Below are 72,089 nucleotides of genomic sequence, written 5' to 3' on the forward strand. Positions count from 1 at the left end.
GGTGGGAAATGCAGCAGCTACTGAAAAATTTCAAAAATTAAAATAGGTACCGATAAAGTAAAATTAATTGAGACCTCAGTAGGTTAAGTGTTTTTGAATATCCATATTGAATCAGGAGCCCCATATAATGCTCCATACGGTTCATGATGAGCCCAATAAAATGCTCCATAATAAAATATGCCCCATATAATGCTTATAATGCTCCATACGGTTCATGATGGGCCCAATAAAATGTTCCATAATAAAATATGCCCCATATAATGGTCCATAAAGTTTATGATGGGCCCCATAAGATGCTTCCTACAAAAATATGCCCCATATAATGCTGCACAAAGGTTGATTATGGCCCTATAAGATGCTCCATAGAAACATTTGCCCAATGCAATCCTGCATAAGGCTATGGGCACACGTCCGGAAAGTATGCAGAAATTTCCTGAGAAAATCCTGAGGTTTTCCGCAGGAATTCTGCACGCGTTTTTGTTGCGTATTTTGCGCGTTTTTTTGTGTGGATTTTTCGCGTTTTTTTTTTTTCTGGAGGTTCCCAATGCAATAATATAGTGGGAAATCCACTTAAAATCCGCAAAATTAATGAACATGCTGCATTTTTTTCTGCATGCGTTTTTTTTTGCGGGAAAAAACGCAACATGTGCACAAATATTGCGGAAACCATTAACCCCTTTACCCCCAAGGGTGGTTTGCACGTTAATGACCGGGCCAATTTTTACAATTCTGACCACTGTCCCTTTATGAGGTTATAACTCTGGAACGCTTCAACGGATCCCGGTGATTCTGACATTGTTTTCTCGTGACATATTGTACTTCATGATAGTGGTAACATTTCTTTGATATTACCTGCATTTATTTGTGAAAAAAAAACCCTGAAATTTGGTGAACATTTTGAAAAGTTCGCAATTTTCCAACTTTGAATTTTTATGCCCTTAAATCACAGAGATATGTCACGCAAAATACTTAATAAGTAACATTTCCCACATGTCTACTTTACATCAGCACAATTTTGGAACCAAATTTTTTTCTTGTTAGGGAGTTATAAGGGTTAAAAGTTGACCAGCAATTTCTCATTTTTATAACACCATTTTTTTTAGGGACCACATCTCATTTGAAGTCATTTTGAGGGGTCTATATGATAGAAAATAACCAAGTGTGACACCATTCTAAAAAACTGCACCCCTCAAGGTGCTCAAAACCACATTCAAGACGTTTATTAACCCTTCAGGTGTTTCACAGGAATTTTTGGAATGTTTAAATAAAAATGAACATTTAACTTTTTTTCACACAAAATTTACTTCAGCTCCAATTTGTTTTATTTTACCAAGGGTAACAGGAGAAAATGGACCCCAAAAGTTGCTGTACAATTTGTCCTGAGTACGCTGATACCCTATATGTGGGGGTAAACCACTGTTTGGGCGCATGGTAGAGCTCTGAAGGGAAGGAGCGCCATTTGACTTTTTAATGCAAAATTGACTGGAATTGAGATGGGACGCCATGTTGTGTTTGGAGAGCCCCTGATGTGCCTAAACATTGAAACCCCCACAAGTGACACCATTTTGGAAAGTAGACTCCCTAAGGAAATTATCTAGATGTGTGGTGAGCACTTTGACCCATTAAATGATTCACAGAAGTTTATAATGCAGAGCTGTAAAAATAAAAAAATAAATCATATTTTTTCACAAAAATGATCTTTTTGCCCCCATTGTTTTATTTTCCCAAAGGTAAGAGAAGAAATTGGACCCCAAAAGGTGTTGTACAATTTGTCCTGAGTACTCTGATACCCCATATGTGGGGGTAAACCACTGTTTGGGTGCATCAGAGAGCTCGGAAGGGAAGGAGCGCCATTTGACTTTTCAATGCAAAATTGACAGGAATTGAGATGGGACGCCATGTTGCGTTTGGAGAGCCACTGATGTGCCTAAACATTGAAACCCCCCACAAGTGACACCATTTTGGAAAGTAGACCCCCTAAGGAACTTATCTAGAGGTGTGGTGAGCACTTTGACCCACCAAGTGCTTCACAGAAGTTTATAATGCAGAACCGTAAAAATAAAAAAATCATATTTTTTTCACAAAAATAACCTTTTTGACCCCACTTTTTTTTCCCCAAGGGTAAGAAATTGGACCACAAAAGTTGTTGTACAATTTGTCCTGAGTACGCTGATACCCCATATGTGGGGGTAAACCACTGCTTGGGTGCATGGCAGAGCTCGGAAGGGAAGGAGCGCAGTTTGACTTTTCAATGCAAAATTGAGTGGAATTGAGATGGGATGCCATGTTGTGTTTGGAGAGCCCCTGATGTGCCTAAACATTTAAACCCCCCACAATTGACACCATTTTGGAAAGTAGACCCCCTAAGGAACTCATCTAGATGTGTTGTGAGAGCTTTGAACCCCCAAGTATTTCACTACAGTTTATAACGCAGAGCCGTGGAAATAAAAATTCTTTTGTTTTCCCACAAAAAATATTTTTTAGCCCCCAGTTTTGTATTTTCCCAAGGGTAACAGGAGAAATTGGACCCAAAAGTTGTTGTCCAATTTGTCCTGAGTACGCTGATACCCCATATGTGGGGGGGACCACTGTTTGGGCGCATGGGAGAGCTCGGAAGGGAAGGAGCGCCATTTGGAATGCAGACTTAGATGGAATGGTCTGCAGGCGTCACATTGCGTTTGCAGAGCCCCTAATGTACCTAAACAGTAGAACCCCCCACAAGTGACCCCATATTGGAAACTAGACCCCCAAGGAACTTATCTAGATGTGTTGTGAGAACTTTTAACCCCCAAGTGTTTCACTACAGTTTATAACGCAGAGCCGTGAAAATAAGAAATAATTTTTTTTCCACAAAAATTATTTTTTAGCCCCCAGTTTTGTATTTTCCCAAGGGTAACAGGAGAAATTGGACCCCAACAGTTGTTGTCCAATGTGTCCTGAGTACGCTGATACCCCATATGTTGGGGTAAACCCCTGTTTGGGCGCACGGGAGAGCTCGGAAGGGAAGGAGCACTGTTTTACTTTTTCAATGTAGAATTGGCTGGAATTGAGATAGGACGCCATGTCGCGTTTGGAGAGCCCCTGATGTGCCTAAACAGTGGAAACCCCCCAATTATAACTGAAACCCTAATCCAAACACATCCCTAACCCTAATCCCAACGGTAACCCTAACCACACCCCTAACCCTGACACACCCCTAACCCTAATCCCAAATCTATTCGCAACTGGAAATGTAATCCAAACCCTAACTTTAGCCCCAACCCTAACTTTAGCCCCAACCCTAACTGTAGCCTTAACCCTAGCCCCAACCCTAATCCTTGCCCTAACCATAGCCCTAACCCTAGCCCTAACCCTAGCCCTAGCCCTAACCCTAACCCTAGCCCTAACCCTAGCCCTAATGGGAAAATGGAAATAAATACATTTTTTTTAATTTTTTTATTTTTCTCTAACTAAGGAGGTGATGAAGGGGGGTTTGATTTACTTTTATAGCTTTTTTTTAGCAGATTTTTATGATTGGCCGCCATCATACACTGAAAGCTGCTTTTTATTGCAAAAAATATTTTTTATATTACCACATTTTAAGAGCTATAATTTTTCCATATTTTGGTCCACAGAGTCATGTGAGGTCTTGTTTTTTGTTGTGGGACGAATTGACGTTTTTATTGGTTACATTTTCGGGCACGTGACATTTTTTGATCGCTTTTTATTCTGATTTTTGTGAGGCAGAACGACCAAAAACCAGCTATTCATGAATTGTTTTGGGGGAGGCGTTTATACCGTTCCGCGTTTGGTAAAATGGATAAAGCAGTTTTATTCTTCGGGTCAGTACGATTACAGCGATACCTCATTTATATCATTTTGTATGTTTTGCCGCTTTTATACGATAAAAACTCTTTTATGGAAAAAATAATTATTTTTGCATCGCTTTATTCTGAGGACTATAACTTTTTTATTTTTTTGCTGATGATGCTGTATGGCAGCTTGTTTTTTGCGGGACAAGATTACGGTATCATGGTTATTTATATCCGTCTTTTTGATCGCGTGTTATTCAACTTTTTGTTTGGCGGTATGATAATAAAGCGTTGTTTTTCGCCTCCTTTTTTATGGTGTTCACTGAAGGGGTTAACTAGTGGGACAGTTTTATAGGTCGGGTCATTACGGACGCAACAATACTAAATATGTGTACTTTTATTGTTTTTTTTTATTTACATAAAGAAATGTATTTATAGGAACAATATATATATATATATATATATATATATATATATATATATATTTATTTTTTTTAGGATTTTTATTTTTTTTTTAACACATGTGAATATTTTTTTTTTTACGCTGTAACATTGCCCCAGGGGGGGCATCATGTTATAGTGTAAGATCGCTGTGCACTATGTCAGATCAGCGATCTGACGTGCACTCCTGCAGGCTTACCAGCGCTTGCCCTGAGCAGGCGCTGGTAAGCCACCTCCCTGCAGATTTTGGATCCGGCCTGCTGCAGGGAGGAGGAGGTAAGAGACCCTCGGAGCAACGCGATCACATCGCGTTGCTCTGGGGGTCTCAGGGAAGCACGCAGGGAGCCCCCTCCCTGCACGATGCTTCCCTATACCGCCAGAACACTGCAATCATGTTTGATCGCAGTGTGCCGGGGGTTAATGTGCCGGTGGCGGTTCGTGATCGCTCCTGGCTCATAGTGCCGGATGTCAGCTGCGATAGTCAGCTGACACCCGGCCGCGATCGGCTGTGCTCCCCCCGTGAGCGCGGCCGATCGCTATGATGTACTATCCCGTCGGTGGTCATACGGGCCCACCCCATCTCGACGGGATAGTACGTCACATGTCAGAAAGGGGTTAAAAATGATGGGATGCTTAATGTATGCTTTTTTTAAGCGTTTTTGCAGCGGAAAGCTGCCGAAAAAACGTGCAAAAAATCTGCGAATAATCCGGCACGTGTGCACATAGCCTAAAGGTTGATTGTAGCCCCATAAGATGCTCCATAGAAACATTTGCCCCATATAGTGCTGCATAAAGGTTGATTACGGCCCCGTAGGATGCTCAATAGAGACATTTGCCCCATATAATGCTGTATAATGGTTATGGCCTCATATGATGCTCAGTAGAAACATTTGCCCCATATAATGCTGCATGAAGATTGATTATGGCCCCATAAGATGATCAAGAGAAATATTTTGCCCATATGCTGCTGCTGCGATAAAAAAAATAAAAAAAAATGACATACTCACTCCTTGTCCTGAGCAGCCGGGAACACTGGCACTTGCGATATTCACCTGTCCCCATTCCACCACTGTGCGCCGCTCTGTCTTCCGTCTCCCTTCAGTGACTGTTCAGGCAGAGGGCTGCACGCACGCTAAACACATCATTGCGCCCTCTGACCTGAACAGTCACAGCCAGAGGAAGACAGAGCGGCGCACGGCGGTGGAACGTGGACAGGTGAATATCGCATGGCTCACCTCCCCCGTTATACTCACCCTTCCAGCGCGGTCCCTGCTTCTCCGATGCAATGGTCTCTGACACCGGCAGCTTGTTCCTGTGTTCAGCGGTCACTGGTACCGCTCATTAAAGTAATGAATATGCGATCCACCCTTATGTCCATATTCATTACTTTAATGAGCATTAGTACGTGACCGCTGAACAAAGGAAGAGCTGCGGGCGCCGGAGAAGCAGGGACATGCAGAGACGCGCCGGGAGCAGGTAAGTATGATGTGACAGCTGCCGCTCCTCCTCCCCCGCCGACCCCCTGGGACAATGACTCAGGTATAAGCCGAGATGGGCACTTTCAGCCTAAAAAAATGGGCTGAAAATCTCAGCTTATACTCGAGTATATACGGTAGTTACATATAGTCTCAGTCACTGGAGTAGAATGTTACCTCTGACAGAGACACCATCAGTTTGAGTCAGTGTTCCGCACAGAAGGATCTCTCTGATCACACATGACTAAGAGGGATCATTTTTTAATTAAAAACCCTGAAAAGTTGGTCAGATTCTCGGTGTTATTAAATAACCTGTTGGTTACTACTGAGCTAGCACCCTTTTTATAGTGAGGCCAGTTTGACATTACTAATGCTGTGTTTGTGTTAAAATGCTTTAAAAGGGTTGGATACAGTCCAATGAGACCTCAGAAGAGACCCCCAAAGGTCCCTTTGCCCTAAAGGAAAAGACTATTTCTATTAAAGACCAGGGATATTTGAGGATTTTACATTGGGGCCCACAAGCTTCGAGTTGCACCACTGGACCTCAGCGTGTTACACGCATCTTTAAAATGCCATTAGAGGCTTTGCAGTATTGCAATTTAATTTATTCTCTGCAAATAATATTTTTGGGAAAGATTTGTCAAACCCGGCTATTGTATTATTTGAATTACAAAAGATTCGATCATCTCTAATCCTAGGTCAATTTATCAAATCATCTGACGTGCTGAAAAATTTGCGGGCTCAGTATCGGAGTCTGCATCAAAATGGAGGGAGGCGACACTGGACGTACCTATATGTCTAAGGTCGGAAAGGGGTTAACAAATGTGTGCTGGACCTGATTTTGTGGCTCTTGCCCATTTATAAGTGTTGCACGTTCTCCTCCTTTACTTGTGAAAAATGTCTCAGTGTCACAATCCTGGAGGATATTAGACTTATCGTTATCAGCCCTCCCACAATAGGAGCTGCCATGATGGTTGGAGGCCTGCTGACAGCTCTTGTCACCGCCATCTTTGTACTCCCGTGAAGCCCAGCTACTGGTGACCGTGATTCTCACTGCATACTGCAATAGTATATAGCACAAGCAATCAAACTTTTGCAGGATCAAATCCTATGGGGATTAAAGTAAGGAGATTTATTTAAAAAAAAAAAACACATATTATAAGATTAAAACAAAAATGTTTTCCTTCACCCACTTTTCCAAATACAAAAATAAATCAAAGTGGAAAAAAAAAAAAAAAAAAAAAAAAAAAAAACATATTTGGTATTTCCAGGTTTCAAGTGAATAAAGGAAACAGTTTTTTCAGTATCTCGTTGAGCTGGATTCCTCATCATTTTCTTATTTCCATGTCCACATAGGAATGATCTACCAAAATGTAAAATTAAACCCGTATGTTAAAGGGAATATAGCACAAGATTTGTTTCTGTACGATCTGAGAGCAGCATAATGAAGGGGCAGAGACCCTGATTCCAATGATGTATCACTAGCTGGGCTGCTTGCTGTCATTTTGATAGTATCAGTTTTCTCTGCTGCACATCTAGCGGCGCTCTGAATGCTGTCCCGTATAACCCCGCCCACACCACTGATTGACAGCTTTCTGTGTACACTGTGCATAGGCAGAAAACTGCTAATCAAGAAGTAGGGGCGTGGTTGGACCAGGAGACACCAAACACCTAGTCATCTAGCGATAATTTCCTGCTGATAAAACACTGATTGTATTGAAAGAGCAAACCGAAGAATAGTAAGTGACGCATGACTGATTCCCATTAATTGCTGGAAAGCAAAAGAACAAAAACCGCAAAAAAAAAAAAAAAAAAAAAAAAAAGGCATTTTCAGTTGCTGCACCTCCCCAAAAACGCAATAAAAATAACTACCCAGAAGTCGTATCTGGCGCCAAAATGGTACCAATAAACAAGCCCTCACACTGCAATAAAAAAAATAATACTTTATAGGTCTCAGAAGATGGTGACAAAGACAAAAAAATTCCTTTTTTTAGCCACCAAATTATGAAAAAAAGCTAAGAAGAAAAATGGAAGGGAAAGGGTTAGAAAAAGCTGTTGTATTGGAATGTTGGGGCGTTTGGACTGTTTTTGCTTTCTCTTGTTATTTCGCTCTATGACAGTAACGTGACAGAACCGCGCTCCCCACCGTCAGGAATGAACAGCGCCGCCTGGCCGCCGCCGCAAGGAACTGCTCGTTATGTCAGCTGACTGGCCGTATCCAACCAGAAGCCGCCTCCGCCTGACCAATAGCAGAAGTGGCTAGTTATGACGTCACTGTACGCGCTACCTGCTGGGAAATGGCGGCGGAGGCTGCCGCGGGCACGCGAGGCGGCATTGCAGTGTCTGGCCGCAGCGTTACCGCGCAGGGAGCGCTCTCACCTCCGTTCTGTCTATAGCAGCAGGTAACTGCTCTGTATACACTGTGGTGCATGCTGGGAGATGTAGTTGCACACTGCAGCCGGGGGGAGCGCAGATAAAGATGGTGGGTATGTGCAGAGTGATCTTTCCTGACTTTTACAGTGTGGCGTGACGTCAGCACACAGTAGAGAGTCCTGCCTGGATTTATGCCAGAGCACTATACTGCTGAGCGCGCTTTTCTGTGCTTCACAGGGTTAGAAGAACTACAATTCCCAGAATGCCCTTCTAGGTGCAGGCTTCCCTGGCATGCTGAGAGTTGTAGTGTTGTTCCTGTGGGGCTGGCAGCTACTACTCGGGCACATCCATATTATATAGGAGGGGTGGGCGCTTTTCATACTTTGCAACTCTGGGGCCCATTTTTTTTTTTTTTTTCCCCGTTTTTTTCCGCCCAGAGCCATAACTCTTCTTTTTCTGGCCACACAGACAGGTAAGAATTGTTTTTTTTTTGTTTTTTTTGCAGGAGGAGTTGTACTATTGAATGACACCATCCATTTTACCTTATAGTGTCCTCGAAAAAGAGGGGGGGGGGGGGAAGGTAAAGGAAATAACATAAACAATTCTGACCTTGTTTTTTGGGAATTGTTTTTATGGTGTACATTTTGTGGTAAAAAATGACGGTGCAGTGTGATTCTCATCAGTATGATAACGGAGAGACCAAACATGATTTTTTTTAATTATTATTTTAGTGGTGAAAAACAAAAAAGCTGAAGTTTTCAAAAAAAAACAAACAAAAAAAAAATGGAGTTGTCACCATATTCCGATACCTGTAACATTTTTTTTTACTTTTCATCTGATGGAGCTGTATGATGGCTTATTTTTTTGTGTGGTGAGACGTTTTTAATTAGTACCATTTTGGCATAGATTTAACTTTTTGATCGCCTGTTACGGCATTTTGGCATTCTTGAATTTTTTCCCTGTTTACTGATTGGGTTAATTATTTTTATATTTTGATAGATCTGACTTCTCTTAACTTGGCGATGCCAAACATGTTTTATTTATTCATTTTTATTGTCACTGGGGGAAGAGTGAGGTGATTTTTTTTTTTTTTTTTTCCAATTGTTATTACTTTTTGCTTCAATTCTTAGATACTTGCAATCATTTACTCACTTGTACTACTTTTTAACAGCAGTGATCAGAACCAGCTCCAGTCGCTGCTGTACCCGGAGCACCTACAATGTATGGAGCGGGTTCAGCTCCTGAGCCCGCTCCATACATCCCCCCCCCCCCCCATTCAATTCGTTTTATGACGCCACTGTGCGATTTGTTACAAAGGGAAGCGTTGATGTAACGAGCCATACATGTTGTATAGGTGAATATTTTTTTTTTTTCTATTCACAGGGGTAGATAGCAGGACCCAGTATGTATCTGGTGGAACCGGTATGAGATAATGAATATTGCCCAGGATTGAAGGATAAACTCAGAGGAGCAAATGCAGAGCTCAGTGTGGACCCGGATCCGGTCCCTATTCCCTCCTAGCCTCGAGGAGTTTCCACATCAGCTGGGCCCGGAGGTGGACGGGGCCATTGTCATGTGTGTGAAGGAGGCGGCAGCCTGTGTCTATACATGTGATCTGGCCCGATGTGGGCACCTGGGGGAGATGATTATGGACTATAGCTGGGAGAAGCTGAATGGCCGTAACTGGAGGGACGTGTCCCGGGACTGGAGGATTGCCTATTCTTATGGCTGCCTGTTTAAGGTGGTCGGGGATTGTGGGGAGCTGGTATTCGATAAGGACAAGGTTCTGCGGGTGTGTGACATGTCCTTGCTCCTGGGAGCTGAGATCATGGACAATGTGATAAGTAAAATAATCCAAATATTGGGGGATCCGCTCACCAAGGACTCTGTGCGGCCCCCAAAGTCTACAACAGGTAATTGATCTGCGGAGTCAGTAGGAAGCACCTAGCGGCATGCCGTACCTGCTCAGATGGGAAAGCCTTTGTAAAGAAATGTTCCTAATAATCGATTGTCCCGTCTCTGAAGCCCTTTTCTCTTTGAAGAACACAAGTCCCTGAGCCGGCGCTCTTACAATATGGATCCCTGGGAGGGCAAACCTTTTACATAGTAGTCCATAGGGAGGACCACAGCTACGTCGGAGCCTTTACAACTTGAGTTATCTTCCTGCTCTAAGCCAGAGAAACCAAGGAAAGACCTGTCCACAGGCCGCCCCGAAGCACAAACAGTCTCTCAATGATGAGGAACATATTTGTGCTTCGGGGCGGCCTGTGGACAGGTCTTTCCTTGGTTTCTCTGGCTTAGAGCAGGAAGATAAATCTCTGCCTACAGTCCCATCCCAGAGCACGAGCATCTCATTAACTGAAAGCTACTAACACTGATTACACAAGAACCACAGGATGGTTTTTTTCACCCAAGGTATCCTCTTAATCAGTGCAATGGCTCATACTCACTTGCGCAAAACTCGGATGAGTCTCGCACTGCACCTGGCACAGAGGAGCGGAGCGTGCGGCTTCATGTATTCCTAAGTGGCCGCACGCTCCGATCCGAGTGCCGGCATCAGCGCCGTGTATTAACATGCGAGACTCATCCGAGTTTTGCGCAAGTGAGTATGAGCCCTAACAGCGGCAACCTGATAGTGCCTGTAGTGTACTTTGTTAAATCCTGCTGGCAGGTTCGCTTTAAGCCTATGTTCACTCATTGCTTTTTTACATCAGTTTTTTTTTTCCAGCATTTTTCAATGGAAATTAAAATCTGCTTTTTAGAGTACTAGTGAAAGCTATGAGATTTCAGAAATCTCATGGGCATACTTGCTTTTTTTTTGTCCTTACTGCATTGCAAATTGCTGTGGCTTTGTTTTTTTTTTAAAATCTGTAGCATCTCAATTCGTTCACCATAGAAAACAACGCGATAGTGCAAAAAAGACACAACCGTGAGTTTTATTGACCAAAAACAAACTTTATTTAACATGTACTGTAGACAAATGACAGCTGTAATATGCAGCAAAAATGCATCAAAAACACACCAAAACCTGCCTTCTGTAAGCAGCTTCTTCACTGCCAAGAGATCATGTTTTGCCTGCAGAAAAAGTGCAGCAAAAGCGTGCGATCAGTCTAACACCAGTAGAGTTGTAATATCCTGTCCCGCGAGTCCATACCCCTTTTTTAATACATGAGAATATACTTCTGACTGACATTGCAAGTTATATAGCCTGTGATCGACAAATACACACAGATCCTTCTCTGCCAGTGACTCCTAGTTTCACTCCCCCCTACACCCAGATCCTTCTCTACCAGTGAATCCCTCAGTTTCACTCCAAACCCCCCCCCCCCCCAGATCATGTGATACTCATATTATTAGTGCCAAGGTGCATAACTTTACATGACTCCGCATTAAACCTCATCTGAATTGGATGCCCCCAAAATCTAGTTTGTCCAAGCAGCTGAACATCTTGTATAGACGGCACTATGCCACCTAGTGTGTTTTGTCCATTGCTGATATTTCCTTCCTCTCTTTCAGTCCTGACCCACAGAAGACAAAAGCGTCTGAGAGAAACTCCAGAGAATCCGGTGGATGTGGAACCAAACGGCCAAATCCCAGAGGTAGTTTCTCTTAGAGATCAGACATCTTTGTGAGATTTTGTACTTTGTTAATTAAAACCGTCTTTGTTGCTCCTACCAGCCAATCACAGATCAGCTTTGATTTTTCTAAACCTTTTTAAAAAATAAAAAAATGAAAGCTGAGCTTTGGTTGCTATGGGCAATAAATGAGGCCCATTGTGTGTTCTATAGAAAATGGTGGCTTAATAACTTTTTGGTTATTTCTCTGTGCAGAAAATAGCCCGTCCGCTCACCCCGGTCCTGTGTGCCGATACTACAATTCCTACAGTCCGCTGCCCCTCGCTAGAACACTTCAGGCACAATTACCTGATACCCCAGAAAGCTGTAATATTGGATGGAGTCATCGATCACTGGCCATGCATGAAGAAATGGAGGTAAGATGGTACATCAGGGTGAATGGTGCAGGCAGGTGCTCTGTACATGGCAGGTGTCGACTAGCTTGCTCCAAATGCTGCTGTTAACCATTTAGATGCTCAATTAGTTTCTGAAAGTCACGTTTAAATGGTTTCTATCTGCGTGAGTGGAGTGATAGTTCAGACTCTCATACCCTCCATTCACTCTACCCGCACCCCTGAAAGCCTTTGTCAATGCCATATTCAGCCTCCTAGGAAGCCCTGTCTGCAGCGGGGTTTCATAGGAGACCAGTAGTCTCCCTGTGTACTGCAATGTGTATAGTACAAACCATCAAATTATTTCAGATTTAAAGGGACTAAAAAATAAAGTGGTTATAGATAAAAAATGTTTTTAAAAATTCATATGTATTGGGTATCACCGAGAGTGATCTATGAAAATATAATTAACCTATACAGTAAACTACTTAAAAAAAAAAAATAATAATTAATAATAATAATAAAAAAAATATATAGATAGATAGAGATAGATATATTAGATGGTGGCCCGATTCTAACGTATCGGGTATTCTAGAATATGCATGTCCACGTAGTATATTGCCCAGCCACGTAGTATATTGCCCAGCCACGTAGTATACAGCACAGAGCCACATAGTATATTGCCCAGTTACATAGTATACAGCACAGAGCCACGTAGTATTTTGCCCTATGACGTAGTATATTGCCCAGCGATGTAGTATACAGCACATAGCCACATAGTATATTGACCAGTGACGTAGTATATTGACCAGTGACGAAGTATACAGCACAGAGCCACGTAGTATATTGCCCAGTGACGTAGTATACAGCACAGCCACGTAGTATATTGCCCAGCGACGTAGTATACAGCACAGAGCCATGCAGTATATTGCCCAGCGACGTAGTATATTGCCCAGCAACGTAGTATACAGCACAGAGCCACGTAGTATATTGCCCAGTGACATAGTACACAGCACAGAGCCACGTAGTATATTGCCCAGCCACGTAGTATACAGCACAGAGCCACGTAGTATATTGCCCAGTGACGTAGCATATTGCCTAGTTACGTAGTATACATCACAGAGCCACGTAGTATATTGCCCAGCCACGTATGTGACAGGTTAAAAAATAAACATATACTCACCTTCCGATGGTACCCTTGTAGTTCTGTTGCCTGCTTCTCCCGCAGGACCTGTGATGTCGTCGCGCTCACATGACCGTGTCGCGCTCACATGACCGTGTCGCGCTCACATGACCGTGTCGCGCTCACATGACCGTGTCGCGCTCACATGACCGTGTCGCGCTCACATGACCGTGTCGCGCTCACATGACCGTGTCGCGCTCACATGACCGTGTCGCGCTCACATGACCGTGTCGCGCTCACATGACCGTGTCGCGCTCACATGACCGTGTCGCGCTCACATGACCGTGTCGCGCTCACATGACCGTGACGTCACGGCAAGGTCCTTTTCGCAGACCATCCTTTCACCGGAACCTGCCTGGAGCGTCGTGAGGAGCGGGAAAGGTGAATATATAATGATTTTTTTTTTTATTATTATTTTTACCATTAGATGTTTTTACAATTGACGCTGCATAGGCAGCATCAATAGTAAAAACTTGGTCACACAGGGTTAATAGCGGCGGTAACGGTGTGAGTTACCCGCAGCATAACGCGGTTCGAGACCAATCAGCGACTTGGATTCCATGACAGACAGAGGCCGCAACCAATGAATATCCGTGACAGACAGACAGACGGAAGTGACCCTTAGACAATTATATATATACTAGATTGTGGACCGATTCTAACGCATCGGGTATTCTAGAATATGCATGTCCCCGTAGTATATGGACAATGATGATTCCAGAATTCGCGGCAGACTGTGCCCGTCGCTGATTGGTCGAGGCAACCTTTATGACATCATCGTTGCCATGGCAACCATTATGACATCTACGTCGATACTGTGCCCGTCGCTGATTGGTCGAGGCCTGGCGGCCTCGACCAATCAGACGCGGGATTTCCATTATGACATCATCGTCGCCATGCTGTGCCCGTCGCTGATTGGTCGAGGCCTAGCGGCCTCGACCAATCAGAGACGCGGGATTTCCAGGACAGAAAGACAGAAAGACAGACAGACGGAAAAACCCTTAGACAATTATATATATACTAGACTGTGGCCCGATTCTAACGCATCGGGTATTCTAGAATATGCATGTCCCCGCGGCAGACTGTGCCCGTCGCTGATTGGTCGAGGCAACCTTTATGACATAATCGTCGCCATGGCAACCATTATGACATCTACGTCGATACTGTGCCCGTCGCTGATTGGTCGAGGCCTGGCGGCCTCGACCAATCAGACGCGGGATTTCCAGGACAGACAGACAGACAGACAGACAGACAGACGGAAAAACCCTTAGACAATTAGATATATATATATATATATATATATATATATATATATATATATATATATATATATATATATATATATATACATACATACATACATACATACATACATACATACATACATACATACATACACATATATATATATATATATATATATATATATATATATATATATATATATATATACATATACATATATACATATACACACACACGCACTACCGTTCAAAAGTTTAGGGTCACTTAGAAATGTCCTTATTTTTGAAGTAAAGCACAGTTTTTTCCAATGAAGCCAACATTAAATGATTCAGAAATACACTATACATTGTTAATTTGGTAAATTACTATTCTAGCTGCAAATGTCTGGTTTGTAATGCAATATGTTCATAGGTGTATAGAGGCCCATTTCCAACAACCATCACTCCAGTGTTCTTATGGTACTTTGTGTTTGCTAACTGTGTAAGAAAGCTAATGGATGGTTAGAATACCCTTGAAAACCCTTGTGCAAGTATGTTAGCAAAGCTGAAAACTGGCTGATTAGAGAATCTATAAACCTGACCTTCCTTTGAGCTAGCTGAGAATCTGGAGCATTACATTTGTTGGTTTCATTAAACTCCCAAAATGGCCATTAAAAAAAAAAAAAAAAAAACTTTCATGTAAAACTCGACAGTCTATTCTTCTTAGAACTGAAGGCTATTTCATGCGAGAAATTGCCAAGAAACTGTAGATTTCCTACAACGGTGTGTACTACTCCCTTCAGAGGAGAGCAGAAACAGGCTCTAGAAAGAGAAGTGGGACGCCCCGCTGCACAACTGACCAACAAGACAAGAACATTAGAGTCTGTAGTTTGAGAAATCGACACCTCACAGGTCGTCAACTGGCAGCTTCATTAAATAGTACACACAAAACGCCAGTGTCATCGTCTACAGTGAAGAGGCGACTCCGGGATGCTGGCTTTCAGGGCAGAGTGGCAAAGAAAAAGCCATATCTGAGACTGGCTAATAAAAGGAAAAGATTAATATGGGCAAAAGAACACAGACATTGGACAGAGGAAGATTGGAAAAAAAGTGTTATGGAGATGCAGAACAACTGAAAAGATGCTGGAAGAGTCCCTGACGCCATCTGTCAAGCATGGTGGAGGTAATGTGATGGTCTGGGGTTGCTTTGGTGCTGGTAAAGTGGGAGATTTGTACAAGGTAAAAGGGATTTTGAATAAGGAAGGCTATCACTCCATTTTACAACGCCATGCCTTACCCTGTGGACAGCGCTTGATTGGAGCCAATTTCATCCTACAACAGGACAACGACCCAAATCACACCTCCAAATTATGCAAGAACTATTTAGGGAAGAAGCAGGCAACTGGTATTCTATCTGTAATGGAGCGGCCAGCACAGTCAACAGATCTCAGCCCCATTGAACTGTTATGGGAGCAGCTTGACCGTATGGTGCAAAAAGTGCCCATCAAGCCAAACCAACTTGTGGGAGGGGCTTCTGGAAGAATGGGGTGAAATTTCTCCAGATTACCTCAGCAAATTAACTGCTAGAATGCCAAAGGTCTGCAATGCTGGAATTGCTGCAAAGGGAGCATTCTATGACGAAAGCAAAGTTTGAAGAAGAAAATTATTTCAAATAAAAATCTATTTTTCGAACCTTAACTTTTTATATATATATATATATTTTTTCATATATTTTTTAAACATTTTCTATTGTACTTTTGCCATGCTTCAATAGCCTCCATGGGAGGCTAGAAGCTGGCACAACTCGATCGGCTCTGCTACATAGAGGCGATGCTCAGATCGCTCCTATGTAGCTGAATTACTGCATTGCTATGAGCGCCGACCACAGGGTGGCGCTCACAGCAATCCGGCACCAACAACCATAGAGGTCTCAAGTGGACCTCTGGTTACTATGCCGACACATTGCTGACCCCCGATCACGTGACGAGGGTCAGCGGTGCACGTATTTCTGGCCCGATGGGCAGAAGCGCTAGTTAAATGCTCCTGTCGGCGTTTGACAGCTGCATTTAACTGGATAATATCAGCTGGTGGATCACGATTCCACTCGCCGCTATTGCACGCACATGTCAGCTGTACAAAACCGCTGACATGTCGCCGCTTTGAAGTAGGCTCAGCGCCAGAGCCCACATCAAAAGGGAGACATGACATGCGCAGTATTAGTATGGCACATGTCGTGAAGGGGTTAAAAAAACAAACAAAAAAAAAGTAGTAAAAAGCTATCAAAATGTCCTAAATGATAATAGTTAATATGGTAAATAATTACTGCTCTCCACGCAAATACAATATACAAAAAAACACTCATGGGTCGCAGTAAATAGTACAACAAAATGGGCCTGTGAGTCCTGCTTTCCTTGCCCACACTTGTTGACGGTGTTCAGGTAGAGGTGTCAATCATTCTGTGTGCGGGGAAAGCAGGGCTCGCAGGCTTTTTTTTTTTTTTTTTTCCTGGCAGCATTTGCATAAAAATACTGAATAAAATAATGGTAAACCTAATGATAGGCTGCATCAGTAGAAATCTGGCTCTTTTATTGTGTTTTTTTTTTTTACCCACACAGCATAGAGTACATCCAGAAGGTGGCTGGTTGTCGGACTGTACCTGTGGAGCTGGGATCCAGATACACTGACGCAGAATGGTCGCAGAGCTTGATGACTGTCAATGAATTCATCGATAACTATATTCTGGGTCAGGTAGGTAACAGAGCTTATAAGTGTGATCCATCATATACTGACCGGCTACTGGCCCTGATCCATCACCAGAAGGACATGTAGGGCTGCTGGTAAAGCTCTGGTTAAAGCCTTGACTTTTCTTGGCCTTTGCTATTGCTGGTCTATCCTGAGGATAGGACACCGTTATCCATTTACCGCTCCTGAAAAGGAGTTTAGTCTTATTTAGGCTATGTTCACACGCTGCAGATTTTGCTGCGGATCCGCAGCGTTTTTTCAGCTGCGGATCTGCAGCAGTTTCCCATGAGTTTACAGTACAATGTAAACCTATGGGAAACAAAATCCGCAGTGCACATGCTGCGGAAAAAGCCGTGCGGAAACGCCGCAGTTTATTTTCCGCAGCATGTCAATTCTTTGTGCGGATTCCACTGCAGGTTTCTACCTGGGCCAATAGAAATCTGCTGGTGGAAACCGCAAAAAGAACCGCAATAAAATCCGCAGTGAAATCTGCAGCGGTTTTTCACTGTGGATTTAGCAAATCCGCTGCGGAAAATTCCGCAGCAGAATCTGCAGTGTGGGCACATAGCCTTAACCTTTTGTTAATGCAGTTTTATTAAGTTTCAAATCTACAATCTTCATTATTTCATTAATTCTCACTAGAAAAGGAGAACGCAGGGTGCACCATAGTGCAGAACCGTAGATGCAGGACGTGTCCTACATATATGGACAAGCAGTGTCCTAGAGGTACAGATGTGGCTATAGAAAAGTCAGCTGCAGCTGTTCCCATCTCCGGCTATGTTCACATGTTGCATTTTTCCTGCAGGCAAAACCTGCTTTCTTGGCAGTATAGAATCATCTTACAAAAAGCAGGTTTTGCTGTTTTTTTTTTTTTTACATCTCCTGTCTATGCTGACTAAGTTTACTGCATCCCCCCAAAATTTGATGCAACTTCCTTAGATTTTTGCACTAGAAACACAGCAAAACCTGGTGTGGTGTGTTTTTTTTTTTTTCTGCGCTTTTGCACTAAGGCTACGTTCACATTAGCGTTGTGCGACACAGCGTCGGGCGCCGCTGCGGCGATGCATGCGTCATGCGCCCCTATATTTAACATGAGGGCGCATGGACATGCGTTGCACTTGCGTTTTGTGACGCATGCGTCACTGCGGCGCACGCGTCAGGGCGCAGAGGACGCAGCAAGTTGCATTTTTTGTGCGTCCAAAATCAAGCAAAAAAAGGACGCATGCGTCACAAAACGCTGCGGTGTGCATGCGTTTACATTTGCGTTGTGCGTTGCGTCGCCGACGCTGCGGCGCACAATGCAAATGTAAACGCATGCACAACGCAGCGTTTTGTGACGCATGCATCCTTTTTTTGCTTGATTTTGGATGCACAAAAAATGCAACTTGCTGTGTCCTCTGCGCCCTGACGCGTGCGCCGCAGCGACACATGCGTCACAAAACGTAAATGCAACACATGTCCATGCGCCCCCATGTTAAATATAGGGGTGTATGACGCATGCGGCGACGCAGCGGCGCACAACGCTAATGTGAACGTAGCCTTACTCATTTCTTTCTATGATAAAACGCTGAAAGAAGTGACATGCAGCAGTTTTCCAATTCAGTTAGGGAAAAAAAAAAGTGTGTGCATGAGATTTCTGAAATCTCATAGCTTTTGCTGGTACTGTAAAATGCTGCTTAAAATTTGCATTAAAAAATAAAATATAAAACATATGCAATGTGTGAACATGGCCTAAGCCGGTCAGCTGGAGGATGCTGCAGTTAGGTCCAAAGATAATTAAAAAGTAAGAGGTGGCAATAACAAAGGGCTGCTGAAAAATCCAGGTGTCAGGTTCATTGGTAACAATACAGCGAGTCTCTGACTTGGGGGGCATCCAACTTCTGTATTACCCCCTAGTTGTGTTGAGCGATACCGTCCGATACTTGAAAGTATCGGTATCGGAAAGTATCGGCCGATACCGGCAAAGTATCGGATCCAATCCGATACCGATACCCGATACCAATACAAGTCAATGGGACTCAAGTATCGGACGGTATTCCTGATGGTTCCCAGGGTCTGAAGGAGAGGAAACTCTCCTTCAGGCCCTGGGATCCATATTAATGTGTAAAAGAAAGAATTAAAATAAAAAATATTGCTATACTCACCTCTCCGACGCAGCCTGGACCTCACCGAGGGAACCGGCAGCGTTGTTTGCTTAAAATTTGCGCTTTTCTTTCCTTACGTGAAGTCCCGGCTTGTGATTGGTCGCGTGCCGCCCATGTGGCGGCGACGCAACCAATCACAGCAAGCCGTGACGTCATTTCAGGTCATTCAGTATTTTAAAATTACGCTCCGGCTTTGTGATTGGTTGCGTCGCAGTCACATGGGCGACGCAACCAATCACAAGCCGTGACGTCACGGGAGGCTGGACACGTGCGCATTTTAAAATGCGCGCGTGTCCAGCCTCCCGGCTTGTGATTGGTTGACCGCGACGCAACCAATCACAAGCCGGGACGTCACGGGAGGCTGGACACGCGCACATTTTAAAATGCGCACGTGTCCAGCCTCCCGTGACGTCACGGCTTGTGATTGGTTGCGTCGCCCATGTGACTGCGACGCAACCAATGACAAAGCCGGGACGTAATTTTAAAATCCTTAAGGACCTGAAATTACGTCACGGCTTGCTGTGATTGGTTGCGTCGCCCATGTGACTGCGACGCAACCAATCACAAAGCCGGAGCGTAATTTTAAAATACTGAATGACCTGAAATTACGTCACGGCTTGCTGTGATTGGTTGCGTCGCCGCCACATGGGCGGCACGCGACCAATCACAAGCCGGGACTTCACGTAAGGAAGTAAACGCGCAAATTTTAAACAAAAAACGCTGCCGCTTCCCTCGGTAAGGTGCAGGCTGCGTCGGAGAGGTGAGTATAGCAATATTTTTTATTTTAATTCTCTCTTTTACACATTTTTACATTAATGTTGTTTCGATACCGATACCACAAAAGTATCGGATCTCGGTATCGGAATTCCGATACCCGCAAGTATCGGCCGATACCTGATACTTGCGGTATCGGAATGCTCAACACTACCCCCTAGTTATGCAATATCAAAGACTAGACTGCAGAAAACCAGAGAGAAAAAAAAAATGTGACTTGGTAGGACCCGCACTCAACACAACAGAAGGAAGATGGCTAGAAGGAAAAACAAAAAAGTGTAAATAATCAATATTATACAGTACCGATCTGCTATAGAGTTGAATGAATAAATATATATATATATATATATATATATATATATATATAACAACTTTAAAAGTTCTACAATGTTTTGTAAGGATGCCATGGATTATTCCTATTTTTCTGCAGCACTTTGTTACTCCCACTATTTTTAATTTTCAGACCTCCTTAAATTCAGTTTGCAGCTTTGTACAGGTTTCAGGTTTTTCTCGTGTGGGAGTTTCCCTCCCAGTAATACAGGCTGGATGTGAGATCCGTGAGGATCCAGGATAGGGTGTTTTGGTTTTTTTTTTCCCCTTTTTAAATTATTTTTGTACTGTTTTGCCGCATTTTGATTTGTTTTTTCTTGTTTATTGTATAGTGAACAAAACTATATCTCTTCCTGCAAAACAACCTGTCCCTTATTGACAGAAAAAAATAAAAAAAAAACTCTTGGAAGAAGGGGAGTAAAAAATACCAAATACGTAAATATTGCCTGGTTATGAAGAGGTTAGACTACGTTCCCACTAACCTATATTGCTTAATGGGTGCAGACATAACGCAACATCAAAAACTCACCAAAAAGCTCATCATGGGAATGTAGCCTTAAAGGGGTTGTCCATTACTTAGAACATCCCCTTCTTGATCTAAATGTTTGGCCCTGAGAAAATAAAAACACTTATACTCGCCTCCTGTGCCAGTGCCGTTCCAGCGGTTTCTGCACTCACGGTTCCGGAGCGTACGTCCCGCTGTTGTGACACGTGGTGTCCGGTGGCCAATCGGCTCTGGCGTCGCTGTCCCCGCCTTCTGTCGAATTGAGTATGAAGCGGAAGAATGCGCTGCAGCTGATCTGACTTCATGTTCAATCTGCGCGAAGGTGGAGAAAGTGATGCCAGCGCTGATTGTTCGCCGGACACCACGTGTCACAACAGCCGGACGAAAGCTCCAGGACCGCGAGTGCTGACATCACTGGATCGGCGCCAGCACCGGAGGTGAGTATAAGCTTTTATATTTTATCGGGGCCAAACATTTAGATAAAGAAGGGGTTTTCGTAGTGATGGACAATCCCCATTAAGCTTTTATTTCTATTAAAAACCCTCCAAGACAAACCCCGGACCAAATGCAATAATAAATGTGTGACTGGTCTGTGCTGTAATTGCTCTGACTCATTGCTGTCTGCTCCCAGGACCCGGCCCGCAGGGGATACCTCGCTCAGCATCAACTGTTTGAACAGGTAAATTGGAATTTATTGTATTTAATATCCTAATATGGAAGATGTCCAAGTCCCGGCAGACAGGACCACATGACGGCTGGGCAGGGAACAATCGCTGATTCTTAGTTAAATGGGTTGTTAAGGATTAGAAAAGCATATCTCCTTCTGTCCAAACCAGCGCCACCCATCTGCAGCCCAAATCTATAAATGATGCAGAGCTGCAATACCACACACATCCCGTAGGACACAGGTGGCGCTGTTTTTTTTTACAGAAGATGACCATGTTTTTCTAATACTGGACAACTTGTATCCTCTTGCATAATGATATCAACATAGTTGGTAAGTAGATGGCAGATTTTGGGTTAAAAGCAACTGAAGTCTCTTAATTTGGTGACTTGTATGATCTTGACGGGGTTCTCTGACTGGAAGAAAACTATTAATGTATAACAAAATGAACTGATAAAGGACGATCGGCACAGATTTGATAAACTATATCAGACCCCTTTCTCTTGGTGTTGACTCTTCGCCGCCACATTCATTCTGTACAGACAGAGCGCCCCCCTGTGTCTGTGACCTGTATGAAGGCGGCTGGTTGTGGACCTCAGTTATTAGCTGTGACTGCTCCTTCCATTTTCTGCATCAGCCATGATAGGGAGGAGGGTGGGTTTGGCTCAGCTATTGAATGGAGCCGGTTAGCCAGCCCCCTCCACACATGTCACTGACAGAGGGCTTGAGGGAGATCTGCCTATGGCGAAACAAATGCTGAAGTGGAGAGCCGGCACCAGGAACAATTTCGTTTGTCAGACAACACCCTTACTGAAAGTCTCCAATCCGCCCAGTGGCTCGCCAAAAAGTTGGGCCCAACTAAAGTAGGGCTAGTTAAATGCTGCTGTCAAACTCTGACAGCGTCATTTAACGCGCTTTTCCGGACATCGGGCTGGAACTATGTGCAGCGCTAACCCCCGACACGTGACCGGAGGTCAGCGGTGCGTCGGCATAACGAGACCAGAGGTCACCTTGAGACCTCTATGGTTGTTGATGCCGGATTGCTATGAGCACCACCCTGTGGTCGTCGCTCATAGCAATGCAGTAATTCTGCTACATAGAGGTGATCTGAGCATCGCCTCTAAGTAGCAGAGCCAATCGAGTTGTGCCAGCTTCTAGCCTCCCATGGAGACTATTGAAGCATGCCAAAACTTAAAGAAAAATAGTTTTAAAAATATTAAGAACATTTTAAAAAAATTAAATCACCCCCCTTTTCACCCCATTCAAAATAAAACAATAAGAAAAATCAAACATATTGGGTAGCGCCGCTTTCAGAATCACCCGATCTATCAATAAGTAAAAGGATTAACTTGATTGCAAAACGACATAGCGAGAAAAAAAAATTCGAAATGCCAGAATTACGTTTTTGTTTTTTTTGTTGCCGCGACATTGCATTAAAATACAATATCGGGCGATCAAAAGAACATATCTACACCAAAATGGTATAATTAAAAACGTCAGCTCGGTGCACAAAAAATAAGCCCTCACCCGACCCCAGATCACAAAAAAATGGAGACACTAGGGGTATCGGAAAATGGCGCTATTTATTTATTTATTTTTTTTCTTTCTTTAGCAAACTTTGGAATTTTTTTTCACCACTTAAAAAAAAATAACCTAGACATGTTTGATGTCTATAAACTCGTAATGACCTGGAGAATCATAATAGCAGGTCAGATTTAGCATTTAGTGAACCTAGCAAAAAAGCTAAACAAAAAACAAGCGTGGGATTGCACTTTTTTTTTTGCAATTTCACCGCACTTGGATTTTTTTTCCCGTTTTCTAGTACACAACATGGTAAAACCAATGATGTCTTTCAATATTACAACTCGTCCCGCAAATAACAAGTTCTCACATGGCCATATTGATGGAAAAATAAAAAAAGTTATGGCTCCAGGAAGGAGGGGAGGGAAAAACGAGAACGGCGAGGGGTAATGTGACCGCCACTATCTGTCTGCACAAAGATGGCGGCGGTCTGATTTACGGCGCCTGCACGAATTACGCTCAGGCGCAGTGAATCATTCGGCTGATCCCGGTGGCAGATGCACAACGTATCGACAGGCAGAGGAAGCCGGTCACATTAAAGGGGTTTTCCCACTAACCAAATGTTCATTTTAAAAATAGTCTGTCTGACCGTGTACGGAGCATACCACATCTTCTGGGCAGGGGAGGAAGCAAAAGACAATACTGACATTACAGCAGGGGATCACAGAGGATTCATTTTGTGAGGTAAAATATTTCACTGACTGTTTTTAAACAATATCTTACCTCACAAAATGTATCCTCTGCGATCTCCTGATGTAATGTCAGTATTGTCTTTGAGGGGAGAACACAGCAGAGGAAGGAGAGAGACGGGGGGGATAGCACATGTGGTAGACAGGTCAAAGAAGAGAGCACAGACGGGAGAAGTCAGCACCTGGGGAAAGAGAGTGGATAGGTGGGTGAGCACATGGGGGGGGGGGGGGGGGGGAGAGATTCTCAACGCTGCAAAGCCTGCCCCATCGTGACATTACCGCCCTCCCAACGTGATAGCATCCGGCCTCCATCTAGTATTTCTATAAAGGGTTTCTTTTTTTTTTAAATTCTTTATTTAAATTTTCAAGTAACATAATCAAAATATCAAAACATTTATGCTCACAAGTACATCTCTATTATATATAGGTACAAGAGAGACATGGAACACTGAAAGCAACAGGAGTTCAGTGCAAATATAGCTTGAAGTAGACAAATGAGCATAAAAAACATAAATCAGACTGGTTCAGGCCTAGAAAAGATAGCCTAAAATTGGATTATTAAACATATAGAGTAAGTAAAGGCCATAGGGTGTGACGGTAGGAAGTTTTCGCAAGCATTTTATTCACTTCTGGAAGTGAGGAAGGACATGAGGCTCATATAGAAGGTAAGTCAGTCAAAAAGGCAGGATAGCCAAGGTGGTGGGCACGGCCACGGCGAGGCATCATAGAACCCCGGGGAGTAGAGAGGGAGGGGGGGGGGGGGAGAAGTCATTTATTGCAATGAGTGTCTATACAAGTGAAAATGGGTTCATGGGGGGGGGGGGGGGGTCATGGGAAGGGGCGGCCAAAACCGCCTGAATGTTGTGAAAATTCAATCCAGGGAAGCCAAGAGTTATGAAACTTCTCGTGTGAACGAGATTCCCAGCTAGAAAGTTCTTCCAGACAAAATAAGTCTTGGACCTTTTGAGGTCCATTCTTTCAGTGTTGGGGAAACTGATTGCCTCCAGTGTGTAGAAATCAAATGTTTGGCAGCTGCAACTGGTATGGGGAGCAGCTCGTGTTTCCCTGGATTAAAAGTTGTGGAAGGGAGGGAAAGCAATACATCCTGGGGAGTCAGGTCTCGTGACATTAGACCCATGTTGTGTAGAGATTTATTGATGTCAGTCCAGAATTGTGCTAGTTCCGGGCAGGACCAAAAGATATGCAGAAGAGTCCCCGTAGATTGGGAGCATCTCCAGCATAATGGGGAGTCCCTTAGTCCAAAGTGGAAAAGTCGCTCTGGGGTTCTGTACCACCTAGAAAGAATTTTAAATGTGTTCTCTTGTAATAAGATACATCTAGAAAACCCGTGGGAGTTGGCAAGTACCTGTTTAGTTTCTCGGGGGGATAGTGTAATTTTTAATTCTGTCTCCCAGGAAGAGAGATAAAGTGGCTTAAATTGATTTGGGGATTTTAAAAGATTAGCGTATAACTTAGAAACCAACCTGGTGATTGGCGATTTCAGCCTAATCAGAAATTCTAGCCATAACCAGTCCGGGGGTTGTTTCTCGATTAATTTGAGTTTCGACATGATATGTCTAATGTGGTTTTTCTGAAGAAGGTTGGAGGGTTGTTTAGTTGCGTTAGACGGCCAATTGTCAGTGTATTGAATCTGTTTGGACAGAAAGTGAGAGATTGTGACATTAGGCAGGGAATCCCAAAGTCCGAAGGCATCTACGTAGTTAGGGTCTGTTAGCCAGGGAGTGACTTTGAGCGGAATATTATCGAGAAAATGGCACAATGGAGGACGGTTTGGGATAAGGGTACGTCTAATAGATAAGGTGTTAAAAAGTATGTCGTCAAATTTTTGTTGCGGGGGAATGGTAGATGTCCAGATATACCGATCAGCCCCTTTACCCAAAAGGGCCAGCTCGAGTTGTGTGTTTAGGTTATCCGGGTTAGGTTTAACTAAGTTTATCCATCTAGCAAGGTGGATTGCTTTGTGGTAGGTGCGAAAATCAGGCAAACCGAGACCACCCTCGCCTTTGGGTAAAGAGAGGATTTTTAGAGGGAGTCTAGCTTTTTTATATTTCCACACAAACTGAGAGACCAATTGGTTAATTGAAAGAAAGAAAGAGTTAGGAAGAGTTATAGGGACCATATTCATGATGTAGAAAATTTTAGGAAAGATGTAAAAATATTTAGAATTGAGAGTCCTCAGTGGTTGATACCTTTTAATGGCTAAAGGTACCTTCACACTAAACTATATCGTTAGCGATCCGTGACGTTGCAGCGTCCTGGCTAGCGATATCGTTTAGTTTGACACGCAGCAGCGATCAGGATCCTGCTGTGATATCGCTGGTCGTTGAACAAAGTTCAGAACTTTATTTGGTCGTCAGACCGGCGTGTATCGTCGTGTTTGACACCAAAAGCAACGATACCAGCGATGTTTTACACTGGTAACCAGGGTAAACATCGGGTTACTAAGCGCAGGGCCGCACTTAGTAACCCGATGTTTACCCTGGTTACCAGTGTAAAATGTAAAAAAACAAACAGTACATACTCACCTGCGCGTCCCCCGGCGTCCGCTTCCCACACTGACTGAGCGCCATAAAGTGAAAGTACAGCACAGCGGTGACGTCACCGCTCTGCTGTTAGGGCCGGCGCTCAGTCAGTGCAGGAAGCGGACGCCGGGGGACGCGAATGTAAGTATGTACTGTTTGTTTTTTTTACATTTTACGCTGGTAACCAGGGTAAACATCGGGTTACTAAGCGCGGCACTGCGCTTAGCAACCCGATGTTTACCCTGGTTACCCGGGGGCCTCGGCATCGTTGGTCGCTGGAGAGCGGTCTGTGTGACAGCTCTCCAGCGATCAAACAGCGACGCTGCAGCGATCGGCATCGTTGTCGCTATCGCTGCAGCGTCGCTTAGTGTGACGGTACCTTAACTGAAAGGATGGTAACAAATTGCCAGGAAGATGTAGGATTTTATAACATTTATCCTACCTATCCAAGATAGATATGGAAGGTCATACTTTTTTAAGTCTAGTTGTAGGTTGGCTAAGAGGGGGATGTAGTTATACTTATAAAGGGAGGAAGGGTCAGCCGGTAAGTAGATTACAAGGTATTTTAATTTGTCTACAGGCCAGTTAAAGGGGGTGTCTTTTTTAATATTGAGACATCTGTGGTGTTTGCCGAGATATTTAAAGCTTCTGACTTGTTCATATTTATTTTAAAGTTATAAATCTCACCAAATTCTGCAAATAGTGACATAAGTCTGGGGAAAGATGAATCTGGGTTAGTGGTTAGAAGTAGGAGATCATCAGCGAAAGCAGCCACCTTAACCTCTGTCTCGCCCACCTTAAGGCCTTTAATATCATTGTCTTGCCTTATTCTTTCCATCAGGGTTTCCATAACCACTATAAAAAGGGAAGGGGAGAGAGGACAGCCCTGTCTGGTGCCATTACGTATTTTAAAGGGTTCCGAGAAGATCCCGTTGACCCCGACTCTAGCAGATGGATCCACATAAAGGGACATAATGGCGTCTATGAAAGGGGGCGGGAAGGCAAATTTTTGTAATGCGCAGACCATATATTGCCAGCTGATCCTGTCAAACGCTTTTTCAGCGTCAGTTGACAGGATGGCCAGCGGCGTCCTGGTCATTCTGGCGTAAGAAATAGCATGTAGAACTTTTACAGAATTGTCTTCGCCCTCGCGGCCTCTTACAAACCCCACTTGGAAGGGTCTTTTTTTTTAATGGGAATATGGTTTATCATATCTTTGCGGAACACTAATACTGCTACGTTCAGTATTTGGTCAGTAGTTTACATCAGTATTAGTAAGGCAAAACGAGGAGTGGGAGAAAAATACAGAAGTGGTGACGTGTTTCTATTATACTTTCCCTCTGATTGTTCCACTCCTGGTTTTGGCTTACAAATACTGAGGTCAAATAGGGAACTTGGCCTAAAGGCCCCGTCTCACATAGCGAGATCGCTGCTGAGTCACAAGTTTTGTGACGCAACAGCGACCTCAGTAGCGATCTTGCTATGTTTGACACGTACCAGCGACCCGGCCCCTGCTGTGAGATCGCTGGTCGTGTCGGAATGGCCTGGACCTTTTTTTGGTCGTTGAGGTCCCGCTGACATCGCTGAATCGGTGTGTGTGACACGGATTCAGCGATGTCTTCACTGGTAACCAGGGTAAACATTGGGTTACTAAGCGCAGGGCCGCGCTTAGTAACCCGATGTTTACCATGGTTACCAGCGTAAAAGTAAAAAAAAAAAAAAAAAACGTACATACTCACATTCCCTGGTTACCCGGGGACCTCGGCATCGTTGGTCGCTGGAGAGCGGTCTGTGTGACAGCTCCCCAGCGACCACACAGCGACAAAACAGCGACGCTGCAGCGATCAGCATCGTTGTCTGTATCGCTGCAGCGTCGCTGTGTGTGACGGGGCCTTAAGAGTTCTTGCTGTCTTCATTAACCCCTTAATCCCATTGGACGTACTATCCCGTCAAGGTGACCTGGGACTTAATTCCCAGTGACGGGATAGTACGTCCAGCGCGATCAGCTGCGCTCACGGGGGGGGAGCGCGGCCGGGTGTCAGATGACATCCGGCACTATGTTCCAGGAGCGGTCACGGACCGCCCCCGGCACATTAACCCCCGGCACACTGCGATCAAATATGATCGCAGTGTTCCGGCGGCATAGGGAAGCATTGCACAGGCAGGGGGCTCCCTGCGTGCTTCCCTGAGACCCTCGGAGCAACGCAATGTGATGGTGTTGCTCCGAGGGTCTCCTACCTCCTTCTCCCTGCAGGCCCCGGATCCAAAATGTCCGCGGGGCTGCATCTGGGTCCTGCAGGGAGGTGGCTTACCAAGCGCCTGCTCAGAGCAAGCGCTGGTAAGCCTGCAGGAGTGCACGTCAGATCGCTCATCTGACACAGTGCTGTGCAAACTGTCAGATCAGCGGTCTGACCCTAGAGTATCATGCCCACCCCTGGGGCAATGTTATAATGTAAACAAAAAAAAAATTTAGATGTGTAAAAAAAAAAAATTATATATATTATAATTAAAATTATATATATATAATATATATATCCATTTTATATATATATCCATTTTACCAAACGCCGAACGGTATAAACGCCCCCCCAAAAAAAAATAAATTCATGAATAGCTGGTTTTTGGTCATACTGCCTCACAAAAATCAGAATAAAAAGCGATTAAAAAAGTCACATCCCCGAAAATGTTACCAATAAAAACGTGAACTTGTCCCGCAAAAAAACAAGAGCTCACATGACTCTGTGAACCAAAATATGGAAAAAATATAGCTCTCAAAAAAATGTGGTAACGCAAAAAAAAAAATTGCAATAAACATCTTAGTGTGTGACGGCTGCCAGTCATAAAAATCCGCTAAAAAACCCGCTATAAAAGTAACTCAACCCCCCCTTCATCACCCCCTTAGTTACGAAAAATTTTAAAAATGTATTTATTTCCATTTTCCCATTAGGGTTAGGGCTAGGGTTAGGGTTTGGATTACATTTACGGTTGGGATTAGGGTTAGGGGTGTGTTTAGATTAGGGTTTCAGATAGAATTGGGGGGTTTCCACTGTTTAGGCACATCAGGGGCTCTCCAAACGGGACATGGCGTCCGATCTAAATTCCAGCCAATTCTGCATTGAAAAAGTAAAACAGTGCTCCTTCCCTTCCACACTCTCCCGTGCGCCCAAACAGGGGTTTAGCCCAACATATGGGGTATAAGCGTACTCGGGACAAATTGGACAACAACTTTTGGGGTCCAATTTTTCTTGTTACCCTTGGGAAAATAAAAATTTGGGGGGCTAAAAAAACATTTTTGTAGGAAAAAAATGATTTTTTTATTTTCACGGCTCTGCGTTATAAACTGTAGTGAAACACTTGGGGGTTCAAAGTTCTCACAACACATCTAGATAAGTTCTTTGGGAGGTCTAGCTTACAATATGGGGTCACTTGTGGGGGGTTTCTACTGTTTAGGTACATTAGGGGCTCTGCAAATGCAATGTGACGCCTGCAGACCAGTCCATCTAAGTCTGCATTCCAAATGGCGCTCCTTCCCTTCCGAGCTCTGCCATGCGCCCAAACAGTGGTCCCCCCACATATGGGGTATCAGCGTACTCAGGATAAATTGGACAACAACTTTTGGGGACCAATTTCTCCTGTTACCCTTGGGAAAATACAAAACTAGGGGCTAAAAAATATATATATATATTTTTTTCTTTTTTCACGGCTCTGCGTTATAAACTGTAGTGAAACACTTGGGGGTTCAAAGCTCTCACAACACATCTAGATAAGATCGTTAGGGGGTCTACTTTCCAAAATAGTGTTACTTGTGGGGAGTTTCAATGTTTAGGCACATCAGGGGCTCTCCAAACGCAACATGGCGTCCCATCTTAATTCCAGCCAATTTTGCATTGAAAAGTCAAACGACGCTCCTTCCCTTCCGAGCTCTGCCATGCACCTAAACAGTGGTTTACCCCCACATATGGGGTATCAGCATACTCAGGACAAATTGCACAACAACTTTTGGAGTACAATTTCTTCTGGTACCCTTGGGAAAATAAAAAATTGGGGGGGGGGGGGGGGGGAAAGTTCATTTTTGTGAAAAAATATTTCATTTTTCGGCTCTACATTATAAACTTCTGTGAAGCACTTGGTGGGTCAAAGTGCTCACCACACATCTAGATAAGTTCCGTATGGGGTCTACTTTCCAAAATAGTGTCACTTGTGGGGGGTTTCAATGTTTAGGCACATCAGGGGCTCCCCAATGCAACATGGCGTCCCATCTCAATTCCAGCCAATTTTGCATTGAAAAGTCAAATGGCGCTCCTTCCCTTCCGAGCTCTGCCATGAGCCCAAACAATGGTTTACCCCCACATATGGGGTATCAAGGTACTCAGGACAAATTGTACAACTTTTGGGGTCCATTTTCTCCTGTTACCCTTGGTAAAATAAAACAAATTGGAGCTGAAGTAAATTTGTGAAAAAAAAAATTAAATGTTCGTTTTTTTAAAAAAAAAAACATTCCAAAAATTCCTGTGAAGCACCAGAAGGGTTAATAAACTTCTTGAATGTGGTTTTGAGCACCTTGCGGGGTGCAGTTTTTAGAATGGTGTCACACTTGGGTATTTTCTATCATATAGACCCCTCAAAATGACTTCAAATGTGATGTGGTCCCTAAAAAAAAATGGTGTTTTAAAAATGAGAAATTGCTGGTCAACTTTTATCCCTTATAACTCCCTAACGAAAAAAAATTGTTTCCAAAATTGTGCTGATGTAAAGTAGACATGTGGGAAATGTTACTTATGAAGTATTTTGTGTGACATATCTCTGTGATTTAAGGGCATAAAAATTCAAAGTTGGACAATTGCAAAATTTCCGTTTTTTTTTCACAAATAAACGCAGGTAATATCAAATTTTACCACTATCATGAAGTACAATATGTCTCAATAAAACAATGTCTGAATTACCGGGATCCGTTGAAGCGTTCCAGAGTTATAACCTCATAAAGGGACAGTGGTCAGAATTATAAAAATTGGCCCGGTCATTAACGTGCAAACCACCCTCGGGGCTTAAGGGGTTAATATCACACGAACGGCTGAAAATTTCAATAAATGGTAAATTGGAAATGTGCTTGTTTTTATGCCCGATCTGTGAAGATGGGAATAAACTTTTCAAGAAAACTTCTTAAAAGATGAAATCTGGCAGAGACACATGAGCGAAGACCAGTCTATGATATTGGATCCAGAAGGACCAGATCTCTATGGAGAGATGAATCCCCTTTGGCACTGCTCGGAGATTGCAGACAGAAAGTTGCAACATATCTTTATTGCTTTTTCTTGTGTCTTGTGAACAGATACGTGAACTTAAAGAGGATATTAGTATTCCGGATTATTGCTGTCTCGGGGAAGGAGATGAAGATGAGATCACCATCAATGCTTGGTTTGGGCCGGCAGGGACAGTGTCTCCTCTTCACCAGGACCCTCAGCAAAACTTCCTGGCACAGGTGGGTTCCAAACATTTTTCCATTTTTATACACACACAAAAAAAGTTACCTTCTAAAGTGACGTCACTCTTCTGCTCCTGACGCTCTTGTGACCATATTTGTGCCACTGATGGGCTGCAGTTTGCACTGTTCTACCTAACCGAGATTAAGCTGCAGCCCATCAGCGGCCACTGATGGGCTGCAGCACTCACGTCACATAAACAATGTCATGAACTAGCTGTGGGCTGCAAAGCTCAGAGCTGAGGAGCTGTACCAGTCCTGTAGGAAATATGGTTATTTATTTATTTATTTATTTTGCTGTGCACATTAGAGACTGTGATAGTGGACAATCCCTTTAAATGTGTTTTATGGGGTTTAATTCTTGATTATTTTATATAACTGTTTATGACTTCTGATATAGCGGCTCTTGGGGCACAGTCAGACGGCCGTACCCATCCCATTAAATCTCCAAAGCATAGAAACAAATGCTGTAGGGGTAGGAACGCAGACGGCCAGTCCGAGGATTGCGAGTAATGCGGCCGTATGACTGCACCCTTTAGGCGCCAAGCGGAAATCAAAGCAGATCTGCGGTCATTTAACCCCACTAAATGCCACAATCGGAAGAGGTTGCAGCAATTTAAGATATTTGGCCGAGAGCTGACAGAGACCCCTCACTCTCCGTTACAAGCATTATACGGTAGAATAATGCTTTCCTGTGGTAATCTCTGTCCTCACATAAGTATCTGTTCCAAAGAAGACAGAAAAAAAATGTGATTTCAGTTGTATACCCTGTATTTCTTTTATTATTTATTTATATAGCACCATTGATTCCATGGTGCCGTACATGAGAAGGGGTTACATACAAATTACTGATATCACTTACAGTAAGCAAACAATTACAGACTGATACAGAGGGGTGACGACCCTGCCCTTGCGGGCTTACATTCTACAGGATGGTGGGGATGGAGACAATAGGTTGGGGGTTGTAGGAGCTCTGGTGTTGGTGAGGCGGCAGCTCCGGTAGTGGTGAGGAGGCAGCGGGGTCAGTGCAGGCTGTAGGCTTTCCTGAAGAGGTGGGTTTTCAGGTTCCGTCTGAAGGATCCAAATGTGGTTGATAGTTGGATGTGTTGGGGCAAAGAATTCCAGGATGGGGGATATTCTGGATAAGTCTTAGAGGCAGTTAGATGAGGAGCGGATAAGTGTGGAGGAGAGAAGGAGGTCTTGGGGAGGACTGGAGATTACGTGAGGGAAGATATCGGAAGATTAGTTCAGAGATATATGGAGGAGACAGGTTATGGATGGCTTTGTAGGTCAGTATTAGTAATTTGAACTGGATACGCTGAGGGAATGGGAGCCAGTGAAGAGACTTGCAGAGGGAGGAAGCAGAGGAGTAGCGAGGAAAGGACGGCTTCTGAATATATTTTTGAGCTGGAGGCGACAGGAGGTGGAAAGTGCTTGGATGTGCGGTTTGAAGGACAGGGCAGAGTCAAGGGTTACTCCGAGGCAGCGGACTTCCGATACGGGGGAAAGCGTAATGTCGTTAATTGCGATAGATAGGTCAGGTATGGAAGATCTATGGGATGGAGGAAAGATGATGAGTTCAGATTTGTCCACATTGAGTTTGAGGAAGCGAGAGGAGAAGGAGGATATGGCTGATAAACACTCTGGGATTCTGGACAGCAGAGAGGTGAAGTATGGGCCAGAAAGGTAGATCTGATTGTCATCAGCATAGAGGTGGTACTGGAATCCATGGGACTTTGAGTTGTCTCAATTCAAGTGTGTAGATTGAGAAGAGTAGGGGTCCTAGAACAGAACCTTGGGGGACTCCAACAGAGAGAGGGGGTGGTATGAGGAGGTAGTGTGGGAGTGGGAGACGCTGAATGTGCGATTGGAAAGGTATGAGGAGATCCAGGATAGGGCGAGGTCTTTGATGCCAAAGGAGGAGAGGATCTGTAGTAGGAGTCAGTGATCAACTCTGTCGAAAGCAGAGGACAGGTCTAGGAGGAGTACAGAGTATTGTCCGTTAGCACTGGCTGTGTAAGTAGGTCATTAGTGATTTTGGTCAGGGCTGTCTGAGTGATGGGGGGCGGAAAGCAGATTGTAGATTGTCAAAGAGCAAGTTAGGTGGGAGGGAAGTTCAGCGTGGATGTGCTGCTCCAGGAGTTTGGGAGCAGCAATATTGGGCGATGGCTGGACATAGCTGTTGGGTCGAGGGTTGGCTTTTTAAGGATAGGCGTGATTGTGGCATGTTTGAAAGCAGAAGGGAAGGTGCCAGAAGTTAGTGATAGGTTGAAGAGGTAGGTTAGGGATGGGATAAGAGTGGTGGTGAGGTTGGGGAGGGGATAGGATGGGGTCAAGCGCACAGGTGGTGAGGTGCGATTTGGAGAGGAGACAATTAAGCCCCCCTTCAGTGATCTTGGAAAGGGAGGTTATGGGGTTTGGGCATTGGTCTGGTATACAAAGGGGTTGTGGTGGTTGAACAATAAATACTTGCCTTGTTTGGTGCATCTTATTTTTAAAGTGTGTGGCAAAGTCCTCAGCAGAGATGAGGGAGGTTGGAGGGGGCAGTGGGGGCGGAGGAGGGAGTTAAATGTTTTGAATAACTGTTTGGGGTTTTAGGATAGGGAGGATACGGGGGTTGTGAAGTAGGCCTGTTTAGCAGAGGTGAGAGCAGATTTAAAAGCGAGTGTTGCCTGTTTGAATGCAGTGAATCCATCTTGCGAATGTGTTTTCTTCCAATGCCGCTCTGCAACCCTGGACAGTTGCAGGAGCTTTTTAGTGGTGTTAATGTGCCAGGGTTGTCTATTGATATGTCACACTCTGCCATGAACGAGAGGGGTGACCGTGTCAATAGCTGATGCGAGAGTGGCATTGTAGAAAGCAGTGGCAGTGTCTGTGTTGTGGAGTGAGGATATGGATGCTAGTGGTGTGTGTGTGTGTGTGGAAGTGGTGTGAGAGCGTGTGGTAGTCTAGGTGTGCGAGGTTCCTGCGTGGGTGCGCATGTTGCTGGACATGGGTGACCGGTGAGGAGGACAGGGATGAGAAAGTGAGCAGATGGTGGTCAGATAGAGGGAGAGAGGAGGTGGTGAAGTGTCAGTCTGTGTGGGTGGCTGCGGAGGACCACTGAGTAAGTCCAAAAGATGAAGTAAGGGACAGAAGTTTGGAGGCTGTTGACTGAGGGGTATCAGTGGGGATGTTGAAGTCACCCATGATGATGGTGGGAATGTCAGCAGAGAGAAAGTGAAGAAGCCATGTGGAGAATTGGTCAATAAAGGCAGTGGCCGGGCCTGGAGGTCGGTATATGACGGCCACTTGGAGGTTGGAGGGAGAGTAGATGCAGACAGAGTGGACTTCAAAAGAGGGGAGGATAAGAGAGGGTAGAGGTGGGATTGGGTTAAAGGTGCAGATAGAAGAAAGGAGAAGACCCAGTCCTCCACCATGTCTGTTGCCGGGGCGAGGGGTGTGGGTGAAGTGGAGGCCGCCGCAGCACAGCAGGGGAGGCGGTGTCAAAGGGTGTCAGCTAAGTTTCTGTGAGGCCGAGGAAGGAAAGCTTGAGAGAGAGAAAAAGGTCATGAATCGCATGAAGCTTATCGCAGATTGAGCGGGCATTCCAGAGTGCTCCAGAGAGAGAGGGAGCAGGGGGGTGGGCCTCAGACGCACAGGTTTTATGTTTAAAAGATTGCAGTAGTTTGTATTAGATAGGGAGCGATAGGAGGGGGTAGTCATGGGAGGTATGAGCTGTGGGGGTCCAGGGTTGGGAGATATGTCACCAGCAGTGAGGAGAAGCAGAGAAAGGGAGAGCAGGTGGGAGAAGGAGAGTGGCCGGCTTGTTTTATTAGGACAGATTTGAGGTTGAGGAGCAGGCTAGTAGAGGAGGACAGGTGGGGAGGTAAAAGTGCAGTGGAGATTATTTGGTTAGACGGTGCTGGGGTTTTTGGATAGCGAAAGAGAGCGAGAGGATTAGTGGAGCAAATACTGTAAGGGCATATGTAAACATGATGGAGTAAGATGGGTTAATAGCAAAGCTAGGTCCAAGTAATAAGAAGTGCCTACTCAGCAGACATACCCAAAAGAGACAGATACATAGAGTGGAGTCCTGACTCCTGCTGTTGAAATAACTGCGGCGTCTGTATGCTTAGCTGCGTGATGCTTTGTTGCAGGCATACACGTGCCTGACCCCACATGCGAGCACCTCTTAAGATGCTACTAAATTTATAGGACTGAGTAAAGGATCAGGTGAGAGGGATTGTGGGACCTGATTGGGGATAAATTAGCAAATGGCCAACACCCCGGGGGAGGTTACATGATCAAATGCACTGAGCCTGGCTACACACATATTATCTTGTGCAAGGAAGTGTTGGAGCATATCTCCTGTGACCCCAGCATGGATGTGCAGCAGTAAGTGTGTGTGTATATATAATATGTATTTTGTTTTGTAATTTTTTCAATTGGGAGGAAGCGGCCATGTTTTTGTAACTATATATTTTTTCTGTGCTGCAGATTGTAGGCAGGAAGTATCTTCGCTTATACCCGGTGAGTGAGACGGAGCGCCTGTACCCATTCGATAGCTCTCTTCTTCACAACACCAGCCAGGTAGGTGTCCTCCTCCACTTCCTCCTCCACCTATAACTTTCTGGTTTTCTATTACATCTCTGATCACGGCCTTTTCTCAATCTCAGGTTGACATTGACAACCCGGACACAGACCAATTCCCTGACTTTGTCCAGGCCGCTTATCAAGAATGTATCCTGTGCCCGGGGCAGATCCTGTTCATCCCAGTGAAATGGTGGCATTATGTGAAGGCTCTGGATATCAGTTTTTCTGTCAGTTTTTGGTGGTCTTGACCATCAACTTTCCTATTTGTGCATTTACTGTCCTTTTCCTATGCATTGTAAATGTGCACATTCGGGCTCATATGGGCACATGGAGTTTGCCTGAGCTGAATAAAACCAGGCGTAAGACCCGGGTACAATACTCCTGCCTGAATGAGGCCTAATGTTTATACACCACAGACTTGCCTATGGCAAGTCATATGTATTGTTCAAGAGGATCTACAGCAGAAATTCAGATTTAACCCATTAACTATTTGTGACATACAAAGTGTGGGTGTATAGAGCGGGCTCAGGTGCCGAGCCTGCTGCATAGAGGTCGGGTGCAGGCATGTGGCTCATATTGCTGATTTTTAACTATTACAATGTTGCTCAAAATGGCACAAATTATTGCTCAACAAAAAAAATCTCCAAATTTCTGGTCTTACCTTAACCCTTTCTGACCTCGGACGGGATAGTACGTCCGAGGTCAGAAGCCCCTCTTTGATGCGGGCTCCGGCGGTGAGCCCGCATCAAAGCCGGGACATGTCAGCTGTTTTGAACAGCTGACATGTGCCCGCAATAGGCGTGGGCTGAATCGCGATCTGCCCGCGCCTATTAACTAGTTAAATGCCACTGTCAAACGCAAACAGCGGCATTTAACTACCGCATCCGGACGGGCGGCCGGAAATGACGGCATCGCTGACCCCCGTCACATGATCGGAGGTCGGCGATGCTTCAGTATTGTAACCATAGAGGTCCTTTAGACCTCTATGGTTACAGATTCCCGGCAGCTGTGAGCGCCAGCCTGTGGTCGGCGCTCACAGCACACCTGCATTTCTGCTACATAGCAGCGAACAGCAGATCGCTGCTATGTAGCAGAGCCGATCGTGCTGTGCCCGCTTCTAGCCTCCCATGGAGGCTATTGAAGCATGGCAAAAGTAAAAAAAAAAAAAAGTGAAAAAAAGTGAAAAAAATAAAAAAAAAATCTAAAAGTTTAAATCACCCCTCTTTCGCCCCAATCAAGATAAATCAATAAAAAAAAAAAAAAAATCAAACCTACACATATTTGGTATCGCCGCGTTCAGAATCGCCCGATCTATCAATAAAAAAAAAGCATTAACCTGATCGCTAAACAGCGTAGCGAGAAAAAAATTCAAAACGCCAGAATTCCTTTTTTTGGTCTCCGCGACATTGCATTAAAATGCAATAACGGGCGATCAAAAGAACGTATCTGCACCAAAATGCTATCATTAAAAACGCCTGCTCGGCGCGCAAATAATAAACCCTCAACCGACCCCAGATCATGAAAAATGGAGACGCTACGAGTATCGGAAAAGGGCACAATTTTTTTTTTAGCAAAGTTTGGAATTTTTTTTCACCACTTAGATAAAAAATAACCTAGTCATGTTAGGTGTCTATGAACTCGTAGTGACCTGGAGAATCATACCGGCAGGTTAGTTTTAGCATTTAGTGAACCTAGCAAAAAAAGCCAAACAAAAAACAAGTGTGGGACTGCACTTTTTTTGCAATTTCACTGCACTTGGAATTTTTTTCCCGTTTTCTAGTACACAACATGCTAAAACCAATGATGTCGTTCAAAAGTACAACTTGTCCCGCAAAAAATAAGCCCTCACATGGCCAAATTGACGGAAAAATAAAAAGGTTATGGCTCTGGGAAGAGGGGAGTGAAAAACGAACACGGAAAAACTAAAAATCCCAAGGTCATATAGGGGTTAAAAAAAAAAAAAAATCTACTATGATACTGCCCTATAAGTACAAATAATCGGAGTACTTACTTCAAAAAATTAACATGATTTTATTGATATAATAAGTAACATACAGAATCTTATACTCAAAAATGATTGAGAAAGGAAAAGATCGGATCCACAATAGAAGCCCTGGGAATAAGGGGTTGGAGTAAGAGGCAGTTCCACAAATTACACAAGTATACAGTATTGGAAGATCATGTAATCGTATGCTCTCCTAGTGCAAATGTAGTAATATTGCAACAATCAAAGTACTTGTGCTGAGAGGATCTACCATTATCAGTTTAGAATTGATGTGGAAAGCAAGGGCATAAAATCAATGTACTGCACGTACCCAAGTTATAAGGGTGGCACAACCCATGTTGTAAAGTGCCAGTGCACAGACCACAGAATTCCCAGGGGCCAATACTAGACGCATGTTTCCCCATTGAAAAAGCTTACGTGAGACGCGTGTCTGGGGACGGCCCTGGGAATTCTGTGGTGTGTGTGTGTGTGTGTATGTATGTATGTATGTATGTGTGTGTGTGTGTATATATATATATATATATATATATATATATATATATATATATACATACATACATACATACATACATACATACATACATACATACATACATACATACATACATACATACATATACACACTCACTGGCCACTTTATTAGGTACACCTGTCCAACTTCTTGTTAACACTTAATTTCTAATCAGCCAATCACATGGCGGCAACTCAGTGCATTTAGGCATGTAGACATGGTCAAGACAATCTCCTGCAGTTCAAACCGAGCATCAGTATGGGGAAGAAAGGTGATTTGAGTGCCTTTGAACGTGGCATGGTTGTTGGTGCCAGAAGGGCTGGTCTGAGTATTTCAGAAACTGCTGATCTACTGGGATTTTCACGCACAACCATCTCTAGGGTTTACAGAGAATGGTCCGAAAAAGAAAAAAAATCCAGTGAGCGGCAGTTCTGTGGGCGGAAATGCCTTGTTGATGCCAGAGGTCAGAGGAGAATGGGCAGACTGGTTCGAGCTGATAGAAAGGCAACAGTGACTCAAATCGCCACCCGTTACAACCAAGGTAGGCCTAAGAGCATCTCTGAACGCACAGTGCGTCGAACTTTGAGGCAGATGGGCTACAGCAGCAGAAGACCACACCGGGTACCACTCCTTTCAGCTAAGAACAGGAAACTGAGGCTACAATTTGTACAAGCTCATCGAAATTGGACAGTAGAAGATTGGAAAAACGTTGCTTGGTCTGATGAGTCTCGATTTCTGCTGCGACATTCGGATGGTAGGGTCAGAATTTGGCGTAAACAACATGAAAGCATGGATCCGTCCTGCCTTGTATGGAGCATCTTTGGGATGTGCAGCCGACAAATCTGCGGCAACTGTGTGATGCCATCATGTCAATATGGACCAAAATCTCTGAGGAATGCTTCCAGCACCTTGTTGAATCTATGCCACGAAGAATTGAGGCAGTTCTGAAGGCAAAAGGGGGTCCAACCCGTTACTAGCATGGTGTACCTAATAAAGTGGCCGGTGAGTGTGTGTATATATATATATATATATATATATATATATATATATATATATATATATATATATATATATATATATATATATATATATATATATATATATATATATATATATATATATATATATATACTGTATGTAGCTTTGTCATAATAAAAGGAGGGGGGCCCAGACATTTCTTGCACAGGGCCCCCCGAACTTTGTGTCCACTCCTGAGATAATGTATGTATCATGCTGCCCATATGATCTTATGCTCTACAGCAGGAGTGGGGAACCTCAGGGCCATTTACGGCCCTCGATGACCTTTTATCAGACCCCCGAGCAGATTCTCAGGGTCCGCATTCTTGGGCAAGGAGATGTATTTTGATTACAACCAGCTCATTAATTTCTTCTTGCTCTGTTAGCACACACACAGTGTTCACTACTGTACACTGAAGGGCATGCAATGAAAGATTACATCCTGAAAGCAGTGCCAGAGTCAGGATGTACTTTGTGGGTGGAGTTTGTACGGCCCCCGAAGGACGGTATAAATATCCAAATGGCCCTTTGCAGAAAAAGGATTCCCCACCTCTGGTGTGCAGCTATGATTATCCTGTGTCCTACTGTTTTAATTATATTTAATAAAAGTTATTTTTTTAACGTGTACCATGATGCCTTGCACTTGTTCTTTGGAAGGTGTTTTTATTTTATTTTTTTTATTTTATTTTTTTTTTTTTTTTTTATAGCTATCTATTTGTAAAGAGTAGTGCATAGTACAAGCAGAGAGGAATCACTAACCCTTTGCCCAATATAATAAATGCACATATTTTTTTTATCGCTGGGTTGTACATTGCGCTCTGTGATTTATTTATTTATATTTATTTTTGTTGAATTCCTTGAGCTTCAAATCCGAAGAATATGAGACAACTAAGGATCAGGCTCCAAGTTATAAAAATTGACTAGTTAGCACAGTAGCTTTGCAGCGCTATGTATGTTCTCCCCATGTTTGTGTGGGTTTTCTCCGGGTACTGCAGTTATCTCCCTCACTCCTAAAGCCCCCGTCTCACATAGCGAGATCGCTGCTGAGTCACTAGTTTTGTGACGCAACAGCGACCTCAGTAGCGATCTCGCTATGTGTGACACGTACCAGCGACCAGGCCCCTGCTGTGAGATCGCTGGTCGTGTCGGAATGGCCTGGACCTTTTTTTGGTCGCTGAGGTCCCGCTGACATCGCTGAATCGGTGTGTGTGACACCGATCCAGCGATGTCTTCACTGGTAACCAGGGTAAACATCGGGTTACTAAGCGCAGGGCCGCGCTTAGTAACCCGATGTTTATCCTGGTTACCAGCGTAAATGTAAAAAAAAAAAAAACACTACATGCTCACCATCTGATGTCCGTCAGGTCCCTTGCCGTCTGCTTCCTGCTCTGACTGAGATCCGGCCGTACAGCGAGAGCAGAGCGCAGCGGTGACGTCACTGCTGTGCTCTCACTGTACGGCGGCACTCAGAGCAGGAAGCGGACGGCAAGGGACCTGATGGACATCAGATGGTGAGTATGTACTGTTTGGTTTTTTTTTACATTTACGCTGGTAACCAGGGTAAACATCGGGTTACTAAGCGCGGCCCTGCGCTTAGTAACCCGATGTTTACCCGGGTGCTGCAGGGGGACTTCGGCATCGTTGAAGACAGTTTCAACGATGCCGAAGTCGTTCCCCTGATCGTTGGTCGCTGGAGAGCGGTCTGTGTGACAGCTCCTCAGCGACCACACAGCGACTTACCAACGATCACGGCCAGGTCGTATCGCTGGTCGTGATCGTTGGTAAATCGCTATGTGAGACGGGGCCTTTAGACATACTGGTAGGGAATGTAGATTGTGAGTAGAGATGGGCGAACCCAAATAGTAAAGTTTGGCGTCAGTACCGAACACCTACTGTTTGAGCACGGACAACGGACACGGACTTCAACAGGAAGTCCATGTTACTGTTATAATAAAACAAAACACACTTTTCCATTTTTATTTCAAATAAAGGACTTTGTTCTGGCTGTCTCTTCACCATACAACTATTGGATTAGAAATAGGTGTCTCATTGACGCCTCTCCATTACCAATCCGTGGGCTTGATGTCACCGGACAATACAGAGGTGACATCAACGCCACAAATATGAACCCCACTTGCCACCACTACAGGCAGGGCCTGCGTTAGGGGCAGGCACACCAGGCAGCTGCCTAGGGCCTTCGCTCCTCCAGAGGCCCCCAGCTGAACCAGTGGGTTGCTGCGAATATCGGCACACCACACGGCCGCAGAGGGGCCCGGCGCTGCCCCCTCCACATCACTTATTCAACTTATAGGCATCACAGAGGCCGATACAGTTGAAAGCAGTGATGGAGGAGAGTGCATCATGTGACACTCCCTCTCCCATCACTCCCCCCTCTTCTGCTGACTCGGCAGGCTCGCGATGACGTCACTTCATCGTGCGCCAAGCTGTACTAGCAATGGCGCTGATATGACCGGAGAAGTAGAGCCTGGAGCAGCGCGGGGAACAAGTAGGAGGGGTGAGTATTGTGCTAGTGTATCGAGGACTATCTGCCCCCATCATTCTTCCACAGCCGGTATAAAGAAGCTCGGGAACACGCGTCAAACGGCTTCAATGCTGTTGATCACAATCGTTTAATGACCTGAACTCTGCACATGTAAATACAGCCGAAATGTTTGTGTGATGTGGAATATGTGAGCATTTGGGGCCCCACTTTCTTCAAAAGCGGCCCTGACTACAGGGCAAGTAGGAAGAGCCTGGCAAAGTGCGATAATTGGTGCATCTAATAATGTGCCTTTTCTGGGAGGCAGCAGCCTGCTATTTTTAGGCTGGGGAGGCAATATCCATGGCCCCTTTCCAGTCTGAGAATGCAAGCCCCTGGTTGTCAAAAACTGGGGGGACCCCACACCTTTTTCTTTTTTTTTTATAAATGATTTTTTAAAACAATAATAAAAAAAAAACTGTAGGGACTCCTCTATTCTTGATAACCAGTAGTGTTGAGCGATACCGTCCGATACTTGAAAGTATCGGTATCGGAAAGTATCGGCCGATACCGGCAAAGTATCGGATCTAATCCGATACCGATACCCGATACCAATACAAGTCAATGGGACTCAAGTATCGGACGGTATCCCTGATGGTTCCCAGGGTCTGAAGGAGAGGAAACTCTCCTTCAGGCCCTGGGATCCATATTAATGTGTAAAAGAAAGAATTAAAATAAAAAATATTGCTATACTCACCTCTCCGACGCAGCCTGGACCTCACCGAGGGAACCGGCAGTCTTCTTTGCTTAAAATGCGCGCGTTTACTGCCTTCTGTGACGTCACGGCTTCTGATTGGTCGCGTGCCGCCCATGTGACCGTGACGCGACCAATCACAAGCCGTGACGTAATTTTCAAATCCTGAATGCCTAGAATTAGGCATTCAGGACCTGAAATTACGTCACGGCTTGTTGCGCCATTAGCACCGCAATGCGATTGGTGAATTGTACATCAGGTGACGTGTTGCCATGGCTTCTTAAGGTCCTTTTCCATATGCGCAGAACATTACCCCTTGAGGAAGTGTCCAGCGTGGACACGAAACGCGCGTCGGGTCATCCACCATTATATACGGGCCTGCTGTGCACATCGTGGTAAGCTCTGCTAAACTCTATTCTTATTCTAGGTTACCTGTGAGGCTTTATTATAACACTATGTATGTCTGCCCTGCACTCAACAGAGCAATATGAGGCTACTTGCCTTTTGCCCCTACTGTTACCCTTTATTTTTAATAGCATTGCTTACTCACCCTTCTTACCATTGAGGCAATTTTTTTGGCCTCCTTTCTAGCAATAACACATGTGCGCACTTCACCTGATACTGTTTATTCCTGAATGTAATTTAAATTTCATTATGTGTATTGGTTTTAATATTTTCTAAATAAAATTTATACGTGATTAGAAAGATGTTGGAGATGTAGCACGTGACCTGGGGAGGACAGATGTCTGATAACCTGCCTGTGTAGAGCGATCAGTTCACTGGTAAATTCCTTCCCATACAGGAGTGCATATGGTTCAGTATCCACTTTCTGAAATAAAAGACCAGGGGATCAGCGACGCTGCGGCTTCATTGATGGAAGGTATCCGCGTTATTCAAAAGCCGAGATCTGCACATAACGCTGATACCAGGATCCTTACAGATCAGTAATCGGCGGCCGCCAGAATGTATCCTGATAAATTGCATCTACCTGTGGATTGTAGAGGAACACTCCAGGGAAGAGCAGACGAGGGATAATGAAGGTGATGGTAAAATGCGGAGATGACGCTGGACTGGAGGGAATTGTAGCATTTCACTGAAGATGTGGGTGGCTCTGAGCCTTTGGGTTGTCGGGACAGAAGATAACACAATTAACCTCCGAAGCCGTAGAGAGTGCGGCCCTGGCGCTTGAGCGCGTACACCACGTCCATGGCGGTGACGGTCTTCCTCTTGGCGTGCTCGGTGTAGCTGACGGCGTCACGGATCACGTTCTCCAGGAAGACTTTCAGGACACCGCGAGTCTCCTCATAGATGAGGCCGGAGATGCGCTTGACGCCTCCTCTGCGAGCTAGACGGCGGATGGCAGGCTTGGTGATGCCCTGGATGTTATCACGGAGCACCTTCCTGTGCCGCTTGGCGCCGCCCTTCCCGAGACCTTTTCCTCCTTTACCGCGACCAGACATCTTCTACAATGAGCAAAAACTGTTGCCTGAGCCGCACGGACTCCTCCTTTATATGGAGGAAGGAAGGACCAGAGAGAGAACTGCAGAGATGACGCGCTTCTGGGGCGGGGCTTCCAGAATCTACATTAGCTCCTCCCTTCCTCTGCTGATTGGCTGAACGCAGAACTGCTGGGAAGTTTGAATTTCCCGCTCATTGTTTATTGTCTGCATATAATACAAGCTAGAAAGATAATTGCAATTTCCTTCCCTTATAACGGAAGGTATCCAGAATATTGTCATCACCGTTCCAGATCATGGTGGATCACACCCTCCACAATGTATGATGCCCCCCCACACACAGTATGCTGCCCCAAAGTTACCCTCCACATATTACGATGCCCCCTACACAGCAAGATAACCACACAGTAGGATGCACCCACAGTTACTCCCAAAACAGTATGGTGCCCTAAATTACCCCCACACACACACACTCACAATATGATGCACCCACAGTTACCCCCCCATACAGTATGATACCCCCAGAGTTACCCAACCTCAGCGTAATGCCATGATTAACAATTGTTCATTCGACAATGAAAGTCTTCAATTAAATGTTCATTTATGTCATTACCTCATGTGCAAATCACAACCCGTAAAGACATTTTTTTGTTCATTTTTTTGTATAAAATGTTATCCTTTAATGCAAAATTACAAGAATGTGCCCCTAATTGAAAAGTACAAATTATTAGTATTTTTGCTTTTTCAAAATTGTTCGTCAGCAACTTTCAGACCTCGTAATGCACGGTTGCAGCTGTCAGACCTCGAAACGCGCCACCGCTGCTGCTTGACCTCCAAACGCACCGCCGCAACAGTTGAACTTCAAAACGTGCAGAGGTGTATCTAGGTTTTCTGGCACCCGGGGCAAGAATTCAGTTTGGCGACCCCCCCCCCCCCCCCCCCCCCCCTCAGCACATACACGATTTGTACACTTAGTCACGCGCCAACGAGCTGCTCTCCCTAATTCTCTCAATGTTCAGTGAAAAACTGAGAGAAGCGGGAAGAACACCTCATTGTCACATGACAGCAAATATGAAAATCACACATGAGTGAAGTGGCCATGTCATGACTGCTGGAACCTGAAAGCAGAGCTTAATCCTGACAGTTAGGATATTACACGTTGTTAGGACTGGCTACAGGGATTCATTTTATAATTAAAGGGTGCATCCAGGTTTGAGATGAAAGTCTGCAGTCATTCTATGTGACTGCAGGCTTCTGAATTCTCACAGCGCAAGCACTGCACACTTTTAGGATTCTCCATTGCTGGTGGCCAGAGTGGACGGTCATGACAGCACAAGTATGTGATTTGTATACTTCTGGCCACATTCCAACTAGACGTATCAAGCCTCAGTCAATTCATTTTCATTGAATGAGGTCACACATGTCTAGTCAGCAAGTGACCACATGTATGCAAATCACCAACATCAAAGAATTATGATAGCAGTGTGCACTGTGATAATTCAGAAGTCTGCAGTCACATAGTATGACCGCAGACTCATCACAACCTTGGACATCCCCTTTAATGTTCCTAACATAAATAAAAATATGAGAATTAGTATCACAAAAAAAAACACATTTACATTAAGGTACCTGATAGATGATGTTGTTTGTGGAGTTGCCTCTTTCTGTTCATCTTCATCTTGTCCAGATGCCATGATGACTCTTATCATCCACCGGCAGAGCTCGTTTCTGCAGACTTCCATCCTCTCCGGTCTTCTGCAGCACATCCCGACACAACACCCTTAAAGATAGCAGTGTTATTATAATGCTCCGGAATAAAAATATCTGCCCGAGGCTGAGCCCCTGAGTAAATAATTGCCCCTCACTTTATTCCCAGCACATAATATGACCCTCACTGTCCCTCCTATGGTACATGCCATCCACACTGCCCTCTCTCTTTTCCATACTTCACACTGCCTTCTGATACTGTGTCCCTCCTAGGCTACGTTCACATTTGCGTTGTTGGGCGCAGCGTCGTTTATGCAACGCACAACGCATGTCAAACGCATACACAACGCAGCGTTTTTTGACGCATGCGTTGTCCTATACAATTGAAGATCCAAAACGCCCCCCAAAAAATACATTTAGTCAAAAGGCGCATGCGTCAAAAAACGCGTCTCAATGCAGGCAACTGCGCCCTATGCGTTTTTCATAGACACTAATGTGTTTTTTAGGCGCATTTACGACGCAGGTGCGTTGCATGCCTTTTTCTTCGGAAATGTGACGCATCAAAACTGCAACCTGTAGCGTCGTCCGCGTCCTGTCTGGTGCGCCAAAAAAACGCATGAGTCATACAATGCATGACAAAGCATACCGGCGCATGTCCATACGCCACCCCATGTTAAAGATAGGGGCGCATGACGCATGCGTCGGTATGCGTCAACGACGCTGCTCCCAACAACGCAAATGTAAACATAGCCCTAGAGAGCCCAGTCTTCTACTGTGCCTACTTGGCATACTGTCCTACTTGGCATACTGTCTCCTCCTGGCTGTTACCCTCACACTACTCAGTATCTATTCTGTGCTCACTCACACTTTCCTCCCCCCATACTGTCTGCACACATTTCTAATAGCCTTCTCATGTTCATCCCCCCTGCTAACATACCCCTTTGCTCTCCATATTTCCTCCTCACACATTCCCCCAGGCTCCCCATACTGTCCTCACACATCCCATCACCCTTGCTCCCAATATGTGTCAGCAGCACACATTTTTCCCCTCGCTACTGTGTCCACCCCCATCTCCCCACTCACTCCCACAGAATATATCCACACCCCTTCCGACAGAATAAATCCATCCCCCTCCACACAGAATAAATGCACCCTGCCCCACACATACTAAATAAATTCCCACCCCCCCACATACACACTGAATAAATCCCCACACACAACAAATAAATACCCCCACATACACACTGAATAAATCCCCACACACAACAAATAAATACCCCCACACACACACTGAATAAATCCCCCCCATACACTCTGACTAAATCCCCCCAACACACAGTGAATAAATCCCCCCAACACAATGAATACATTTCTAACCCCCCAACACACTTATTAAATCCTGACTCACCAACACACACACTAAATAAATCTCCCCCCCAACACTGAATAAATATTCCCCATAAACCCACCCCACGCTGAATCTTCGGTGTTTTCAGCTCCACAACTACAGGAGCACTTACCACCAAGTCTCTTCTTTCTCCTGCGCGCCGGATAGTGACATCAGCAGCGTGATCACATGACTTGATCACGCTGCTGGCGTCGCTCTGACCCAGCGGTCAGAAGCTCAATTGTACTCGCAGCTGTTAGATGTGAGTACAATTCTCCAGGAGCCGGAATGCTGCAGCTTCTCTGTGCCGGCTGTCAGCTTGACAGGCGGCACAGAGAACAGCTGACTCTCAGTCCAGGGGGGCGGCAGAATGCAGCCTCAGGGGGAGACACTTTGGACCGCCACATTACCAACTGCGCCCCCCTGCCGGCTGCACCCGGGGCACAAGCCCCGGCTGCGCCCCCCCCCCTTGATACGCCACTGAAAACGCGCCCCAGCAGTCGAACCTCAAAAAGCGCCGCCACAGCTGCCTGACCTCGAAACGCACCACCATTGCTGTTGGAACTCGAAAAGCACCTCTGCGGCTGTCGGAACTCGCAACGCGCCACCACTGCTGCTGGACCTCCAACGCACCACCACGGCTGTCTGACTTTTAAAATGTGCCATCTCTGCTGCCGGACCTTGAATCGCACGACCTCGGCTGCCTGACCTCAAAAGGCATCGCCGCTGCTGTCCAACCTCGAAATGCACCGTCTCGGCTCCCAGACCTCGAGACGCAGCTCCGCAGCTGTCGGACCTCTAAACGCACCTCCGCGACTTTCAGACCTTGTACACACCGTCGCAGTTGTCGGACCATGAAACGCGTCTCCGCAGCAGTTGAACCTGAAAAATGCGCCACCACATCTGCCAGTCCTCAAAACGCAACTGTTCGGCTGTCGCACCTCGAAACGTGCAACCACCGCTGCCTGACCTGAAAACGCACAGGCCCCTGCTGTCGGACTTTTAGGGTATGTGTCCACCTTCAGGATGGCTGGCGGTTTGTACGGAGCGTGTCATGGTTCCCAATGGCAAGGGAACGTAAAAAACACATAAGTAACGAACGACCTCTCGGGTGATGGAAACTCGAGTTGACCGTGAGCTAAATCTACCACACAACTAACAGTAGCCAGGGAGCATACCTATGGCTTCCTATATGCCACGCGCCAGCCGGAGGACTAACTACGCCTGGTAGAGGAATAAACAGACCTGGCTTACCTCTAGGGAAATACCCCAAAAGATGATAGCAGCCCCCCACATGTAATAACGGTGAATTAAGAGGAAAAGACATACACAGTATGAAAGTAGATTTAGCAAAGAGAAGTCCACTTTCTAGATAGCAGAAGGATACAAAAGAGGACTTCACGGTCAACTGAAAACCCTTTCAAAAAACCATCCTGAAATTACTTTAAGACTCCTGTGTCAACTCATGACACAGGAGTGGCAATTTCAGCCCGCAAGAGCTTCCAGCTACAGAGAATCACAAAAACTGCAAACTGGACAAAAGGTACAAAACAAAAGGACAAAGTCCACTTAGCTGATCAGCAGACTAGTAGCAGGAACATGCAACCGAAGGCTCTGGTTACAATGATGACCGGCAAGGAAATGACTGGAGAGCAAGGCTAAATAGGAAACTCCCAAACACTGATGGAAGCAGGTGACCAGAAGAAGCAAAGTGCAAACAAGTCACCAGTACCACCAGCAACCACCAGGGGAGCCCAAAAAGCGGATACACAACAGTACCCTCCCCTTAAGGAGGGGGCACCGAACCCTCACAAGAACCGCCAGGGCGATCTGGATGAGCCCTATGAAAGGCACGAACCAAATCCGAGGCATGAACATCAGAGGCAGTTACCCAAGAATTATCTTCCTGACCATAGCCTTTCCATTTAACCAGATATTGAAGTCTCCGTCTGGAAATACGGGAGTCCAAGATCTTCTCCACGACGTACTCCAATTCACCCTCCACCAGCACAGGAGCAGGAGGTTCAGTAGAAGGAACCACCGGTACCTCATATCTCCGCAACAACGACCGATGGAACACATTATGGATAGCGAAAGATGCCGGGAGGTCCAAACGAAAGTAAACAGGGTTAAGAATCTCCAAAATCCTATAAGGACCGATGAACCGAGGCTTAAATTTGGGAGAAGAAACCCTCATGGGGACAAAACGGGAAGACAACCACACCAAGTCCCCAACGTGAAGGTGGGGACCAACACGACGACGACGGTTAGCAAACTGCTGAGTCCTCTCCTGTGACAATTCCAAATTATCCACCACTTGTCCCCAAATCCGATGCAACCGATCCACCACCGCATCCACTCCAGGACAATCCGAAGATTCAACCTGACCAGATGAAAAACGCGGATGAAACCCTGAATTGCAAAAGAAAGGAGAAACCAAAGTGGCAGAACTAGCCCGATTATTAAGAGCAAACTCCGCCAACGGCAGAAAGGCAACCCAATCATCCTGATCCGCAGACACAAAACACCTCAAATAAGTCTCCAAAGTTTGATTAGTTCGCTCCGTCTGGCCATTGGTCTGAGGATGGAATGCAGACGAAAAGGACAAATCAATGCCCAACCTGGCACAGACTGCCTGCCAAAATCTAGACACGAACTGGGTACCCCTGTCAGAAACGATGTTTTCCGGAATACCATGCAAGCGAACCACATTTTGAAAAAACAGAGGGACCAACTCAGATGAGGAAGGCAACTTAGGCAATGGCACCAAATGAACCATTTTAGAAAAACGGTCACACACCACCCAGATGACAGACATCTTCTGAGAAACAGGGAGATCCGAGATAAAGTCCATAGAGATGTGCGTCCAAGGCCTCTTCGGAATAGGCAAGGGCAACAACAACCCACTAGCCCTAGAACAACAAGGCTTGGCCCGAGCACACACATCGCAAGACTGCACAAAAACACGCACATCTCGAGACAGGGAAGGCCACCAGAAGGATCTAGCCACCAAATCTCTGGTGCCAAAAATTCCCGGATGACCTGCCAGAGTAGAAGAATGAACTTCCGAGATGACTCTAGTGGTCCACTCGTCAGGAACAAACAGTCTACCAGACGGACAACGATCAGGTCTATCCGCCTGAAATTCTTGCAAAGCACGTCGCAAATCTGGAGAGACAGCAGACAAAACCACTCCATCCTTAAGGACACCAGCAGGTTCAGAATTCCCAGGAGAGTCAGGCTCAAAACTCCTAGAAAGAGCATCTGCTTTCACATTCCTAGAACCCGGTAAGTACGAGACCACAAAATTAAACCGGGAAAAGAACAACGACCAACGTGCCTGTCTAGGATTCAGGCGCCTGGCAGACTCCAAATAAATTAAATTCTTGTGATCAGTCAAAACTACCACCTGATGTCTGGCACCCTCAAGCCAATGACGCCACTCCTCAAATGCCCACTTCATGGCCAAAAGCTCCCGATTACCAACATCATAGTTTCGCTCGGCGGCCGAAAATTTTCGCGAAAAGAACGCACAAGGTCTCATCACTGAGCAGTCGGAACTTTTCTGCGACAAAACCACCCCCGCTCCGATCTCGGAAGCATCGACCTCAACCTGAAAGGGAAGAGAAACATCAGGCTGGCGCAACACAGGGGCAGACAAAAAGCGGCGCTTAAGCTCCCGAAAGGCCTCCACGGCAGCAGGGGACCAATTGGCAACATCAGCACCCTTTTTAGTCAAATCCGTCAGAGGTTTAGCAACGCCAGAAAAACCAGCTATAAATCGACGATAAAAATTAGCAAAGCCCAAGAATTTCTGGAGACTCTTCAGAGAAGTAGGCTGCGTCCAGTCGTAAATAGCCGAACCTTGACAGGGTCCATCTCAATAGAAGAAGGGAAAAAAATATACCCCAAAAATGAAATTTTTTGAACCCCAAAAACACACTTTGAACCCTTTACACACAAAGAATTCTCCCGCAAAACCTGAAAAACCCTCCTGACCTGCTGAACATGAGACTCCCAGTCATCAGAAAAAATCAAAATATCATCCAAGTACACAATCATAAATTTATCCAAATATTCCCGGAAAATATCATGCATTAAGGACTGAAAGACAGAAGGTGCATTAGAAAGGCCGAAAGGCATTACCAAATACTCAAAATGGCCCTCAGGCGTATTAAATGCGGTCTTCCACTCATCCCCCTGCTTAATTCGCACCAAATTATACGCCCCACGAAGATCAATCTTAGAGAACCACTTAGCCCCCCTTATGCGAGCAAACAAATCAGTCAGCAAAGGCAACGGATACTGATATTTGACTGTAATTTTATTCAGGAGACGATAATCAATACAAGGCCTCAGAGAGCCATCATTTTTAGAGACAAAGAAAAAAACGGCTCCTAAAGGTGATGAAGAAGGACGAATATGTCCCTTTTCCAGGGACTCCTTAATATACTCGCGCATAGCAGCATGTTCAGGTACAGATAGGTTAAACAAACGACCCTTTGGAAATTTACTGCCAGGAATCAGATCTATGGCGCAATCACAATCCCTGTGAGGAGGGAGTGAACCAATCTTAGGCTCTTCAAAAATATCACAATAATCAGACAAAAATGCCGGAATCTCAGATGGAATAGATGACGAAATGGACACCATAGGAGTGTCCCCATGAGCCCCCCGACATCCCCAGCTTAACACAGACATAGCCTTCCAGTCAAGGACTGGGTTATGAGACTGTAACCATGGTAATCCAAGCACCAAAACATCATGTAAATTGTACAACACAAGGAAGCGAATCACCTCCTGATGGTCTGGAGTCATACGTATAGTCACTTGCGTCCAGAACTGTGGTTTATTACAAGCCAAAGGTGTAGAATCAATACCCTTCAGAGGTATAGGGACTTCCAGAGGCTCTAAATCAAACCCACAGCGCCTGGCAAAGGACCAGTCCATAAGACTCAGAGCGGCGCCCGTGTCCACATAGGCATCCACGGTAATAACTGATAATGAACAAATCAAGGTTACAGACAAAATAAATTTGGACTGCAAAGTGCCAATTGAAATGGACTTGTCAACCTTCCTAGTACGCTTAGAGCATGCCGATATAACATGAGCAGTAGTGTTGAGCATTCCGATACCGCAAGTATCGGGTATCGGCCGATACTTGCGGTATCGGAATTCCGATACCGGGATTCCGATACTTGCCGCGTATCGGATACCGGAATCGGAAGTTCTAAGATTCAAAAAGCAGAAATTCAGCCAATGAGATTGATTCCAAGTGTGGGCACATCCTGTTTAGCATGGAGGGCATGAAACTACTGGCAAGGCTGTGATTGGCTGGTGTAATGATGTCATGATGCAGTTTAAAAGTCGCTGGCGCCATTTTGCGATCACTCTGCTGTGAATTCAGTTAGTGACAGGACGCTGTTTGCTGACTGAGGGACAGTTTAGAGATAGCGATTTGCTTCTTTGTGCTTTCCAAAGGCTAATTTAGCAACCGCTGTGTTCACCTACTATTCACCTTGCTTTTGCCTTGTAGCGCTGTTTTCACAGCGATCTGCAGGGTCTGTGTGTGTGTGTGTGTGTGAGTGCAGCCCAGTCTCCAGTCTGAGTGCAGCCACATAGGCCATCCATAGTTGGTTGTATTCAGTTCAGGGAGGGTGGTTCATTGCCTCATACTGTTCCTTTTTTTTTTTTTTTTTCCCAAGTAGTGTAGTCTGCTGCTAATTTATTCAAAAAAATCCTATTAGTGTCTTTCCACCCGTCTCCAGCTAATTTGTGGAAAAACACTACATAGGATAAAGTAGAGGAGGGTTTTTGGGCCTTGCAGCGCCGTTTACGGCTGTCTGCACGGTCTCCGTGTGACTGCAGCTCGCCCTGTAATCTGTGAGCAGCTATAGCCTGGTTGTCTCCAGCTCAGGGTTTTTCACTGCGTCATACCGCCAAATCAATTTTCTTTTTTTTCAAAGTAGTGTAGTCTGCTGCTAATTTATTTTAAAAAATCCTATTAGTGTCTTTCCACCCGTCTCCAGCTAATTTGTGGAAAAACACTACATAGGATAAAGTAGAGGAGGGTTTTTGGGCCTTGCAGCGCCGTTTACGGCTGTCTGCACGGTCTCCGTGTGACTGCAGCTCGCCCTGTAATCTGTGAGCAGCTGTAGCCTGGTTGTCTCCAGCTCAGGGTTTTTCACTGCGTCATACCGCCAAATCAATTTTCTTTTTTTTCAAAGTAGTGTAGTCTGCTGCTAATTAATTTAAAAAAATCCTATTAGTGTCTTTCCACCCGTCTCCAGCTAATTTGTGGAAAAACACTACATAGGATAAAGTAGAGGAGGGTTTTTGGGCCTTGCAGCGCCGTTTACGGCTGTCTGCACGGTCTCCGTGTGACTGCAGCTCGCCCTGTAGTCTGTGAGCAGCCGTAGCCTGGTTGTCTCCAGCTCAGGGTTTTTCACTGCGTCATACCGCCAAATCAATTTTCTTTTTTTTCAAAGTAGTGTAGTCTGCTGCTAATTTATTTTAAAAAATCCTATTAGTGTCTTTCCACCCGTCTCCAGCTAATTTGTGGAAAAACACTACATAGGATAAAGTAGAGGAGGGTTTTTGGGCCTTGCAGCGCCGTTTACGGCTGTCTGCACGGTCTCCGTGTGACTGCAGCTCGCCCTGTAATCTGTGAGCAGCTGTAGCCTGGTTGTCTCCAGCTCAGGGTTTTTCACTGCGTCATACCGCCAAATCAATTTTCTTTTTTTTCAAAGTAGTGTAGTCTGCTGCTAATTTATTTTAAAAAATCCTATTAGTGTCTTTCCACCCGTCTCCAGCTAATTTGTGGAAAAACACTACATAGGATAAAGTAGAGGAGGGTTTTTGGGCCTTGCAGCGCCGTTTACGGCTGTCTGCACGGTCTCCGTGTGACTGCAGCTCGCCCTGTAGTCTGTGAGCAGCCGTAGCCTGGTTGTCTCCAGCTCAGGGTTTTTCACTGCGTCATACCGCCAAATCAATTTTCTTTTTTTTCAAAGTAGTGTAGTCTGCTGCTAATTTATTTTAAAAAATCCTATTAGTGTCTTTCCACCCGTCTCCAGCTAATTTGTGGAAAAACACTACATAGGATAAAGTAGAGGAGGGTTTTTGGGCCTTGCAGCGCCGTTTACGGCTGTCTGCACGGTCTCCGTGTGACTGCAGCTCGCCCTGTAATCTGTGAGCAGCTGTAGCCTGGTTGTCTCCAGCTCAGGGTTTTTCACTGCGTCATACCGCCAAATCAATTTTCTTTTTTTTCAAAGTAGTGTAGTCTGCTGCTAATTAATTTAAAAAAATCCTATTAGTGTCTTTCCACCCGTCTCCAGCTAATTTGTGGAAAAACACTACATAGGATAAAGTAGAGGAGGGTTTTTGGGCCTTGCAGCGCCGTTTACGGCTGTCTGCACGGTCTCCGTGTGACTGCAGCTCGCCCTGTAGTCTGTGAGCAGCCGTAGCCTGGTTGTCTCCAGCTCAGGGTTTTTCACTGCGTCATACCGCCAAATCAATTTTCTTTTTTTTCAAAGTAGTGTAGTCTGCTGCTAATTTATTTTAAAAAATCCTATTAGTGTCTTTCCACCCGTCTCCAGCTAATTTGTGGAAAAACACTACATAGGATAAAGTAGAGGAGGGTTTTTGGGCCTTGCAGCGCCGTTTACGTCTGTCTGCACGGTCTCCGTGTGACTGCAGCTCTATCTGTTGTCAGTTCAGCCCCCAAAAAATAAATAAATAATACAGTTCACCAAACACACCAGTTACACCACTTTACATTTCTGTAGGCCACATTAGCTCATATTAAAGTCTAGTCCACACTTTAGATAATTAGTGCTTCTTATACCTGTTAGGAGGAGTTGCTCAGGAATAAGCACACAAATCCGTTAGTACTTTTCTGCTTATCTTTATCAGTCAACCAAGATGAAGAAGGCAGTGAGTAAGGCACGTGGGCGTGGGCGTGGGCGCGGAGCAGGGAGGGGACGTGGGGATTCTGTGCCTGCTGCGGGCACCGGTGACTCATCAGCACCCACATTCACCAGGCAACAGTCGTTCATGCGAAGCTTTGTGTCAGAGCGCCGTACACCGCTGCTGCGTGAAGAACAAATTGAAGCTGTTGTCGGATGGATGGCAGCTAATGCATCAACTTCCATTAGTGCCACATCCTCTCAGACACAGAGCACTGGAGAGCAGCCATCTGTCTCTTCACCACCTGCCAAATTGCCCAGGCAGACAGAGAGCCCAGGACAGGAGCCGTCTCTACTTCTGTTCTCTGAATCTCTTGGCTTGGAAACAGGGGGCCAGCCAAGCAGCATTGGAGAAATGGAAGAAGAGGCAGGGTGCAGTGATGCCCAACAGCTTTTTCTGTCTTCCTCTGAAGAGGCGGGTGGGCCAGTGGCTCCGGTCACCACATCGCAGGCCGCATCAGCTGATGATGACACTCAGGTGCCACTTACTGGTGCGTGCTCTGCTGCTGAGACTACCCAGGAGGAGCAGTTGGGGGCAGAGGGTAGTGTAGATGATGAGGTCCTCGACCCATCTTGGCGTGAGGGACAGGAAGGTGGTGGGAGCAGCTCTGAGGAAGAGATTCCCCGTACGGCCCAAAGAGGGAGAGGGAGGGGGAAGACTGCGGATCCTGCAGCCTCCGCTTTGGCACCCGTTAGGAGCATGTCTCTTCCAAAAGCCAAAAAGGGCGCTCCCAAGACTTGCAGTGCCTGGTCCTTTTTTGACACAGTTGCAGATGACATTTGCTATGTCAGATGCAACGTGTGTCATCAAAAAGTCAAAAGAGGGAAAAATGTCAGCAACCTCAATACCTCCAACATGTGGAAACATGTGCGCAACAGGCACCCGGCGGAGTTAGAAAAACACACTGAAGAGGTAGGCCAACCAACAGCGGCAGCTACCACCTCTTCAGCTCGTGTTGCCTCTTCCTCTACCTCACACGCAGCTGGTTCGGCGTCCTCCCAGGATCGCCGTGGAAGAACCTCTGCCCCTGTTGTCCAGAGACCCGCTGTAATTCCACCCGCAGCGCCACTTTCCCAGTCATCCACACACTCCCAGCCCAGTCTACAGCCATCGGTAGTACAGGCATGGGAGAAAAGGCGGCCTTTCTCGTCAAACCACCCACGAGCACAGGCTCTGACTGCAGGCATTGCCAAACTTCTGTCACTGGAAATGCTGTCATTCAGGCTGGTGGAGACTGACAGCTTCCGTGACTTCATGTCATTGGCAGTCCCACAGTACAATGTGCCCAGCCGCTTTTACTTCAGCAGGCAAGCCGTCCCTGCCCTGCAGAAGCATGTGGAGGGACACATAAAACACGCGCTACTGAACGCCGTCAGTAGCAAGGTCCACCTCACCACCGATGCGTGGACCAGTCAACATGGACAGGGGCGATACCTTTCCCTCACTGCCCATTGGGTTAATGTCGTTGAGCCGGGTACAGACCGTGCGAGTGGCGCAGGACGTGTCCTGCCCACTCCAAGGATTGCAGGAATCCATTCTGTACGCATTGACTCCTCCTCCTACACCAGTTCCTCAGAATCATCGCTGCAGGAGCCGTCACAGTCCACCTCCACATGGACCCGTGATGAACGTGTACCTGTTACGACCGACATGAGCACAGCCGTGGCCAAACGTCAACAGGCCGTCTTGAAATTAATTTTCTTGGGGAATCGTAGCCACACAGCGCAGGAGCTCTGGAATGCCATCAAGCAGGAGAGCGATGTGTGGTTTGTGCCAGCGAATCTCCAGCCAGGCATGGTAGTGTGTGATAATGGCCGAAATCTGGTGGCAGCTCTGGGCCTCGGCAACCTCACTCACATCCCATGTCTGGCACATGTGCTCAATTTGGTCGTGCAGAGCTTTTTGAGGGACTATCCGGATCTTGATGCACTGCTGCACAAGGTCCGCCTAGAGTGTGCTCACTTGCGGCGTTCCAGCACGGCAAAAGCGCGCATTGCGGCTCTGCAGCGCCGACACCGCCTGCCGGAACATCGCATCATATGTGACCTACCTACCAGGTGGAATTCCACGTTACATATGTTGGAGCGGTTGTGTGAGCAGCAGCAAGCTGTAATGGAGTACCAGCTGCTTCAGGCGCAAAAAAGTCGCAGTCAGCGCCGTACAGACTTCACAACCACAGAGTGGGCCACTATGAATGACGTCTGCCAGGTTTTGCGTCCCTTTGATTATTCCACGCGGATGGCGAGTGCAGATGATGCACTAGTCAGCATGACTGTCCCCCTTATCTGCCTGCTTGAAAAATCACTGCAAGCGCTAAGGGATGATGTTGTGGAAGAGGTGGAGGATGAGGATTCACCATTTCCATCATCTTCTGGACAGTCAGCGCCACGTGGTTCCTCACAAACGCGTAGGCAGGGGACCGTTTGTGAGGAGGATGAGGAGGAGTCAATGGAGGAGGAAGACATCCGTCCAGAGGAGGGAGTTACACAATTGTCCAGTAGTCAGTGTGTACAGCGAGGGTGGGGTGATGACGAGCGGGCAGAGATCACGCCTCCAGCAGGGGACAGCGTTTCTTGGGCAGTTGGCAGTCTGCAGCACATGGTGGATTACATGCTGCAGTGCCTGAGAAACGACCGCCGCATCGCCCACATTCTCAACATGTCTGATTATTGGGTGTTCACCCTCCTCGATCCTCGCTACCGGGACAACGTAGAAAGCCTCATCACACCGTTGAACCGGGAGCGAAAAATGCGGGAGTACCAAGACACACTGGTCAATTCCATCATCTTCTCCATTCCAACTGAGAGAAGTGCTGCTAGTGCATTCCAAAGCAGCTCAGTGCGTCCAGGCCGTGGTGGAGGCTCTGCACAAAGAGGGAGCAGAAGCAGTGCCTCTGCCCAAGGCAAGACCAGTATGGCCGAACTGTGGCACAGTTTTCTGTGCCCGCCACAAAAGTCTACACCATCACAGACGGCTCCAGTCAGCAGGAGGCAACGGTTCCGTCAGATGGTGACAGACTACATGTCTTGCCCTCTTGCTGTACTCCCAGACGGCTCTTCCCCTTTCAAGTTTTGGGTCTCAAAGCTGGATACATGGCCAGAGCTAAGCCAGTATGCATTGGAGGTGCTGTCTTGCCCTGCGGCCAGTGTATTATCGGAACGTGTCTTTAGTGCTGCAGGTGGTGTACTAACTGACCGTCGCATGCGACTATCCTCCGATAACGTTGACCGGCTTACTTTCCTGAAAATGAACAAGGCCTGGATCTCGCCGGAATTTGCCACTCCTCCTCCTGATTGAATAATTAGGTCACTGTATACGTTATCCAGGTCTCCTGTTGTGTTCATCTTTCTACCACCTGAACTTAAATTCCTGGGCTCCAACACCGCCAGTTGAGGCTCAGACGTGCCGTCTGCACAGTCAAAACATACGACCCAGTGTTATTGGGTTTCAGTAACGTCAGCTGATCCCCAGCTGTGTAGCCGGCAATGTGTCATGCGACCGCCACGCTGACACAACAACTGAAATGTAAGGGAATCTGTCCCCCCCCCCCCAAGGCGTTTGTTACTGAAAGAGCCACCTTGTGCAGCAGTAATGCTGCCCAAGGAAAAGGTAGCTATTTTTGTTTAGCTCCTTGCACACGCAGAACTTAACACTTATAAAATGTGTCCACTGATACCGTAAAACCGTCCCGGAGGTGGGACTTTCCTTCGTAATGTGACGCAGCCCAGCCGTCATTCCTACCCCCTCGGCGCCGCGCACCGGCTCCTCAGCGTTGTTTTATTCCGTCCTGGAGCCTGCGCTGTTATGTTATCCCGTGGCCAGGCACACTTAGCGCTGCCCGTCTTCTGGCATCATTTGGTGTCTGGATGGCTGCGCCTGTGCGGCCGCGCTGGCATAGAGCCCGCCTCGCAGTGTCTTCTGATTTAATCCCACTGGGGGCCTGGGATCCATGGACATGCGCAGTGCATATCTGAACCTCCACCTCTCACTCATTTCCCTATGGCTTCTTCAGACTGTTCGGTGTCAGCTGGTCCCTAACAGCATGCCACGGCCGTGACACCGCACAGTCTGAAGAAGCCATAGGGAGATGAGTGAGAGGTGGAGGTTCAGATATGCACTGCGCATGTCCATGGATCCCAGGCCCCCAGTGGGATTAAATCAGAAGACACTGTGAGGCGGGCTCTCTGCCAGCGCGGCCGCACAGGCGCAGCCATCCAGACACCAAATGATGCCAGAAGACGGGCAGCGCTAAGTGTGCCTGGCCACGGGATAACATAACAGCGCAGGCTCCTTGACGGAATAAAACAACGCTGAGGAGCCGGTGCGCGGCGCCGGGGGGGTAGGAATGACGGGTGGGCTGTGTCACATTACGAAGGAAAGTCCCACCTCCGGGACGGTTTTACGGTATCAGTGGACACATTTTATAAGTGTTTAGTTCTGTGTTTGCAAGGAGCATGATGAAAAGAGCCACCTTTTCCTTTTGCATCTTTTGTGCTGCACAAGCTGGCTCTTTCAGCTACAAACGCCTTGGGGGGGGGTTAAAGGTTCCCTTTCGACTTTCTCAGGCTTCGGCCTACATTGTGTTCCTCTGCTTTTCCACCTGTCCCTGGGCTCCAACACCGCCAGTTGCCGTCCAGAAGTGCTGTACGCACAGTCAACAGTCCCTCCTCTGTTATTGGGGTTCAGTAACGTCAGCTGTTCCCCTGCTGTGTGTGTGGCAATCCCTCCTACCTCCTCCAACCTCCTCCTCCTCCACCCGTCCCTGGGCTCCAACACCGCCAGTTGCCGTCCAGAAGTGCTGTACGCACAGTCAACAGTCCCTCCTCTGTTATTGGGGTTCAGTAACGTCAGCTGTTCCCCTGCTGTGTGTGTGGCAATCCCTCCTACCTCCTCCAACCTCCTCCTCCTCCACCTCCTCCACCTGTCCCTGGGCTCCAACACCGCCAGTTGCCGTCCAGAAGTGCTGTACGCACAGTCAACAGTCCCTCCTCTGTTATTGGGGTTCAGTAACGTCAGCTGTTCCCCTGCTGTGTGTGTGGCAATCCCTCCTACCTCCTCCAACCTCCTCCAACCTCCTCCTCCTCCACCTGCCCCTGGGCTCCAACACCGCCAGTTGCCGTCCAGAAGTGCTGTACGCACAGTCAACAGTCCCTCCTCTGTTATTGGGGTTCAGTAACGTCAGCTGTTCCCCTGCTGTGTGTGTGGCAATCCCTCCTACCTCCTCCAACCTCCTCCAACCTCCTCCTCCTCCACCTGCCCCTGGGCTCCAACACCGCCAGTTGCCGTCCAGAAGTGCTGTACGCACAGTCAACAGTCCCTCCTCTGTTATTGGGGTTCAGTAACGTCAGCTGTTCCCCTGCTGTGTGTGTGGCAATCCCTCCTACCTCCTCCAACCTCCTCCAACCTCCTCCTCCTCCACCTGCCCCTGGGCTCCAACACCGCCAGTTGCCGTCCAGAAGTGCTGTACGCACAGTCAACAGTCCCTCCTCTGTTATTGGGGTTCAGTAACGTCAGCTGTTCCCCTGCTGTGTGTGTGGCAATCCCTCCTACCTCCTCCAACCTCCTCCTCCTCCACCCGTCCCTGGGCTCCAACACCGCCAGTTGCCGTCCAGAAGTGCTGTACGCACAGTCAACAGTCCCTCCTCTGTTATTGGGGTTCAGTAACGTCAGCTGTTCCCCTGCTGTGTGTGTGGCAATCCCTCCTACCTCCTCCTACCTCCTCCAACCTCCTCCTCCTCCACCTGCCCCTGGGCTCCAACACCGCCAGTTGCCGTCCAGAAGTGCTGTACGCACAGTCAACAGTCCCTCCTCTGTTATTGGGGTTCAGTAACGTCAGCTGTTCCCCTGCTGTGTGTGTGGCAATCCCTCCTACCTCCTCCAACCTCCTCCTCCTCCACCTCCTCCACCTGTCCCTGGGCTCCAACACCGCCAGTTGCCGTCCAGAAGTGCTGTACGCACAGTCAACAGTCCCTCCTCTGTTATTGGGGTTCAGTAACGTCAGCTGTTCCCCTGCTGTGTGTGTGGCAATCCCTCCTATCTCCTCCACCTCCTCCTCCTCCTCCTGTCCCTGGGCTCCAACACCGCTAGTTGCTGTCCAGAAGTGCTGTACGCACAGAGCCAAACACCTCGCCAATGTGTTAGTGGGGTTCAGCACCGCCAGCTGTTCCCCTGCTGTGTATACGGCAACGTGTACTGCGACCGCCACGCAGGCACAACAAGTTAAATGTAAGGGAACCTGACCCCCCCCCCCCCCAGGCGTTTGTTACTGAAGGAGCCACCTTGTGCAGCAGTAATGATGCAAAGGGAAAAAGTGCCTCTTTTCGTGATGCTCCTTGCACATGCTGAACCAAACACTTATGAAATGTGTCCCCACACAGCGTTAAACCGTCCGGTAGGTGGAACTTTCCTTTGTCGTGTGACGCAGCACAGCCATCATTTTTACCCCCTTGTCGCCGTTTGCCCCCTCCTCAGCGTTGTTTGAATCTGTCCCGGAGCCTGCGCTGTTAGGTTAGCCCATGGCCATGCACACATGTTGCGCTGCCCGTCTTCTGACCTCATTTGGTGTCAGGCTGGCTGCGCCTGTGCGGGTGCGCTGGCCGAGATCCCGCCTCGCAGTGTCGTCTAATGTAATCCCACCGCGGGCCTGTGATCCGTGCCCGTGCGCAGTGCATATCCTCTCCTCTCACTCCCCTCCCTACGGCTTCTTCAGACTGTGCGATGTCAGCTGGTCCCTAATAGCATGCCACGGCCGTGACACCGCACAGTCTGAAGAAGCCGTAGGGAGGGGAGTGAGAGGAGAGGATATGCACTGCGCACGGGCACGGATCACAGGCCCGCGGTGGGATTACATTAGACGACACTGCGAGGCGGGATCTCGGCCAGCGCACCCGCACAGGCGCAGCCAGCCTGACACCAAATGAGGTCAGAAGACGGGCAGCGCAACATGTGTGCATGGCCATGGGCTAACCTAACAGCGCAGGCTCCGGGACAGATTCAAACAACGCTGAGGAGGGGGCGAACGGCGACAAGGGGGTAAAAATGATGGCTGTGCTGCGTCACACGACAAAGGAAAGTTCCACCTACCGGACGGTTTAACGCTGTGTGGGGACACATTTCATAAATGTTAGGTTCCGCATGTACAAGGACCATAATTAAAAGAGCTAAGTTTACCTTTTCCAGCATTAGTGCTGTACACAATGGCTCTTTCAGCTACAAACGCCTGGGGGGGGGGGGGTTAAAGGTTTCCTTTCAACTTGCTCGAGTGCAGGCTTCGGCCTACACTCCGCTCCCCCTGCTCCTCCTGCTGACCCTGGGCTCTAACACCGCCAGTTTTTGCCCAGATGTGCTAGCTGCACAGAGAAAAACACCAGCCAATGTGTCAGTGGGGTCCAGCACCGCCAGCTGTTCCCCTGCTGTGTAGCCGGCAACGTGTCCTGCGACCGCCACGCAGACACAAGAACTGAAATTGAAGGGAACCTGTCCCCCCTCCCCCAGGCGTTTTTACGTTATCCAGCCACCTTGTACAGCGGTAATGCTGCATGTGTGCAAGGTGGCTCAGAAACGTATTCTCCTCGCACATGTGGAACTGAAAACACGTCTGCAATGTGTCCTCTGTGTGACCATTTAACCGTCCCGGTGGTGTGACTTTCCTTTGTAATGACACGCTGCAACCCCCTTGGTAGCGCTGCCCGTCTTCTGGCATCATTGTTTGGCTGCCTGCGCCTCTGCGGCCGCCCTGACCCACACAACGCCCCTCGGTGTCTTATTTATTGGGACTGCGAGGGTGTGATTGATGGGCAGGATCAGTGCATCAGTTCGCCTGTCCCTCCTCTCCTTCCGCCTTCTTCGGACTGTGCGGCTTCATGGCCGTGGCATGCGATAAGGGATCAGATGACGCCGCACAGTCTGAAGCGGGTGTAAGGACCCGAGTGTGAGAGGCGAACATATGTGCTGCGCCAGGCCCTGAATCCCAGCCCCGCAGTGTTTTAACAATGTTAAGACACTGCGGGGCTGGGATTCATGGGCATCGCGAACCGCACCGGCCGACATTACATGATGCCAGAAGATGGGCAGCGCTAACGGCGCTAGGCCAGGGGATAACACGACAGCGCAGACTCCTGTACAGCAAATAACAACGCTCGGGAGGCTGCACCCAGCACCAAGGTGGGATTCTTGACACCTGTGCTGCGTCTCATTACAAAGGGAACTCTCGCCTCCATTACACAGTTTGACTGTCTAAAGGGCTAAATGTTATACGTGTTCCATTCAGCGTGTGCAAGGAGAAAAATTACAAGAGCAACCTTTGACTTGCGCAGCACTGCTGCTGCATAAGCTGTGGCTCTTCTACTTTGTAACCCCTGAGGGGGGGTTAAAGGTGACTTTTGAAATCGGTTCAATTAGGCTTCGGCCTACACTCTGCTCCACCTGCAGAGCCCGGGCTCCAACAACGCTAGTTGCTGTCCGGAAGTGCTGGCTGCACAGAGCCAAACACCTCGCCAATGTGTCAGTGGGGTCCAGCACCGCCAGCTGTTCCCCTGCTGTGTAGCCGGCAACGTGTCCTGCAAAAGCCACGCAGACACAACACACCCAAAGCTGCCGCCTGTGCAGGCTTCGGCCTACACTCCCCTCCCCCTGCTCCTCCTCCTCCTGCTCCTCCTCCTGCTGTCCCTGGGCTCTAACACACCGCCAGTTTTTGCCCAGATGTGCTAGCTGCACAGAGAAAAACACCAGCCAATGTGTCAGTGGGGTCCAGCACCGCCAGCTGTTCCCCTGCTGTGCAGCCGGCAACGTGTCCTGCAAAAGCCACGCAGACACAAGAACTGAAATTGAAGGGAACCTGTCCCCCCTCCCCCAGGCGTTTTTACGTTATCCAGCCACCTTGTACAGCGGTAATGCTGCATGTGTGCAAGGTGGCTCAGAAACGTATTCTCCTCGCACATGTGGAACTGAAAACACGTCTGCAATGTGTCCTCTGTGTGACCATTTAACCGTCCCGGTGGTGTGACTTTCCTTTGTAATGACACGCTGCAACCCCCTTGGTAGCGCTGCCCGTCTTCTGGCATCATTGTTTGGCTGCCTGCGCCTCTGCGGCCGCCCTGACCCACACAACGCCCCTCGGTGTCTTATTTATTGGGACTGCGAGGGTGTGATTGATGGGCAGGATCAGTGCATCAGTTCGCCTGTCCCTCCTCTCCTTCCGCCTTCTTCGGACTGTGCGGCTTCATGGCCGTGGCATGCGATAAGGGATCAGATGACGCCGCACAGTCTGAAGCGGGTGTAAGGACCCGAGTGTGAGAGGCGAACATATGTGCTGCGCCAGGCCCTGAATCCCAGCCCCGCAGTGTTTTAACAATGTTAAGACACTGCGGGGCTGGGATTCATGGGCATCGCGAACCGCACCGGCCGACATTACATGATGCCAGAAGATGGGCAGCGCTAACGGCGCTAGGCCAGGGGATAACACGACAGCGCAGACTCCTGTACAGCAAATAACAACGCTCGGGAGGCTGCACCCAGCACCAAGGTGGGATTCTTGACACCTGTGCTGCGTCTCATTACAAAGGGAACTCTCGCCTCCATTACACAGTTTGACTGTCTAAAGGGCTAAATGTTATACGTGTTCCATTCAGCGTGTGCAAGGAGAAAAATTACAAGAGCAACCTTTGACTTGCGCAGCACTGCTGCTGCATAAGCTGTGGCTCTTCTACTTTGTAACCCCTGAGGGGGGGTTAAAGGTGACTTTTGAAATCGGTTCAATTAGGCTTCGGCCTACACTCTGCTCCACCTGCAGAGCCCGGGCTCCAACAACGCTAGTTGCTGTCCGGAAGTGCTGGCTGCACAGAGCCAAACACCTCGCCAATGTGTCAGTGGGGTCCAGCACCGCCAGCTGTTCCCCTGCTGTGTAGCCGGCAACGTGTCCTGCAAAAGCCACGCAGACACAACACACCCAAAGCTGCCGCCTGTGCAGGCTTCGGCCTACACTCCCCTCCCCCTGCTCCTCCTCCTCCTGCTCCTCCTCCTGCTGTCCCTGGGCTCTAACACACCGCCAGTTTTTGCCCAGATGTGCTAGCTGCACAGAGAAAAACACCAGCCAATGTGTCAGTGGGGTCCAGCACCGCCAGCTGTTCCCCTGCTGTGCAGCCGGCAACGTGTCCTGCAAAAGCCACGCAGACACAAGAACTGAAATTGAAGGGAACCTGTCCCCCCTCCCCCAGGCGTTTTTACGTTATCCAGCCACCTTGTACAGCGGTAATGCTGCATGTGTGCAAGGTGGCTCAGAAACGTATTCTCCTCGCACATGTGGAACTGAAAACACGTCTGCAATGTGTCCTCTGTGTGACCATTTAACCGTCCCGGTGGTGTGACTTTCCTTTGTAATGACACGCTGCAACCCCCTTGGTAGCGCTGCCCGTCTTCTGGCATCATTGTTTGGCTGCCTGCGCCTCTGCGGCCGCCCTGACCCACACAACGCCCCTCGGTGTCTTATTTATTGGGACTGCGAGGGTGTGATTGATGGGCAGGATCAGTGCATCAGTTCGCCTGTCCCTCCTCTCCTTCCGCCTTCTTCGGACTGTGCGGCTTCATGGCCGTGGCATGCGATAAGGGATCAGATGACGCCGCACAGTCTGAAGCGGGTGTAAGGACCCGAGTGTGAGAGGCGAACATATGTGCTGCGCCAGGCCCTGAATCCCAGCCCCGCAGTGTTTTAACAATGTTAAGACACTGCGGGGCTGGGATTCATGGGCATCGCGAACCGCACCGGCCGACATTACATGATGCCAGAAGATGGGCAGCGCTAACGGCGCTAGGCCAGGGGATAACACGACAGCGCAGACTCCTGTACAGCAAATAACAACGCTCGGGAGGCTGCACCCAGCACCAAGGTGGGATTCTTGACACCTGTGCTGCGTCTCATTACAAAGGGAACTCTCGCCTCCATTACACAGTTTGACTGTCTAAAGGGCTAAATGTTATACGTGTTCCATTCAGCGTGTGCAAGGAGAAAAATTACAAGAGCAACCTTTGACTTGCGCAGCACTGCTGCTGCATAAGCTGTGGCTCTTCTACTTTGTAACCCCTGAGGGGGGGTTAAAGGTGACTTTTGAAATCGGTTCAATTAGGCTTCGGCCTACACTCTGCTCCACCTGCAGAGCCCGGGCTCCAACAACGCTAGTTGCTGTCCGGAAGTGCTGGCTGCACAGAGCCAAACACCTCGCCAATGTGTCAGTGGGGTCCAGCACCGCCAGCTGTTCCCCTGCTGTGTAGCCGGCAACGTGTCCTGCAAAAGCCACGCAGACACAACACACCCAAAGCTGCCGCCTGTGCAGGCTTCGGCCTACACTCCCCTCCCCCTGCTCCTCCTCCTCCTGCTCCTCCTCCTGCTGTCCCTGGGCTCTAACACACCGCCAGTTTTTGCCCAGATGTGCTAGCTGCACAGAGAAAAACACCAGCCAATGTGTCAGTGGGGTCCAGCACCGCCAGCTGTTCCCCTGCTGTGCAGCCGGCAACGTGTCCTGCAAAAGCCACGCAGACACAAGAACTGAAATTGAAGGGAACCTGTCCCCCCTCCCCCAGGCGTTTTTACGTTATCCAGCCACCTTGTACAGCGGTAATGCTGCATGTGTGCAAGGTGGCTCAGAAACGTATTCTCCTCGCACATGTGGAACTGAAAACACGTCTGCAATGTGTCCTCTGTGTGACCATTTAACCGTCCCGGTGGTGTGACTTTCCTTTGTAATGACACGCTGCAACCCCCTTGGTAGCGCTGCCCGTCTTCTGGCATCATTGTTTGGCTGCCTGCGCCTCTGCGGCCGCCCTGACCCACACAACGCCCCTCGGTGTCTTATTTATTGGGACTGCGAGGGTGTGATTGATGGGCAGGATCAGTGCATCAGTTCGCCTGTCCCTCCTCTCCTTCCGCCTTCTTCGGACTGTGCGGCTTCATGGCCGTGGCATGCGATAAGGGATCAGATGACGCCGCACAGTCTGAAGCGGGTGTAAGGACCCGAGTGTGAGAGGCGAACATATGTGCTGCGCCAGGCCCTGAATCCCAGCCCCGCAGTGTTTTAACAATGTTAAGACACTGCGGGGCTGGGATTCATGGGCATCGCGAACCGCACCGGCCGACATTACATGATGCCAGAAGATGGGCAGCGCTAACGGCGCTAGGCCAGGGGATAACACGACAGCGCAGACTCCTGTACAGCAAATAACAACGCTCGGGAGGCTGCACCCAGCACCAAGGTGGGATTCTTGACACCTGTGCTGCGTCTCATTACAAAGGGAACTCGCGCCTCCAACACAGTTTGACTGTATAAAGGGCTAAATGTTATACGTGTTTCATTCAGCGTGTGCAAGGAGCGAAATTAAAAGAGCAACCTTTGACTTGTGCAGCACTACTGCTGCATAAGCTGTGGCTCTTCTACTTTCTAACCCCTGAGGGGGGGTTAAAGGTTACCTTTGAAATTGGTTCAAGTAGGCTTCGGCCTACACTCTGCTCCCCCTGCAGAGCCCGGGCTACAACACCGCTCGTTGCTGTCCGGAAGTGCTGGCTGCACAGAGCCAAACACCTCGCCAATGTGTCAGTGGGGTCCAGCACCGCCAGCTGTTCCCCTGCTGTGCAGCCGGCAACGTGTCCTGCAAAAGCCACACAGACACTTGCTCTTGTACCTTCTGCTCCACATCCTGGTTCCAGTACCGTCAGCTGGTTCCGGGCAGAGCCTTTGGCTTAGGTGCCTCCCTCTGGGTATCCGAGTTCCACCAACGTCAGGTGGTCCTTGGTAGTGCTTTCAGGCACGGGTACCTCCTGCTTAGTAACCGGGTTCCAGTAACGTCAGCTGGTCCTCGGTAGTTCCATTGGCTCTTTGACCTTCGGCTACCCATCCGGGTTCCAGCACCGTCAGCTGGTTCTCGGCAGTGTCTTTTGCTCTTGTACCTTCTGCTCCCCATCCTGGTTCCAGTACCGTCAGCTGGTTCCGGGCAGAGCCTTTGGCTTAGGTGCCTCCCTCTGGGTATCCGAGTTCCACCAACGTCAGGTGGTCCTTGGTAGTGCTTTCAGGCACGGGTACCTCCTGCTTAGTAACCGGGTTCCAGTAACGTCAGCTGGTCCTCGGTAGTTCCATTGGCTCTTGGACCTTCGGGTAGCCATCCGAGTTCCAGTTCCATCAGCTGGTTCTCGGCATTTTCTCAGCCTTCTTGTACCTTCTGCTACATTTCCAAGTTCAAGAGACTAAACACGATGACCCGGAAGAACACCCCTAAGATGACGACGACACCAGAGACGACAACCACCGTGATGACGACGACCCTGGAGACGATGACCCTGAAGACCACCCCGATGACGACGACCCCGGAGACCACCCCGATGACGACGACCCCGGAGACGACGACCCTGGAGACGACGACGACCTGGAAGACCGAGAAGCAGAAGAACAAGAGGCTGCAGAACAAAGAGCAGAAGGACATTAAGCATAACACAAAATATCAGAGCAAAAAAATATTATGTAAATTATAAGCAGAAGAAGACTAAGCAGTGTATGGGGGTGAGTCCGTTCCTCCTCGTGGTGCCCCTGGATAAAGCCTGATGCTGCAGGCCAAACTGAACGCGGACAAATGTAACTGGTTTGTGACAGGCAGAACGGAAGGTGTAATCTTCAAACTTTTATAGATAACAACTACGGGAATGCCTGTCACAAATAAGAATATGATGAAGAAGTTGAATATGATGAAGATAATAGTAAAATAAAAAGAATATGAACAATGTAACCCAAAAAATAATAGGTAGAAGATGAAGAAGAAGATGAATAAGGTGAAGAAGTTGATGTCAAAGAAGCTGATGATGAGGATAATTAAGAAGAAAGCGTGGGAGAAGTAAAAAAGAAGGTGAAGGGCGTGGAAGTAGTGAAACATCAATATCTGACATAAAAAAAAAAAAAAATAACATAGTCAAATTCTTTCTAACGCCGAACTTCATAAAAAAAAATTAAAAATCCTGCTATTCTATTACATTGGGCTAAACCTCTGTCCCTTTAATATCTCCGCCACGTCCCCCAATACATCCTACATTATTCTTAGTTGTTTTCCTTCATGTAGAATGAACCTACAAGTTTATAAAGGGTTTATTTTAATTCCGATATTTTCGTCCCATTGACTTGCATTGGGATCGGGTATCGGTATCGGATTGGATCCGATATTTTGACGGTATCGGCCGATACTTTCCGATACCGATACTTTCCGATATCGGAAAGTATCGCTCAACACTAATGAGCAGAATCACCACAATAGAAGCATAACCCATTTTTACGCCTATAATTCTGCCGCTCGCTTCTGGACATAACTCTGTCACATTGCATTTTCTCTGGCGTCTCTTCAGAAGATACCGCCAAATGGTGCACGGGTTTGCGCTCCCGCAAACGCCGATCAATCTGAATTGCCATTGTCATGGACTCATTCAGACCTGTAGGCGCAGGGAACCCGACCATAACATCTTTAACAGCATCAGAAAGGCCCTCTCTGAAATTTGCCGCTAAGGCGCACTCATTCCACTGAGTAAGCACAGACCACCTACGAAATTTTTGGCAGTATATCTCCGCTTCATCTTGCCCTTGAGATAGGGCTATCAAAGCTTTTTCAGCTTGAATCTCCAAATTAGGTTCCTCATAAATAGTGTTGAGCATTCCGATACCGCAAGTATCGGGTATCGGCCGATACTTGCGGGTATCGGAATTCCGATACCGAGATCCGATACTTTTGTGGTATCGGGTATCGGTATCGAAACAACATTAATGTAAAAATGTGCAAAAGAAAGAATTAAAATAAAAAATATTGCTATACTCCCCTCTCCGACGCAGCCTGCACCTTACCGAGGGAAGCGGCAGCGTTCTTTGTTTAAAATTTGCGCTTTTCTTTCCTTACGTGAAGTCCCGGCTTTGTGATTGGTTGCGTCGCAGTCACATGGGCGACGCAACCAATCACAGCAAGCCGTGACGTAATTTCAGGTCCTTAAGGATTTTAAAATTACGTCCCGGCTTTGTGATTGGCTGCGTCGCAGTCACATGGGCGACGCAACCAATCACAAGCCGTGACGTCACGGGAGGCTGGACACGCGCACATTTTAAAATGCGCGCTTGTCCAGCCTCCCGTGACGTCCCGGCTTGTGATTGGTTGCGTCGCGATCAACCAATCACAAGCCGGGAGGCTGGACAAGCGCGCATTTTAAAATGTGCGCGTGTCCAGCCTCCCGGCTTGTGATTGGTTGACCGCGAAGCAACCAATCACAAGCCGGGACGTCACGGGAGGTTGGACAAGCGCGCATTTTAAAATGCGCGCGTGTCCAGCCTCCCGGCTTGTGATTGGTTGACCGCGAAGCAACCAATCACAAGCCGGGACGTAATTTTAAAATCCTGAAGGACCTGAAATTACGTCACGGCTTGCTGTGATTGGTTGCGTCGCCCATGTGACTGCGACGCAACCAATCACAACGCCGGAACGTAATTTTAAAATCCTGAAGGACCTGAAATTACGTCACGGCTTGCTGTGATTGGTTGCGTCCCGGCCACATGGGCGGCAGGCGACCAATCACAAGCCGGGACTTCACGTAAAGGAAAGAAAAGCGCAAATTTTAAACAAAGAACGCTGCCGCTTCCCTCGGTAAGGTGCAGGCTGCGTCGGAGAGGTGAGTATATCAATATTTTTTATTTTAATTCTTTCTTTTACACATTAATATGGTTCCCAGGGCCTGAAGGAGAGTTTCCTCTCCTTCAGACCCTGGGAACCATCAGGGATACCGTCCGATACATGAGTCCCATTGACTTGTATTGGTATCGGGTATCGGTATCGGATTGGATCCGATACTTTGCCGGTATCGGCCAATACTTTCCGATACCAATACTTTCAAGTATCGGACGGTATCGCTCAACACTACTCATAAAGCAATCCTAAAGCCAGGAAAAACGCATCCACATTGAGCAACGCAGGATCCCCTGGTGCCAATGAAAATGCCCAATTTTGAGTGTCACCTCGCAGCAAAGAGATTACAATCTTAACCTGCTGGACAGGATCTCCTGAGGAGTGAGGTCTGAGAGAAAGGAATAATTTACAATTATATTTGAAATTCAAAAACCGAGATCTATCTCCGGAAAACACCTCTGGTGTAGGGATTTTAGGTTCAGAAATAGGAGCATGTATAACAAAATCTTGTAAATTTTGAACCTTCGTAGCAAGATTATTTAAACCTGCAGCCAAACTCTGGACATCCATGTTAAACAGCTAAGGTCAGAGCCATTCAAGGGTTAAGAGGAGGTAAGAAGCAGCTAGACAGCAATTAAGGGCTAGGCAGCAAAACTCTGAGG

General features: G+C 47.0%; 1 protein-coding gene across 2 annotated transcripts; it reads left to right on the top strand.

The window, feature by feature from the left end:
• Positions 1–7,970: 7,970 nt before the first annotated feature.
• On the top strand, positions 7,971–36,836 carry LOC143785681 (lysine-specific demethylase 8-like). 2 transcript variants are annotated; one of them, XM_077274742.1, is made up of 10 exons: positions 8,005–8,109; positions 8,518–8,552; positions 9,464–9,993; positions 11,597–11,679; positions 11,911–12,071; positions 17,048–17,180; positions 21,559–21,606; positions 31,734–31,883; positions 36,363–36,455; positions 36,542–36,836. In XM_077274742.1, exons 3-10 carry the CDS (start codon positions 9,555–9,557, stop codon positions 36,704–36,706), a joined length of 1,272 nt encoding a protein of 423 aa, XP_077130857.1. In that variant the 5' UTR covers positions 8,005–8,109; positions 8,518–8,552; positions 9,464–9,554; the 3' UTR covers positions 36,707–36,836. The 2 variants fall into 2 exon arrangements, with proteins under 2 accessions (XP_077130856.1, XP_077130857.1); XM_077274741.1 differs by lacking the exon at positions 8,518–8,552 and having other exon boundaries at positions 7,971–8,109.
• The last annotated feature ends 35,253 nt before the right edge of the window (positions 36,837–72,089 follow it).

This window comes from Ranitomeya variabilis, chromosome 7, assembly GCF_051348905.1.
Source record: "Ranitomeya variabilis isolate aRanVar5 chromosome 7, aRanVar5.hap1, whole genome shotgun sequence".
NCBI lineage: Eukaryota > Metazoa > Chordata > Amphibia > Anura > Dendrobatidae > Ranitomeya > Ranitomeya variabilis.

Excerpts from the sequence above, each read along its gene's own strand:
- LOC143785681 (XM_077274741.1), top strand. The coding sequence starts at position 9,555 with ATGCAGAGCTCAGTGTGGACCCGGATCCGGTCCCTATTCCCTCCTAGC. Across the intron at positions 12,072-17,047 it reads CCATGCATGAAGAAATGGAG|CATAGAGTACATCCAGAAGG; the intron begins GTAAGATGGTAC and ends TTACCCACACAG. Across the intron at positions 21,607-31,733 it reads AGCATCAACTGTTTGAACAG|ATACGTGAACTTAAAGAGGA; the intron begins GTAAATTGGAAT and ends TCTTGTGAACAG.